General features: G+C 37.7%; 1 long non-coding RNA gene across 1 annotated transcript; it reads left to right on the top strand.

Annotated features, from left to right (window-relative positions):
- Window positions 1-48,219: 48,219 nt before the first annotated feature.
- Window positions 48,220-68,379, top strand: LOC123334570. Its single transcript, XR_006552592.1, has 2 exons — window positions 48,220-48,385; window positions 68,093-68,379. It is a non-coding gene; the product is annotated as an uncharacterized LOC123334570 (long non-coding RNA).
- The last annotated feature ends 3,710 nt before the right edge of the window (window positions 68,380-72,089 follow it).

Here is a 72,089-nt window from a genome sequence, read left to right as displayed (position 1 = left end):
GTGCTGGAGAAGACTCTTGAGAGTCCCTCGGACAGCAAGGAGATCCAACTAGTCAATCCTAAAGGAAATCAACCCTGAATATTCATTGGAAGGGCTGATGCTAAAGCTGAAACTCCAATCCTTTGGCCACCTGATGACTCCTGAGCTGACTCACTGGAAAAGACCCTGATGCTGGGAAAGATTGAAAGCAGCAGGAGAAGAAGTGACAGAGATGGTTGGATGGCATCATTGATTCAGCGGACATGAGTTTGAGCAAACTCTGGGAGATAGTGAAGGACCAGGAAGCCTAGCATGCTACAGTCCATGGGGTTGCAAAGAGTTGGACACAACTTAGTGACTGAACAACGACAGCCACCTGGGAAGTCCTCATATTTCATCATAAACAGCTGTTACAAATTGATTAAGCATCTTATAAACAATGGATCTTAGCATCACTGAAATATGGCACTACCCAACTCAAGAGTTGTGATAATATATAGAGAGATAGATAGATTGATTGATAGATAGATAGATAGAAAGATCCTGGTGTTGAAGGCATAGCAAAAAATTATAGATCATGGTGTTTAAGCCATAGCAGGCACCCAAAATGTTAGCTGCATACAAGTTATTCCATGGGAAAAAAGAAACGTCTTTTCCTTCTAAAAATGCAAATTCTAATGGAAAGGACAGACACACGGTTAAGACTTGTTTCTTTAGGAAACCAGAGATTTGTAGGCATCAGAGTGCTCGGGTCATAACGATGAGACAGCGGCGGGCAGAAGGTGAGAGTGAGCTGCAGTGCAGTTGCAACAGCAAACTCAGTCAATCCCCCAGGAAGTTCTGAAGCTCTGATGTCCCTTCAGGGTTATACCCAATGGGAGCAAGTGGGCCAGGCCTTTGTACTCCTGCATCAAACAGTTACTGAATGTGAGATTCCCTGGGGAAGAGGGTGAAGCAGTATCATTCCTCACAGAGCAATTCACCGTGAGGGACACAGCTGTAAGCTGTCAACAGGCAACCCTTGCCACAGTCGGAAGAATAAGTGTCTCAGTCCTGAAGGGATGTCAAAACAGTACACTCCAGGCAGCCTGCACACTTTTATGGATAATGACCATACAGGTTTCCCCCGCGATCCAAAAGTGAAGCATTCCTATGAAACCTTTTAAAGCTGAAAACAGCGTAAAGTTGAAGAAGCAACTACTTTAGGACATATATTGCTAACAGATGCACAAAATAAATCCAGATCAAGCAGAGATGTTCACAGACACAGTCCAGAGCTATGGTGGATTTGATGCTGCTGAGATGCTGAGTGTAATTTCCAGGGAAGGAGTTTGGAGGGGCCAGTCTCGCAGTATTGTGGTGAATACTGCCTTTGCGCTCTCTCGCTGCAAAATAAATGCTGAATGCTATTTTCTATTTATGCTTTTTTGTTGTTATTGTTGCTCTTATGAAAACAAAACTCCTCCTCAGTTAGCAAAAACAGGCATTAAGTAGGTCTTTGATAAAAGCAAAGTGGCATAAGGCAAACTTTCTAAAAGCAGGGGATACTTGTACAGTGTTAACTACTAAGATAGAGGTGTGAACAAAATACTTTGAAGACTCAGAGGAAGGAATGCCTGAATATGTTGAACGGAGGAAGGAAAAGAGTTCATGAAGGAGCTACTATTTGAGATTGACTTTGGGTGTGTGTGTGGGGGCGGGGGGTGAGTTCCTTAAGAATTTGACAAATCATATACATCCTCAAAGGTGCGAAGATGTGGAAGGCTTAGGTCTTTAATTGGTGACCAAACATTACAAATTTACTTGAGAAATTTGTATGCAGGTCAGGAAGCAACAGTTAGAACTGGACATGGAACAACAGACTGGTTCCAAATAGGAAAAGGAATTCGTCAAGGCTGTATATTGTCACCCTGTTTATTTAACTTCTGTGCAGAGTACATCATGAGAAACGCTGGACTGGAAGAAACACAAGCTGGAATCAAGATTGCCGGGAGAAATATCAATCACCTCAGATATGCAGATGACACCACCCTTATGGCAGAAAGTGAAGAGGAACTAAAAAGCCTCTTCATGAAAGTGAGAGTGGAGAGTGAAAAAGTTGGCTTAGAGCTCAATGTTCAGAAAACGAAGATCATGGCATCTGGTCCCATCACTTCATGGGAAATAGATGGGGAAACAGTGGGAACAGTGTCAGACTTTATTTTTCTGGGCTCCAAAATCACTACAGTTGGTGACTGCAGCCATGAAATTAAAAGACGCTTACTCCTTGGAAGGAAAGTTATGACCAACCTAGATAGCATATTCAAAAGCAGAGACATTACTTTGCCAACAAAGGTCCATCTAGTCAAGGCTATGGTTTTTCCAGTGGTCATGTATGGATGTGAGAGTTGGACTGTGAAGAAGGCTGAGCACCGAAGAATTGATGCTTTTGAACTGTGGTGTTGGAGAAGACTCTTGAGAGTCCCTTAGACTGCAAGGAGATCCAACCAGTCCATTCTGAAGGAGATCAGTCCTGGGATTTCTTTGGAGGGAATGATGCTAAAGCTGAAACTCCAGTACTTTGGCCACCTCATGCAAAGAGTTGACTCATTGGAAAAGACTCTGATTCTGGGAGGGATTGGGGGGCAGGAGGAGAAGGGGATGACAGAGGATGAGATGGCTGGATGGCATCACTGACTTGATGGACGTGAGTCTGAGTGAACTCCGGGAGTTGGTGATGGACAGGGAGGCATGGCATGCTGTGATTCACAGGGTCGCAGAGTCGGACACGACTGAGCAACTGATCTGATCTGAAACATTACTTCTCCCTAAAGAACACAGCTGTAATGCTCTCACTGCTAAATTTTACATGCTCTCAAACTATTATGACACTTCCCAGGTTTCCCTATTTCTTTGGCTTACAATTAACATATAATTTCATCATGAGGAACACATTTTAAATTCAGAAATCCATATGTACATTTAACCCCTCTTCAAATTTCTATAAGAATTCTCTATCCTCAAATTATCTACAAACTTCTCAATATGAATCACAGCCAGTCCATATGTTATTCTATTTTATTTACCTGCTTACATCTAAGTTTAAACCCATACATTTTCCATTTTCTCCTTTTGCAGTGTCCTTTGCCTTTTTCCACCACACAGACCATCATCATTAGGTGCACAAATTCTGGCACTGTGTGACCTGGACTCAGATCCCGGCTTAGCTATTTACTAGTTGTGTGACTTTGGACAGTTCACCTAATGTCCCCATGCTGTGATTTCCCTGAGTGGAACAGGAATAATAATAACACTCACTTCAGAGGTTGTCAGACTTAAGTGAATTAATATACACACTGTATTTGGAGTAGTGTCTGGCACGTAGTAAGTATGATACATGAGCTGATCATCATTTCCTTTACTTTTATTCTACTATCTTTTCTGTGCATGTGTGCATGTCACTTCTGGGCTTCCCAGGTGGCACTGTGGTAAAGAACCTGCCTGCCAATGCAGGATAATGGATGAGAGACAGGTTCAATCCCTGCATCAGGAAGATCCCCTGGAGAAGGGCATGGCGACCCACTCCAGCATTCTTGCCTGGAGAATCCCAGGAATAGGGTCACAAAGAGTCAGACATGACTGAAGAGATTGAGCACACATACATGTGTGTGTCACTTTTATCTTTTGAAACAGAAAAAGCCCAACTTGTTAGAGGTCTTAATATGACTAACACATGATGTCTACATGGACAACAGATACATCCTTTCCCAGTTTGATTCCATGTTATTTCCACATATGCTCAGCATCATGGTTCTATCCTGTCAAATATTCCTTCAAAGACTTTCATATCATTCGAAACTTCCTTCTGGCCATTTCTACTGAGTGGTGTGTTGTCACTGCGATCTTATCACTCTGTCTTATGTTGAACATCCCGAATTTTTAGGGCCTTTAATCATTAGCATTCCTGGGGTTTAGTTCTTGCATCTTCTTTGGAGATCTCATCCAGTTTCTTGACTTTAAATCTTTGGTAATTATGACAGCTAATTTTATGTGTCAATTTGACTGAACCACAGGGTGCCCAGATATTTGATCAAACATTACTCTGGGTTTGTCTGTGAGGGTATTTTTAGATGAATTTAACATTTGATTTCATAGATTGAGTAAAGCAGATTGCCTTCCCTAATGCGGCTGGTCCTTAATCAACAGAAGACTTGCTTGATGGAACAACAAGGCTGAATAAGAGGGTTTGTTAGGCCTTCTGCACAACTATTTGAGTTGACCATTGGTCCTTGATGGCCTTTGGACTTGGATTTGAACGCTGGATCTTCTTGCTTGGGTCTCTGCTGACTTTCAGATTGGAACTTACATCATTGACCCTTTTGGTTCTCAGTTCTTCAGACTTGTACTGGAACTATATATAGAACTCCTGGGTCTCAAGTTTGCCAAATTCAAATCTAGGGGCTTCTCAGTCTCCACAGGAGCTTCCCAGGTGGCTCAATGGTAAAGAATCTGCCTATCAATGCAGAAGACTCGAGAGACACAGGTTCTATCCCTGAGTCAGGAAGATCCCCTGGAGAAGGAAATGGCAACACATTCCAATATTCTTGCCTGGAAAATCCCATGGACAGAGGAGCTTGGCAGGCTCCAGTCCATGGACAGCAGAGTCAGACATGACTGAGTGACTAGGCAGCAGGAGCCTCCTTAATCATGTAAGCAAATTCCGTAGAGTAAATACATTTGTATATACACAGACATAGACTATTATATACACACATATATAATAAATTTATTAATATGGAGAAGACTGAAGGAGGAGCAGGTTTAATTTGGGAAAAGAGATTTAATCACGTTACTTTGGAGGTACTTATTAGATATTCAAATGAGGTCAAGTTAGAATCTAGATATCTAAGTTTAGAGTTTGCTGAGCAATTCAGACTTAAGATAAAATTTGTGGGATTACTGATGTATTAGAGTTCTCCAGAGAGCCATAACTAATACTATATATTCTTTACTGGAAGACATACAAAGAAGAAAAACACTTTAGAACTCAATCAATTTAAATGTATTTCCTATGAACTTCCTGTCTTTCTGTCTTCTATTTTTTTCGCCGGCACTTCTTGAATTCAGTTATTTGATGCTAGCCTATAGTCATTCGCTTTATGAGATTGCATCCCCACACACTAGATACATATTACCAGGTTTCATTGAGATTTACACTAAGAATTTTGCAAATATTACTTTATTCATCCTTCATCAAAACATCACGGAGTAGGTTTTATTATTCTTTTTTTTTTTAAACTTTACAATATTGTATTGGTTCTGCCATATATCGAAATGAATCTGCCACAGGCATACATGTGTTCCCCATTCTGAACCCTCCTCCCTCCTCCCTCCCCACACCATCCCTCTGGGTCATCCCAGTGCACCAGCCTCAAGCATCCAGTATCGTGCATCGAACCTGGACTGGCGACTCGTTTCATATATGATATTATACATATTTCAATGCCATTCTCCCAAATCATCCCACCCTCTCCCTCTCCCACAGAGACCAAAATGAACTCACAATGGTCACTCTTGAAGAGGAATAAGCAAGAATGGTAAATACCAAATACCAAAGGTGTACAGTTTACAGATCACACTATCCTGGCAGAAGAACTGCATCCATACAAGTTAAGTATTTTGAAGTTGTGTTAATTATTTTTGTTTTTAATACACTGTTCCTGTATGAGATTGAAAAACTTATCAACATAAGGCAGGTGGAAGTCTAAGTCACTGACAGTTAATCACTGCAAACTTTGATCTTGAAAGCATGCTTCAAAGTGATGGGAGCAAATATTTTTGAGATAAAAACGAAAACATTGGCAATAACAATAATTATAAAGCTTACCTTGTACAAGGATTTATTATATCACTTACAAAGCGTATGTATTACATTATCTTATTTGAATCTCACAGAATCTTTGAAGTAGGGATTATTATAACCTGTCTGTCACAGATGAAGAAAATGACACTCAGATCAGATAAATGACTTAAACCCACTCAATAAGTAGCAAATAGCCAAGTTGGATCTTTAAAAACTTTCTAAGTTTTATCTGATTGTTTTATTGTGTGTATATTAATTTTAGAAGGGCATGGGTTATTGAACTAGTTTGGGCAGTTTTAGCTGCTTTCTAATATATATGTTTGATCTTGAAAATTGAGATTATATTCATTATTAGACAAACAACAATAAGTACCATCACCTCTAAATATACTATCCCCGAACTTCAAGAATTTTTTAACTCTCTAAGGGCTCTGTTACTGCTTTTAAGAAGTGATATCTATACTTATGTGTTGTTACCTGAAATGGAATGCTTCCCTTGTGGAAATGAAATGTTATTCAAACCAGTCAAAGGAAAATCAAAATTCAAATGGCTAGATACATTTAGATATTCACTGAGATAGCTCACAGTAAATACTGATTCATAATTATCTGATTTCAAAATATGGTATGATAATCCCTTGTGCTAGTTCACTACATTCTACTTGGGCAGACATATACTATCTTGGCAACTAGTATTGATCACAATAAAAATTTGAATTTTTGCAGATGACAGGCTTACTAGAAGTACGAAGATCTACAGCAGAGCTGAATTGCTGGACAAGAGTGAATTCTGAATAATGCATTTCAGTCTGTGTTATTAAAAATGCAGTATGTGTCAGTCACACAAAACCCAGTTTTCATAGAGGGATCCTTTTCCATTCTCCACTGTGACTCACACCAGGCAGAGAAAATTTTCACAAATTAAAGCTGAAATCCAAAATATCCCTGCCTCTGTCATCCCTATCCCTGCCTTTCCAACTTTCTGGGAAAGCTTTAAATTAAGTACTTAGTTGAAGTATATTAATTGAGGATGTCTAAAATATTTTCTTTCTATATAATAATGTGTGTGTTTTTATATGTATAAATTGAATATATGTGTGTGTTCAGTCATTCAGTCATGTCTGACTCTTTGTGACCCCAAGGACTGTACCCTGCCAGGGTTGCTATTTCCTTCTCCAACAGGTTGAATATAAAGGTGAGTTAATCTTTAGCAAGTGATCACATAAGAAAGAAAACAACTAGCTCATTTGTGTAAACAAGCTTTTCCTTGTCTAGCCTTAGTAATAAGGATTAGAAATAAAAGCACTGTTATATGTATATATATGAGATTGAAATTTAGGAAAAGAGGAATAAAAGAATGGTAGAAATTCTAGCTTATACCATTCCCATCTTTCTTTCTTGAAAATGCATGCAAGGAAATCAGAACTAAGTTGTGGAAAGCAGTAGCAGATTTAAATATATTCAATTTATAACTTGCTGCAGGAGTATTCATTTCATTAAGAACTGTTCCTATGGTTTGGCATTTTCCTGTCACTTAAACTGAGTCCAGAAATTCTCCCCTGGTTCATTGTATTGCAGAGCTGCCTTCTGTATTGCGCATGCCTGAGCCCTTGTTCTACAACTCCCAGGCTTGACGCAGCCCCAGGCTGGCCTTTCTTGCTCAGCTGTTACTTTCTACCTCCTTTCCTTGTCCAGGTGTGTTTAAGTAACCAGCTTATTTTCATTTTGTGATATATAACAAATTCATGAAGATTTTTTCCCCCTGATTATTTCTTTTGTCACAACAACGTGAAGGAAAGAGAATGCAGAGAATCAGAGATTTTCTGAAAAAGAAAGGTCTGGAAATCCCGGCACAAATGTTATCTCTCTCTTGTCTTGTAAAATTTAGGGGTCGTACACGACTGAACGACTTCACTTTCACTTTTCACTTTCATGCATTGGAGAAGGAAATGGCAACCTGCTCCAGTGTTCTTGCCTGGAGAATCCCAGGGACGGGGGAGCCTGGTGGGCTGCCGTCTATGGGGTCGCACAGAGTCGAACATGACTGAAGCGACTTAGCAGCAGCAGCAGCAGCAATTTTGGCAGGGATTTGGATCTAACTGTGAGGAGCTTTACTTTTTTTTTTTTCCCTTTTTCTTTGCCACCAACCTCCTCTTCAAAAAGAAGTTTCTTCTATGTGCCTGTATGGAATCATTCCCGTTTACCTTTACTAACAAATATTTCACCTGTTCACCTTTTGCCCAGTCCTCTTGGATACACATCCATTATTGATGATCAGCTGAAGCAGCGCTTAATGTATAGAATGTTTCATAATTCTTCCATGCAGAATTTTGAGACTTCTCTTTTTTGATCTCTTACTCCATTCATATATTTATCATAACATTTACAACACTGATCTTTATTACACATGCTGTGCTCTGCTGTGCTTAGTCGCTCAGTCATGTTTGGACTCTGCCACCCCTTTGACTGTAGCTCACCAGGCACCTTTGTCCATGAGGATTCTCCAGGCAAGAACCCTGGAGTGGGTTGTCATGCCCTCCTCCAGGGGATCTTCCCAACCCAGGGATCAAACCCAGGTTTCCCGCATCGCAGGAGGATTCTTTACCGTCTGAGCCACCATTTATTACACATGCGATAGCCCAAGTTGTAAATTTCTCAAAAACGGAAACAATATTTGATTCTTCTTTTTATGTCAAGAGGCAATAGCACTGCTTGGCACAGGTGTTTAACAAATGTCTGTTGGATAAAGAATGATGACAAGCAAGAATATTTGGAAACTGGGATGATCAAAGATACAGAGAACTTGGAGAAGAGTTAGGAGCCAGAAACAAAAAGCAAATTGGGTTAGGAAAATTAAGAGGAGAGTAAAAGCACACTTTCAAAACTTTCATGCTTGCATTTTCTTATTCACGGTAAAAGCTCAAAAATTAATATATGTGTGCTGGATGAAGATTACCATCGCATTCCTAGCTCTGCTCTAAGTGCCTGAAATAGGAACAAAAATGATGATGACAACATTTACTGAGAATTTTTCCAAACAAATTTATGACATGAGACCACTACCGTTATCTTCATTTCTTAGATAAGGAAAGGGAGGCTCAAAAAGTTTAAGTAACTTACCCAACATCACACAGCGACTAAGTAGTGGAATTTGTAATTGAAACTAGTCATTCTTGTTTAGGAGTTGGAATTTTTCAACTTCAACTGACTCCTGAATGGTGCCAACTTTTATGCTAATCTTGGATAGTGTAATAGCATCTATTACCAGCTGAGGAGAGCACAAGCCCTTCAAGTGCAATGCATATGCTTATACCTGGAATTTTTGTTCATTCTTTCCAGTGGCATGCACATGGGAGACATAGAAATACAGTTTCAGATTAAAGATACTGACCACTCTAGAAATCTAGAATTGGGCTTTATAATTGATGTATTCTAAATAACTGAATATATCCACAGCAGTAACTATTTGAATCCATCTAAAGGTATAAAATACCCATTATTATTTATACCAATCCTTCTCAAACTATCTCTTATCAAGAACCAGTTTTTATTTCACCACTCCCATTTTTCACAGACTGAAATGAATTTGTTCTATGCACACCTATCACATAGCTTCTACTAAACACAAATTATCACATGAACTTGCTATCAGCACGACCTGTCTATGTCCTGTGCAGTAAGATTAGTTCACCTACCACGTGTTTGCATATTTCTGCAATGTCAAATTGTAAAGGTTTCTAAACACTTCATCTCTGTACTTTAGTGACCAGAAAACACGTATTAACAAGAATCTGTGAACGAATACCACTCAGCAGATCATACTTGGAGCAGCACTGGTTTAGACAGCAAGGGCTGGGGAACTCTGACACCAGGAAGATGAAATAAAATAATGCCCAAGCGTGATTTGGCCCATTCACAAATACTTCCTAAAAATCCTTCAAAATAAAAGACCAAACAACAAAATTGCTACTGTTCGCCAATGTTAATGATTTCTGGGTAAAATTTTAGAAGATAATATAGTCATATGGAGAAATAGTATTTTAATAGATGTGACTTTGAAAGTCAAAATTGTCTTGGCTGAAAATCTTACCTTTTTAGGCTTCTTTGTGCAGAGAAGGCAAGGCCCAGAAGGACTAATTACAGTACTTAGAGTGTTCAAGTGTGACTCCCTGCAAAGACGAAAACTGAACGGCTCTGCCTATGAGATGAACAGGAACTGGTGGTGAGTGAGAGAAAAAGAGGGACTGGAACTTCTGGAAACACAGTAGACTAGGTATTCTGAAAACTCTATCTACAAAACATTATATACGAAACGAAATTTGGCTGAATACGTACTTCTAATTTTGTTAAATTCACATCTGAGCTGGCAAGTAATCAGGGAGCTTCCATAGCAGATGAAAATGAAATGAAAGCCTGAATCCATACATCAAAGCAGGTGCTAAAGGTGCGATACCCTAGCAGAGTTGACCAACTCCACAAATTCAGAGTCCTGCCTTCAAGAGGACTTGTTCATGTGGAAAAAGACACACGCCCTTGGGCTCATGTACTCTGAAGAGTCAAACTAAAGAGTCCCATAAGACACCAAAGTATGTAAAGTAAAATGGTAGACCAGAAAATTATCTGTCCACAAAGGTAGATGCAAGAGCATTTTACTAGTTTGGTTTTATATTTAAGTGTGTAAAAGCAAGATATCTTAAAATTAAAAATGCCAGTTTAAATTTTTACAAATCACATGACATGGAAAAGCCCATTTAAGATATAATGTAAAATGGTCAGGGGTTGATGGCCCCTCAATATCAATCATGAGAATATCATCCTGGGGAGGGCGCATAAAACCCAGTTCTCATACTGTGAATAACAGTTTTTAATAACATATTAAAAACAAAACACCAGAGAAAACAAAAATTGAGGACAGAGGACAGTGAAAGGGAACTAAATAATGAATTATGTAGCTAAATTCTGCAGGGAAAGGATGAATTGAGAGAGTAGTATTGACATATACACATATGTAAAATAGACTGTGGGAAGCAGTTTTACAGCACAGGGAGCTCAAGCAGTTTTAAGCCTCTGTGATGATATAGAGGGGTGGGATGTGGAACGGGGAGAGAGGCTCATTAGGAAGGGGGTATATGTATACATATGGCTGATTCACATTGCTGTACAGAAGAAACCAACACAACATTGTAAAGCAATTATCCTCCAATTAAAAATAAATAAAAAAGAGAAAAAAGAAATTACCAATGATTCATGACCAAAGAATTTCTAAGAACAAAGGTGTCTGCTATTTAATATTAAGGATTTTTAATTATTATGATTATAACCCCTTTGCAAACTTTCAGCAACCTCTGTTGTATATACAGACGCCTTGAGAGAGTGATTTTTGGATAGAAAATCTAGGAAAAGAGGCCTTGATCCAAATATGACTTGCTGTTCAGTAGAGATGGGAACAGTGATGGAAATCAATTCAAGTGAGATAATTCAACTAAAGCAAACATTAGTTTTCTAAATCAAGTGTTCTGGGTTTCTTCAAAGCTATGCCAACCTGATTATTTATTCTTAGTGTTAATTTGTTTCAGATAAATCTACACCTTCCATTACTAATTCAGTAGAATATTTATCTTAAATTGTAAGGCCCATTAGGAAAAAAGTCAAAAATTGGGAAAGACTGGGAGCCTCTCCTGGGGTCCTCAGCTCTACAATGATGAGAAGCCATGCTTCTGTGATAAGATGTAGGGGTCACTCTTAGGGCATCCTTAGAGTGCATATTAATATGCCAAGCTTTGAGTGTTTTAAATATGTATAAAATGCATAACTATATATTCTATAATTATAGCATTATTTTCAATAATTTACAACAATAAAATCTAAAGCTCCCACTTTGTTTGATAGATGCTGTGAGAGCAAGACTAAATCTTGCCCTTAAGAAAGGCATTTTGTTGATTTTTTTTTAATTAAGTCTCAGAATGACAAAAGCAAAACCAAACAACAACAACAAAAATTAGGAAAAAAACTAAGACTCTTGTTGTAACTTTATTCAAAATTAGTATTCTTTTATTCCACACCTCCTGCTCTAATTATCCAGGGCTAATTTCTTGGATGGTTTATGTATTTTTGTGGCGTGGGGCAAGGGATATACTCACTGGCCTCTCTTTGACAGTTTTTCTGACACTGATTAATCTCAGCTTCTCTCTTGGCTGCTGTAATGAAATTTGTCTTATCTATTACAGAAAAGGCATGGCCTTTCTTCCCAGAGGCTTCATACAAAGTCCCATATTGTGCTGCCAGTTTACTCTAATGACCTTTTGACACCCATACAGCTGTGTACTTCTCCAGATTTACCTATTGCATTCTACAGCTTCACATCTCTGAAAAATCTTTGCATTCTTGTAAGGACTATCTACTCTCTTAGGTGTCCTTCTACTTCTAAGCAAATATCTATCAGAATCTAGTACAGAGGTTTTGTTTTGTCTGTTTTTTTTTTTTTTTTCTTTTGTTTCCTGGCATTATCTCTACTGACTACTTCTCCTAGGGCTCTCTACCCATAAGATTTATGACATTTCTTAGGTTCAACCTAAGATCCCAGGTAAGAGTAAGATGAAAGAAATTTCAAAAAAGTGGAATGGAACAAAACAAAAGCAAAGAGGGGTTGTGATACTTTTCCAGTTTGGAACTCTGGGAAGAAATGCCTTACAGATTGTCATTTGCCAAAATCGAATGGACAGAGCAAAATCAAAGTAGTAGCATGATACATCTCTTAGATAAAGAAGTATCTGAAACATACTTCATACATATCAGCTTGAGAATGCCTCATAACAATTAGATGACATCAGGAAAGATCTAGAATTTTCAAAAAGATCTTCTGAAGGGTTTGAAAGTGCTGACCATGTTGGTGAGAGACAGGATGGGGTGTGGTTTCATGACAAGGAAGCCATAGAGTGTTCTCTGCAGGGATAGACCCAATCTCAGTGATAGACTGAGGACGTGAACAGGGAATTCCACCCAATTCCCTCCAGCGAGGAGGGGGGCTGGTTGCATGTTGTGGAGGTAGAAAGGATTAAACTGAGGACACAGCAGAAAAAATTGGGGCAGAGATATCTGCTCCACCCCTGCCCCCGCCCCCCACCCAATCCTCCATGAAACCTGCCATCACTCCATGCTTAGATGACAGCTGGGAAACAGTGAAGAAAAAAAGGGTAGAAGAGGAGAAACTCTTAATTGTCTGAAATAACAGGGTTATTTTTTTAAACTGCTCAGTGACTACATCTAAATCTTGAATTTCTAAATACTGAGCCACAATGAGGGGATTTCCTGATCAAACTCAGTTCAGTTAAATAAAATAAATTCATATTCTTGCACCTCTCTGTCCTATTGTGTATTCAACCTTGTATTTATTTGTTTCCATACACAGAGAATTTTACTTGTATTTGTGTACCTGAAATTAAAGAAGACATGTTGATGCAATTGCAATGAAAATTTGACAGCCAAAGTAAACGAAAAAAATAGTTTATGTTCTAAAATTTTTAAATAATTGTGCAACTTTTAACTTCATATTTCCCATGTGGATCTGACCCAAGTAGAGGACTTTGACAGTTTTCACATAAAAAGTGTCAACATGTTCTTTAAACAATGGTTATCTGACCAAACAAGACAGGGCCATAAAAGCACTAAACTGTGATGCACTGCCTTTTTTCTAGAGGTGAATGGCATTAGAGAATTCCAGCGTGTTCTCTTCCTATTAAATTAATGCCACAAGCACTACAAAGTCTGACCTGAACAAGAGAGACACATAACCTGTGCAAGAAATCCTTGCTCAGAAAGGGCAATACAGAACATGAGAAATAAGACAAATTGTCTTTTTGCCATGGAATATTAGCCTTTGTGAGCCCTATAATATCTGCCTATGTACCTTCCAAACAGGAAAATTCTAGAAAATTGCATCTGTCTATCATTGTCTTTGAGCCTCCCTAGACTTGACCAGTTTGCCTTTTTTCAGTTGTGAAGAATTTGAAATTCTTTACTATATGTGGCATAGACTGTGCTTTCTTATCACACAAATATATACAATAGAGGAGTAGCTGGCTGAATTAATGCATAATAATATGAAACAGAGAAAAGCAGATGTGACTTGAGTCTCTGAATCAGTCTTTGCTTTGTTCTGTAATCTTAAAAAAATCCTGTCAATGTAGCAAATCATCTATCAATGTGGTAGTTTAATCCAGCAGTATACATCTTAAGGTTGCCCTGTTAGAACCTTGGTCACTTGCCACATGCGGTGATTAACCATTTGAAATGTAGAACATGAGACTGATCGACTTAATTATTAATTTTAATTAATTTAAATTAAAAGTAAAAGCATTGTAAAATGTTTCCCATTAAACATACTTTTATTATTTTGGTTGGAGTAATTTCACTTTAAACATTGTATCATGTTAGACATGACTGTTGTATTATAATGTGTGTTGGCTGCTTGTTGTATTATAGTGTATGTTGAATCGTTTCTAGTATCACATATAACCAGATGGTTCTAGTATTACACCCAAACAGGTTATCTATCTAGCTCGTATCAAATGATTGGTACAAATGTCCACATTTGTACAATGTAGTAGTAGAAATTATTTGTAGTGATTATTTAACATTGAAATGGTAAAAAAGAAATGATTGTTTTAATGTTATGCAGACAACGTAATTTATAGTGATACTTATTGTAAATAGAAACCATTGTATTAGAGATCTATTGCTGTTACTCCAAAGTTTAGTGGATCAAAACAACAGCTATTTATTTCCTCCCAGTTTCCTGGGTGATATAGTATGGTATGGGTTGGCTGGGTGCCTCTGACTCTGGATCACTCACAAGACTGCTATCAAAGGTGTTGATCAGCCTTGTAGTCATCTTGATCTTTAATTAGAGGAGGATCTGTTTCTTCTAAACTCGCTCATATAAATGTTGTCAAGTTTCAAGTCTTCACTGACTGTTGGCTCAAAACAACAAACCCTTGCCATGTGGGTCTTTCCATCAACAAAAAATTAATTCTTCCAGAATAAGGGCTGTAAGAGAAAGAGACACTGAGAGAGAGAGAAACAGGCACTGAGAGAGAGAGAAACAGAGATAGATACACACCGTATACAGCAGTATCAGGGTATCAAATAGGAAAATTACAACAATAGGTTCAAAGACCTGAAAGAAATTAAGAAAGACCTAAAAAATGGAGAGATGTATCATGTTTATGAGTGCAAGGACTCAGTATTTTTAATGTATAAACTTTAAATTGATCTATAGATTGAATGCAACACAAATTAAAATGTTAGTGAGTTTTTCTGTACATATTGAACAGTTATATCTAAAATGCATATGGAAATGAAAAGGGCCTAGAATATCAAGATAATCTTGAAAAAATAAGGCCAGCAGACTTCATTACAAAGCATAGTAATCAAGACAATGTGTTACTGATAAACACATGGACAAATATTTCAATAAAAAGGAATACTGATTCTGGAAATAGATCTATGAGAAGAGAAAGACTGGCTAAGAAGGTATAAATATGATGCCAAGACACACCCCAGAAGACAGCAGCCCAGGGTGAAGAAGTGAAAGAGGTCCAGAGACCTCTATAACTGGCTCAGGTAGCAAGCAAGCTCTGAAGGGTAGCAGGAAGTTGAACCTGAAGATTTGTCCTGACATGCTGGCTGATAAATTGGGAGCAGCTGAATGTGGCAGTCCTATCTGCTGAGACAAAGGACTGACCAAATATATGAATGGCCAACTCCCTTAAAAAGTATCCAACAAATCCCGGAAACTACATTAAGAAGTTGCACCTACAGACATTCACCTTACTGCCTAGCATTACAGTATAAGGTGCCTGCACTTCCTCCTCATGCCATATCTCAGGAGGGTGTGAGCATCAAATAGCCTGCCCAAGAAAAGAGTAGACAGCCCTTTACTTTTTTATTCAACATGAACAAGTTTTTCAGTTGTCGAGTACATTATTGTTCAGGTGACACAGAGAACAAAACACCTGAATGTTCTTTAAGATCGTAGGAAATTTAATTGTTCCTATGCCTTACATAAGATTTAGGAATAAGAATAATTAAAATTTAAGTGCTTATTACTGAAATAGGAGCAAAAGGAAATATTACATGTCTGTTGATTGCGTTTTCACTATTGAGTCACATTCATTGGATCAGTTTAAAGGTTTTTTTTCAATATATCAACAATGATATAATGAATTTAATTTAATAAATAATGACAAAATCTTGGCTCTGGAATGTTAGTTTTCCAGACAGTTTAAGCTAAAATAATCAAAATTCTATCAAGTCATTTACTCCATAGATTTATTCTCACATATCTTTTTTTTTAAGCTGCATTTTGGGATTTGGCATGTATTATAAAGTATAAAGAAAAAAAGATGAAAAAAGTGAGGTAGAATAAAGTTGATATTCTAGATTTCATATACAATCTTGTATTTGGTGCTTTGCTAACTGAAATCACCTGGTAATGAAATGTGAGTATTCCTCCCAGAGCAAGGCTGCAACCTCTATGTCTTATCCCTGACCTCCATTATTTGAAAAAATAAACTTCGCCTTGTGTCCTGAAGTTGAAAAAAACAGACACTGATGCATGAATGTGTGGTGAAATTTAAAAAATATGCGATGCCTCTTGGGAAATGTACACACCCCGTTAGCAAGAAGAAATAAGAAAGAGAGAGAAAACCCAAACTCCCTCACTCCTCTGAGTTGCCAGTGCACTGAGGAGTCTTCGTGATATTCGCTATGACAATACCTTAGCTAGTTTCTATTTTTAAAGTCCTACTATGCCTCTGAAACAGGCTGGCTGCCTTATGTGTAAGAATATTCTACCTCTCTACTACCTGAATAGCCATGGTAAGCAGCTTTTGACTGCATTTGTAACAGCATTTCCTTTGTTTTAATTTTATAAAAATTCAGTCACTACTTCCAAAAAAAAATCAAACAAAAAGTCTTCAAAGACAAATCATTTTTCCAGCTAGTGGAAGTCATTAAATATAGACTGTGCCTAGTAGCCCTTATTTTTGGCTATGACTATTTTCATATTGCTAGGGGACTTTCTCCCTAACATCATGTCTTATTCTCATCTAAGGTGACCAGTCACAATTATGTGAACCCCTTTAACTGAGGGGAAGAATAACCTGCCCTTCTAAGACACACTGGAATTTTTACATAATGATAAGGTTTTAGAAAAACTGGCAGCTGAAAGATCTGTAGACAGGTTTTATTTGGTTCACTTCAGTTTCTTTGTTAAGTTTAGCCAATATTTTGAAAACAGGTGATTTAATATGAAAATCTACATTTCTAGTTTCTCCTCAAAAAGTTAGAATCTCACCACTGTGAGTCTGAATTCCTGTCAATCATTAATAGAACTGAGAAACTGCTTTTCTCTTTACAAAACTAAAACTCTCCAGTTTGTCTTTTTGCAAGAAGCGGCTTCATTCATTGTGTTTTTATCTGATTCCTATAGGCTATGGTTTGGGGAATTTCTAGAATTGGAGGATGATGGAGAATTAGAGAGCTAATAAATCACGTGCTAATTCCTCTCCTGAACATATAACCCAACAAGAAAGAATCAGAAACAAAAGATCAAAATACCAGCTTCCGTTTTAATAAAAGTGAATTAAAAGGCAAGGCTTTCGATGTGTGCTAAAATGTGTTTGCAGATGCCCCCACCTCCTTGTACGGACCAAGGTGCAGACCACTCAGGGTCTAGGGAACAGACTCTCACCAGAGTCTTGCCTCACATGGGTCTCAGACAGAGAGGGGAGAAAAAAGTACTAATCTCCAGAGCTTTCGTTTTCTTTTTAGATTAGCTCTGTCCAAAAAAGAAACTTGGACAATGAATGTCAGACTTTTGCCAACGACCAATTAGCAATTCATTCCTTCCTCAAAGAGTGGGAATGGTGTGAAGAGAGGCCATGTGGAGAGGGCGCTCCATATGGAAACACCAGTCAAGGAGAATGGTTTCTTCCCTAAAATTAGTGTTTCCTAGTAAAACAATAAGTGAGAAATGAATCTATATGAAGGGACCCTGTAATAGTAGATAGTGAGTGAAATAAACTTGAAAGGGTGGTGACAGTAACTTGAAAAGATAGTGAGCAGAGACTTCTGAATACCTATCAAATAGTTTTTCCAATTCTTTAACAAAAATAAATTTAATTTTAGCTGGGGGTATTGTCACACAAGTAAAGGACCAACTTTCCTTATAACTAGGTTTGGTCATATAAGCAAATCTGGCTGCTGAGGTATAAGTGGATATTTGATGGGAAAATTCCAAGTAGTCTTCCTGCAAGGATGGAAGAAGCATATTCCTTTTCCATTGTTATTTTATTTCTAATGGCTTGAAAAACAATTGTTGTGGCTGAAGCTTGTTTGTTACCACAGCACAGCCTAACACACTTGACTAATGAAAAGTGAAAGTCGTTCAGTCATGTCCAACTCTTACTGACCCCATGGACTCCATGGAATTCTCCAGGCCGGAATATGGGAGTGGGTAGCCTTTCCCTTCTCCAGGGGATCTTCCCAACCCAGGGATCAAACCCAGGTCTCCCACATTGCAGGCGGATTCTTTACCAGCTGAACCACAAGGGAAGCCCAAGAATACTGGAGTGGGTAGCCTTTCCCTTCTCCAGCAGATCTTCTTGACCCAGGAATCAGACCAGGGTCTCCTTCATTGCAGGCAGATTTTTTTACCAACTGAGCTATCAGGGAAGCCCTTAACTAATGAAAGCTGCCTAATATTCTAAAGCTTAAGTACTTAAGTTTTATTTAAAGCATCTCTTCCTCAGGGAAGCTTTCCCTTATATAACTCCAGCATCTCAGTCTCTATCTCTCCTTTGAATATTTCTGAAGTCTTCTGTGCAGCTCTGTATCAACAACTGTGGACAGAAGGGGAGGAAGAAGGACTGGTAGAAGGAGAAGTCAAAGTATCATGTAGGTTCAATGGCAGCTTTTGCTGCTCCATGACCCTTCAGAATTATCCTGAGTAGAGCCAAAATGCACAGACTTTGAATCTCACACATCTGTCATTGGATGCAGGCTATCCAGGAAGAAATTTGGCCTTGGTTGAGATGGTTTCTTATAGATGAGGCAATTCCTAAAGGGGCTGATGGCTATTGGCAATCTGCTGGCAGCACTCCCAGGAACTAAAAAAGATCTCCATTGAAAGGAGGTCAGAGTTGCAGACTGCGGTTTCCATTATAGTAGCCTCCCCTCAATTCCACAAATGTGCCCTTGCCCTGGTCCCATACAACCTTTGTATATGTTCCAGCTTTATTTTACTTTCCATGTCAGGTGAATGAAGGATTAATATTATACGATCAAAAAATAGCATATTGTGTAACACATGTAAAATGAAATATTTAATTCAATAGTCTATAATTATAGTAAATCAGGTAAATGATATCAAATATAAAAGCAAAAGGATACCTGCTCTAGACTTACGGAGAAGTTAGGCTGATTGTTTAAGAAAATCTAGTTAAGTAAAGAAACATAGGAAATAATCATCATATTTTTGGTTGCTTCGGTATCTCCACTCCTTTCTCCCACAATTTCTAACTCAGAATTTGCTAAACAATGAGCACTTATAAATGGAGATTAGACAACTGAGAAAGTGCTATAAGACAAAAAGGAAAGTTAAATGATTAAAGAGATGGAAACGGTATCAAAAATAAAAGGATAAAGAAAGTGGCATCTTGCTAATCTCATTATAGACCATCCAAACAACAAAAGAAAGATTGAATGCCATGCTGAGTCAGATGGTACTGCATTCTTTAGGATGGCCACAGAAAGTTAGTATTAAAAGGTAGGAAACAAAATAAAAACTTTAGAGCCAGAAAATGTTATTGTTGGTAAGAATTCATGTTACATCTATTTGAGGAGTTCTAAAGAGAGACTGATTATTTTCCCTAAGATCTGCAGGCTTTTCAGAAAAACAACTTTTTATGCTTTTTTTTAAATATAAATTTATTTATTTTAATTGGAGGCTAATTACTTTACAATATTGTGTTGGTTTTGCCATACATCAACATGAATCCACCACGGGTGTACACATGCTCCCCATCCTGAAACCCCCTCCCACCTCCCTCCCCATACCATCCCTCTGGGTCATCCCAGTGCATCAGCCCCAAGCATCCTGTATCCTGCCTTGAACCTGGACGGGCAATTCGTTTCACATATGATAATATACATGTTTCAATGCCATTCTCCCAAATCTTCCACCCTCACCCTCTCCCACAGAGTCCAAAAGACTGTTCTATATATCTGTGTCTCTTTTGCTGTCTTGCTTACAGGGTTATCATTACTATCTTTCTAAATTCCATATTAGACAACTATAAACACTAAAACATATTAGAAAACTATAAACAACATATAAAAACGCATATATGCGTTAGTATCCTGTATTGGTGTTTTCTTTCTGGCTTACTTCACTCTGTATAATAGGCTCCAGTTTCATCCACCTCATTAGAACTGATTCAAATATATTCTTTTTAATGGCTGAGTAATACTCCATTGTGTATATGTACCACAGCTTTCTTATCCATTCATCTGCTGATGGACATCTAGTTTGCTTCCATGTCCTGGCTATTATAAACAGTGCTACGATGAACACTGGGGTACATGTGTCTCTTTCAATTCTGGTTTCCTCAGTGTGTATGCCCAGCAGTGGGATTGCTGGGTCATATGGTAGTTCTATTTCCAGTTTTTTAAGGAATCTCCACACTGTTCTCCATAGTGGCTGTACTAGTTTGCATTCCCACCAACAGTGTAAGAGGGTTCCCTTTTCTCCACACCCTCTCCAGCATTTATTGCTTGTAGACTTTTGGAAAGCAGCCATTCTGACTGGCGTGAAATGGTACCTCATTGTGGTTTTGATTTGCATTTAACTTATAGCTTTCTTACTATGCATTGGGTACAAATATGATTTCGATATCCATTCAAAGATATTTAATAAGCAACAATAGCTTCCAACAAAGTTCTATGAACTGGAGAATTATCACTTCAAATATGGAGCATGTATGTTACTGCAGACAATAAGGCAATGAGTAAGGGAATAAATACAAAATAACAAGTGCTAAGAAGAAAAATAAAACAAAGAGAAACTGCAGATAAACACAGTAAGCACAGGAAAATGTGGTAGGAGATGATGTCAGAGAGGGAAAACAGGGTCAGATAGTATGAGGTCTTTTATAAGGGCCCCAGGAAAATGTAAGCAGTTAGCTTTTATGCTAAGTGAAACAGGTTTTGAAAAATAAACCCTGAGAAATGAGAAGACATTGAATCCATGAAATAAGAGCAGAAGATAATTTTTAAAGTAAAATTCAAAGACTACAAAAAGAGGTATGGAAAATTTTAAATATGACTGAAATCATAAATTTAGTCAAAAGTTAAGTTGGAGGACATTTTCCAAAATGTAGAAGATGTAAAACTGGAAAGAGATATAACATTGGAAAGAAAAGATAAACAAATACACAAACAGGAGTCACTCTCTTCACTCTTGGAAGTCAAATATCTAATTAATAGTACATCTAAAGATATATGTGAGAGAAAATAATTAAAGGAAAAGCACAAGAATTAAATGACATGAATCTTCAAATTGAAGTGGCTTATAGGCTTTCCAGAGTAAGGAAAACAAAAGACCCATGAAAATACGTAGCAAGGACAAAATAAAAACTAATTATAAAAACTCAGGCATCAGAATAGCATTAGATGTCTTATCAGCAAATCTTGGAGCTGGAAGACCATGGAATATGTCTGTTAGTTAAGAAAGGCTGATGTCTGTAGCAAACTACTCTCAAATGCCAGTAGCTCAACAAAATGAATGTTAATGTTCTATCTGACTGAGCCCTATCTGGAATGGTAGTACTGAGGAGCACAAGTTAGTGCCTCTGCTATCAGCTAAGGACTCATTGGAGATCACCATTGGACCCCCTGGATTGGCTGCAGTCCAAGGGTAAAGGGAGTTTGTGGCAGCTGATGAGGTGGTTTTAAGGGCACAGCTGGAAAGGGCATACATCACTTAATCCCAGGCACATGGCCCCACCTAATGACAAAGAAGTCACAGAGGAAAATGTTGCAAGGTATACCTTGTTGCATGTCAAAAGCACAGGGGGTATCTTTCCCTTAAAACAAAGTGTATGCGTATAATCCCTTCACAAACCTAAGGGAACATGATTTCTGACCCAGAATCTATTAGCTGTCAATCAAGTCTGAAGGTAGATTAAAGAGTTCTTCAGAAATGCAAGATTTCAAAGTTACCATTCTTATAAAATTTCTCAAGAAACTCATAAAAAAGATAGTCCAACAAAATGAACAACTTAATGAAGAAATAGAAACCACAGTGTTTAAAGGAAAATAATATTGAAGAGAAGCCCTAAACTCAAAGATTTCAAGATGATGAGTTTTAAGCAAGGTATCAGGCTTCGGAAGCAACCAGTATATACAGAAGAACTTAGGGAGAGATGTATCTGCACCAGAAAATAAAACTGAAAGATTAACAAAACACTTACACTAATGGATAGGGGATTTTTTTTTTATAGGGAAAGAATTTGGGAATATATTAGTGATGTTTTCATGAAAAACTAAGCACTGAAAAGAGAAATTCAATATTAATTCTACACAAAACAGAATTGTGCAAAAAATGAGCAATTACTGTAAAATATATGGCTTAGCTCTGAATTAAACAGATATACTCCTAAGATGTAAGCACTCAACATTGGTGTAAGCACACCAATTATGATATAGGTACAATATGCTGGATGGACGAAGAATATGGGCATACATGAGGGAGTGTTTAAGAGGGCTAAACCATCATGATTCAAAGCTAGTATCAGTAAATACACGGTATTTAAAAATATAGAGATAATATGATATCACTTACATGTGGAATCTAAAACATGACACCAATAAATTTATCTACAAAACAGAAAAGACTCACAGAACAGATTTGTGGGAGAGGGTTGGATTAGGAGTTTGGGACTAGTTGTATGAAAACTATCATACATAAAATGTATAAATAATGATCATGGGGAACTAAGTTCAATATCCTGTAATAAACCATAATGGGAAAGAATTTGAAAATGAATACAGTTTATATACATATATACATATAACTGGATGACTTTGCTGTGATCCAACACAATATTGTGCATCAATTACACTTCAGTTAAAAAAAAAAAAAAAAAAAAAGACCACACACAGATAAATATCAAAAGAAACATAAAAGAACTGAGTGAGAGTGAGTGATAGTCACTCAGTCATGTCTGACTTTTTGAGACCCCCTGGACTGTAGCCTGCCAGCTCCTCTGTCCATGGAATTCTTCAGACAAAAATACTGGAGTGGGTTGCCATTTCCTTCTCCAAGGGATATTCCCAACCCAGGGATTGAAACTTGGTCTGCATTGCAGGCAGATTCTTTACCATCTGAGCTACCAGGGAAGCCCCTAAAAGAACTGAACTTTGCGAGAAGCCCCTGGCAGTCCAGTGATTAGAACTCCACTGGCCAGGGCCCAGGTTCAATCCCTGGTCAGGCAACTAAGATTCTGCATGCTGCACAGTGCAGTCAAAAAAAGAAAATAATAAACAAATATTTTTTTTAAAAAAGAACTGAACTTTGTGATTTCTGAGTAGTAGGATGTATATTTGTTGAGAGGTAGGGGAGAAGCTGTCAGATTTTCGTGAAAGTGAAAGTGAAAGTGAAGTCACTCAGTCGTGTCTGACTCTTTGCGACCCCATAGGCTGTAGCCTACCAGGCTCCTCTGTCCATGGGATTTTCCAGGCAATACTACTGGAGTGGATTGCCATTTCCTTCTCCAAGGGATCTTCCCAAGCCAAGGCTCGAACCTGGGTCTCCCTCATGGTAGATAGAGGCTTTACCATCTGAGCCACTAGGGAAGTCACAGAGTTTCTTAGGAGCCTTTTATAAACCATCGTCATAGGAAGCAAGGTGCATACCCTAGTGCCAAGTATTTGCCTCCCGTGCTTTACAACTGTATAATTTAGGATAGATACAATAAAGATTAATACTGTTATTAACTTTGTAAAGGATATTTGGGAGAAAATTATTCATCTTCAGTAGATTTTATTTATAGTTGTGTGAGGTAAAGTCAGTATCTGAAATTTAAGAGTGAAAAATACTGTTCTTCATTTACCAGATTATTAGACTTAATTTCTAGGGTTACTAAGGAGGGTGAAAACCATATAATACTGTTTACACTTAAATATAATTAGAGAAGTGGCCAATAGAAACATTCACAGGCAAAATACGAAGAGCTGCGAGAAAAGCAGCAAAGGTCAAAGAATTAATGAGAGATGTGCATAGAAAGGAGAAAAGGAAACATACCCATTTGAATGCAGAGTTCCAAAGAATAGCAAGGAGAGATAAGACCTTGACATTTTTATAAATATGTATAAAAATTCTTAGTTTGAGGAATGGTGGTTTGCCAGTTTTGTTTACAGAACCAAATGTAAATATTAACAATAAAAGTGATGTTGCATTTTTCTATAGAATTGCATACCTATTTTAGAAAAAATGGAATAAACTTGTGACTCTAAAAAAAAAAAAAAAAAAAAAAAGAAAGCCTTCCTCAGCGATCAGTGCAAAGAAATAGAGGAAAACAATAGAATGGGAAAGACTAGAGAGCTCTTCAAGAAAATTAGAGATACAAAGGGAACATTTCATGCAAAGATGGGCACAATAAAGGACAGAAATGGTATGGACCTAACAGAAGCAGAAGATATTAAGAAAAGGTGGCAAGAATACACAGAAGAAATATACCAAAAAGATCTACATGACCCAGATAATCACAATGGTGTGATCACTTATCTAGAGCCAGACATCCTGGAATGTGAAGTCAAGTGGGCCTTAGGAAGCATCACTACGAACAAAGCCAGGGGAGGTGATGGAATTCCTGTTGAGCTATTTCAAATCCTAAAAGATAATGCTGTGAAAACACTCCACTCAATATACCAGCAAATCTGGAAAACTCAGCAGTGACCACAGGACTGGAAATAGTCAGTTTTCATTCCAATCCCAAGGAGAGGCAATGCCAAAGAGGGTTCAAACTACTGCACAATTGCACTCATTTCACAGGCCAGCAAAGTAATGCTCAAAATTCTCCAAGCCAGGCTTCAACAGTACATGAACCATGAACTTCCAGATGTTCAGGCTGGATTTAGAAAAGGCAGAGGAACCAAAGATCAATTGCCAACATTTCCTGGATCATCAAAAAAGCAAGGGAGTTCCAGAAAAACATCTACTTCTGCTTTGACTATGCCAAAGCTTTTGACTGTGTGGATCACAATAAACTCTGGAAAATTCTTAAAGAGATGGGAATACCAGAGCACCTGACCTGCCTCCTGAGAAATCTGTATGCACGTCAAGAAGCAACAGTTAGAACTGGACATGGAACAGACTGGTTCCAAATCAGGAAAGGAGTACATCAAGGCTGCATAATATCACCCTGCTTACTTAACTTATGTGCAGAGTACATCATGCTAAATGTCAGCTTGGATGAAGCACAAACTGGAATCAAGATTCCTGGAGAAATATCAATAACCTTAGATATGCAGATGATACCACCCTCATGGCAGAAAGTGAAGAAGATCTAAAGAGCCTCTTCATGAAAGTGAAAGAGAAGAGTGAAAAACTTGACTTAAAACTCAACATTCAAAAAATGAAGATCATGGCATCCGGTCCCATCACTTCATGGCAAGTAGATGGGGAAACAATGGAAACAGTGACAGACTTTATTTTGCGGGGCTCCAAAATCACTGCAGATGGTGACTTCAGCCATGAAATTTAAAGATCCTTGCTCCTTGGAAGAAAAGCTATGACCAGCCTGCTACTGCTAAGTCACTTCAGTCGTGTCCGACTCTATGTGATCCCATAGACGGCAGCCTACCAGGCTCCCCCGTCCCTGGGATTCTCCAGGCAAGAACACTGGAGTGGGTTGCCATTTCCTTCTCCAATGCAGGAAAGTGAAAAGGGAAAGTGAAGTCGCTCAGTCGTGTCCGACTCTTAGCAACCCCATGGACTACAGCCCACCAGGCCCTCCATCCATGGGATTTTCCAGGCAAGAGTACTAGACAGCATATTAAAAGCAGAGACATTACTTTGCCAACAAAAGTCCATTGAAGCAAAGCTATGGTTTTTCTAGTAGTCATGTATGGATGTGAGAGTTGGACTATAAAGAAAGCTGAGCACAGAAGAATTGATGCTTTTGAACTGTGGTGTTGGAGAAGACTCTTGAGAGTCCCTTGGACTGCAAGGAGATCCAACCAGTCCATCCTAAAGGAGATCAGTCCTGAATATTCATTGGAAGGACTGATGCTGAAGCTGAAATTCCAATACTTTGGCCACCTGATGTGAAGAACCAACTCATTTGAAAAGACCCTGAAGCTGGGAAAGACTGACGTGGGAGGAGAAGGGAATGACAGAGGATGAGATGGTTGGATGGCATCACCAATGCAAGTTTAACTAGGCTCCAGGAGCTGGGCATGGACAGGGAAGCCTGGCATTCTGCAGCCCACGGGGTCACAAAGAGTCAGACATGACTGAGAGATCAAACTGAACTGTGCATAGAAAAGTCAGCATAACTTAAGAAAGAGAACAAAGATAGTAAAGTGTTTTTAGTAGATATGATAAACATTTTAAAATGAAATGGAAGTGATTTAATAATCTATTATTAATAAATAAATAAAGTGAAAAATAAGATACATTTTATTGACCTTTTTCACTATTTGTTGAAGAGAGAAAGCTGAGTAAAAAGTGTGGTGTTCTCCTTAAGATAAAAGAAATTAGATAATTTTTAAAAGGAAGAATTTAAAATTGTTAAAATTCTTGAAGCCATGGAGAAAAGCTAAAATCTTGAAACACAGGGTCTGCACATGGGATTTGATAAATAATCACCTGTTTGGGTCAACTTTCAGGAAATGTTATTCTGTTCTTGTAGAAAGGCAAACCTATGTTTGTGAATGAAGAAGACGTGGCAAAATCCACAACTTAGGAACTAATTTAGACACTTTTTATCATGGAAAAGCATTGTATAGTAAGGAGACCTGAACTTTGGTCCTCTTCTCTAACTAGCTAGTCTTTCTCCTTTTGTGTATCTAAGAAGGGGAGAATAGAATATTAATACCGGATACCGTTCTGTGGCTCTGTAAGAGCCCTTTCAGAAGAGTGAGTTCATCCATGGCGGAACATAATTGAGACAGTCTGGAGCGGGGAATGGCAGGGTGTGGGAGGGTAAATGTTAGCATGACATTGAGGAGAGCAATAGATTTAGACTAACACCTTGGCCAGGCATCCTATGTTTCCTTGGCAATTTTTAGGATTTATTGTCCACTCTGGCCCTTTATCCGGAGAAGGCGATGGCACCCCACTCCAGTACTCTTGCCTGGAAAATCCCATGGATGGAGGAGCCTGGTAGGCTGCAGTCCATGGGGTCGCTAGGAGTCAGACACGACTGAGCGACTTCACTTTCACTTTTCACTTTCATACACTGGAGAAGGAAATGGCAACCCACTCCAGTGTTCTTGCCTGGAGAATCCCAGGGACGGGGGAGCCTGGTGGGCTGCCGTCTATGGGGTCGCACAGAGTCGGATACGACTGAAGCGACTTAGCAGCAGCAGCAGCAGCTGGCCCTTTATCATGTCTTCCATTATCTTCTCCAAATTTCTTGACAAAAACTCTTTGTAATAATGTCAAACATCAGATTTGGACACTTGGTTAATCCTCATGCTAACCATTTACTATGTCTTGAGAAGGAAAATGAATTCACTAAGCCCTTTTAGTTTTCTCAATAAACTGAAAGGCGAATACTTGGCCTTCTTACATGACAGCATGTGGCATTTCTATTTATTGGATGCTTAATTTAAATAATTTCTATTGTGAAATATCACTGAGACCACAGGATATACCCTTGTCATCAAGGAAAAAAGTTAGGTCTATTTAGCTTGTTGCAGCAAAGGGAATGTGCATTCTATAGACCCCCTGGTTGTATCTCAGCGAGAAGAATAAGGAGCGGTATTTTATAGGGATTGTCTATGCTGGTTGATGTTCAGATATGATTAGATTTGTAAGAACAAGTCTAGCAATTGCATATCTATGTAATCTTTTTCAGGAGGGAAGAACGAAGCAGATCTGGAATATCATTGGTGAAAGGGAGCAGTCACTCACAAGGAGGAGATTTTTATTGCACAGCTGAATGTGGCCTTGTGTGGGTCCTGTTGAAAACATTTTTTCTCTTGACCTCATCATATCTCACTGCAAATATCATTGCTGTTCTGTTAGGAACATGTGATCACCAGCAGGACTAATTTTCACTTTCGCACTATGTCCTCCATTCTTTCTGTAACTGAACATATAAAATCACTATTATCATTTGTCATCTCACAGAGAGGAGGAAACAGAGAGCGGAAGTAACTCACTCACAGTTATGAAGCCAGTGAAATTAGGAATAAACTCTTCCCACCAACTCAATTCAGTCTCTTGGAATATTTTTTTATCCCAAAGCTCATGCCATTTACCATCAAATAATGAAACTCTTGCATTCTTCCAGGTCAGAATTCATTTCTTCTTTTTCTTTCAAATGAATTGATACTCCAATGAAATTATCATCTCATAAGAGAAGAGGATTTATCTCAATGCTTAAGATTTGCATATTTTGGACAGTAGGATCTAAGTTCCTGAGGTCTGCCTATCTCTCACCTGTCTGAACCACCAGGGAAGCCCCAATAATACTGGAGTGGGTTGCCATTCCCTTCTCTAGAGGATCTTTCTGACCCAGGGATTGAACCTGGGTTTCCTGCATTCTGGGCAGATTCTCTACCATCTGAGTCACCAGAAAGCCTATCCCTCACCAGGAATTTCCTTTCTCTAGCTTGTGAAAGTCTTGAATATCCCCCTAGTTACAATCCACTTCCCTTTGTACTTGGACAGAGTTAATTGACAAAAAAAGCTATGAATTATTTCTGGTCTCTGGTTTCTTTTCTCAGGTCTGGCTTATGTCCTCAAATAAATACAACCAGAGCTCTTTCTTGGTGTCCTCCTCCCAGGTCACTCACTGATTTTCTCTTATTTAGACTCTCCTTTGTGGCACTTAGACTAACCCTTCACTCTATTATTCATTGAGATGACCAAACAGCTCTCTTTGGTTCTGTTTTGTTTCTCCTAGAATAATCAGTTCAACTGTTCCTTGTGATATTATTTTACTACCTATAGATCTATGTAGAAAAGGGTATGATAGTAACTCCAAAATTTCTAGGCAGGAACAAACTATCTGACAGTAATATTAACAACCCAACTTTTATTGACTCATTGCCCCTCACCTCTTGATGCAGGATCTCAATTCTCAGACCCAAGTTCCTCCTAGTTCTTTCTGCTTTCTGGGAATCCAGTGGGTGTCCTATCTACAGTGAAAACAAACATGCATTTTACTTATGTTTACACGCAGCAAATCACCGAAACTCTCGTGTTTAGCACACATATGTTCAGGGTCAAATTCATTCAAGCTTTCCCATTTCAGTTTATTACTGATATTCACAACCAGTAACCCAGGTAAGGGGGGTGGGGGATGACATGTTCCCTCCAGAACTGACAGTGATCTCCAAGACACAGAACATTCCATAGAGCAGTCGTTCTCCTCAAACTACCTGTGCTGAAGAAAGAGTTTTCTCCTCTAATTTGACATAAAACCAATACTTTTGTAAAGTACAAGTAAAATGAACTTCCTGAAAAATAGCATGTTCATGAATGTCACAGCAATGTCAAATTGCTATCAAAGTTTCTGAATGCCTGCTTTCACTCTGTGCATGGCCTGGGACCAAATGTAGACCACACTTTGGGTAGCACTGCCCTTGAACTCGGTATCTTAGCACTCCCCAAATTGCAACATCTTCAAATGGACAAATTGTCCTTCAATTTCAGCCAAAGCACACATCATGAAAAGTCTATAGAAAGCACATGTCTCCAGGTCTGTGCTGCAATTTTATCAGCTTGGCCCTACAAACAGTATTTGTTGCTACTGTTCAGTCACTAAGTTGTGTCAACTCCTTGTAACCCCATGGACTGTAGCATGCCAGGCTTTCCTGTCCTTCACTGCCTTCCAGAGTTTGCCTAAACTGATGTCCATTGAGTCGGTGATGCCATCTAACCATCTCATGTTCTGTCGTTCCCTTCTCCTCCTGCCCTCAATCTTTCCCAGCATCAGAGTCTTTTCTAATAAGTCGATGCTTAGCATAGTCTGTACCAAAGTCTCGTGGAGCCCCTTATGAAGAAATCTTATTTAAACTATTTTCTCTTCTACCACAGACTTAGGCCTGGACTCTAAGGCCCAGTTGAGAAAAGCCTCTATCCTGTCATTCCCAATTCTTCTGTCTCTCACTGTCTTTTCCTCTGAGACATGTCCCCCAAGGAGCAGCTTCCCTCATTTATGAACTCATGAAAATAAATAACTCAGACACAGTGACCCATCCATTTATCAGAATTTTTCTTTCAGCTGAGACTCTGTCTTTGTGTTATTCCTGCTCAATATATGGTAATTCAGACACTGTCTCAGCTATAGTGTGAAAAATTACAGGCTGTGTTATTTTGTCACTCTTTCCTATATAAAAAAAAAAAAAATTGAAATGTGTGTTTCCTGGGAGCTGAGCTCTGTGCTGGGTGCTTTACCTAGAACAGCTTCAAAACCCACAAGGCAATAATGATCAGTAGAGCTGGAATAACTTATGTTCCCTAGAAAAACAGGAACATGAGGAAGTAATGAATAAACATGGTGTGAAAATAAAGTTTAATAGTCATTGCAAGAATCTAGGCTTCTTAACTAGGTGGAGACATGTGGACTAGTCTAGAACAAATTCCTCTATATCAAACGCCAGCTGGGAAAAAAAAAAGAATGATGAAATTTGTTTTGAGGAAAATTTTAAGATTTTGCTTATATGGTTGGAGATACATGTTATAAGAAGGTTTGTGACTATTCATCCATTCTAAGAATCCCCCCCCCCACCCCACCCCCTACTTGCTTGGCCTGTGATTTTAATTCCACCCACACTCTATCTTAACTTCTGTTTATCAACTCAGGCTTTGAGAGAGAAGTGTTATGTGGAGCCCATGCCTCCAAAGACGCTGGTTCATTATCATCGTCAATTCACAGCCTGTTTCCATGTCCATTGTACACACTTCTGCTGTGGTTCTGACCCTCGTTAGTCAACCTCTCTGACTTGGGTTCTGGAGCTATCAACCAAGCCTTCCTTCCCATCTAGGCTCTGACCCTTCTTAGCCAGGGTTTCTTTGTCCCTGCCTCCCAGTAGTAATTATATATGTTTATAGGATCAGTTCCTACTTCCTCTGGTTATTTAGTCTTCTTCTTGTTGTTGTTTAGACTCTAAGTTGTGTCCAAATCTTTGCAACCTCGTGGGTTGCAAAGCCTTCCAGGCTCCTTTGTCCATGGGATTTCCCAGACAAGAATACTGGAGTGAGTTGTCATTTCCTTCTCCAGGGGATCATCCCAATCCAGGGATTGAACTTGTGTCTCCTGCATTGGCAGGTGGATTCTTTACCACTGAGCCATCCAGGAAGCCCAGTGTTTAGTTATAACCATCCAGAACTTGGCCAGCTACTGCATATCTATTGGTTTTCCCTGCCTACTGCCTGTCCCTCTTCAGCTAACAGAGCCCCTTGTTCCTTGTGAAGGAGGACTTTACACGCAGGTGGGGTGGAGCTGACCCTACAGTATTCACGCCTCAGGCACTGCACTTGTTTCAGAAACAGGCCCATGACTCAGGCCGGACCCCCAGAGGGACGTATTAGTCTCAGTTCTCTGAAGAGTTTCTCTTTCTCCTGAGGGAGTTTTTGAGGCAATTGGAGACATTGTTTGAACCCCTGGTTCAATACAATCCTGAAGGCAGTATGAACGTATTTATGTCAGCATTTATTTTAATAAAGCTAAATTAGATTAAGATTTTTGTCATTTGCAGCTGAAGTGCTTCTGGTTAAATCACTGATCTAACTGAAAATCCAACTGTGATCACATAGACTCTGGACTTTGTGTCTCTATTTAAATCTAGGGTACATCCACAGCCTATTATAAGCCAACTGTGCTTTCTTTGTCTGCATTGCCATGTTTTTTCCACCCTCCTGTTCTGGACTTTTCAGGGTTATTCTGATTTGCTATATAAGATCTGATGTGAAAATATGGTGCAAAGAAAGTCCAAGATGCCCTCTAGTCTGTATATATTAAACAATAGAGTTTCAAAGAGAAAACAGTGGCCCAAGTTAACAGCAGAGTACTGAATAATAAAGAAATTAATTTATAAATATTGATGCCAAGTCCATTATTAGCAACTACTGGAAGAACAGAATCACAGGGATGTTGTCAGAAAAGAATTCTTAAGAAAATAAATGCAAATTTTTAATATCATCTACAATCAATTAAAAAAACTAGTTTAGAGTGATGAGAAATAAAGAAAATATAATGGGAATTTTAAAATTGGCTACTATATTTTATATAATTTTTAGGAATAATCTGTACACTAAACTTGTAAAGAGAGACTGTAATAAGCTTATCAATCAACATTTTTATTACGATGTACAATACATGCTTGTTGATGGTTTAGCAAAAAGAAAGGGGGGATTTTTCTTAGACACATACAGTACTATAAAACAACTTTAATCTTTTGTCTTTTATCCATTAATTATGTTTGCCTTCTACCAACTGGAAGTGGGATATCTCTGTGGAGAGTTTTTTTTATTGCTTTATGGAACAGTAAGCCCAAACAAATGAAAGGCCGCAATTGAAATCATTGTGGAGGAGATTCAATCTTGTAGCAGAGATTGTCAACGCTTCTCAAAGGAGATATGACGTTTCAGGGTAAAATCTTGCCAAAGGTCAAAATGTGGTGGAAAAAAAAGGGACAGATGCAAAATCAGTCCATATGAGGTTGCTTCTCAAGGAAGAGGTTTGGAAGATCAAGGTATAAAAGATATTGAAAATTCACAATTTAAGATGGTCAAATATGAGAGGATTTTAGACTAGTTGGCAACAGAGGATAAAGTATTAGTTGTGATCAATAAAGTGTTAATTAATTAAGGCTGTTTAGAATAGACATACCACGATTATTTTAAAAATAGAATTAACACTATTATGAAAAAATGTCAGAAAGACTAAAACATGCAATTAAGACACACAGTTAAATATGAAATAACTCAGGAGAAGGACACACTTTATTTATAGTGACTTTTAACATGTAATTTTGAAATGCATTGTTTGAAAGGTCAAATAACAGATAACTGATCAGGATATAGACGTAAGACTGGAAAACAGAATTAAACATGGTTATTTTAAAGAATAGGTAAAAGAAAATATTTATGCTTTATATGCCACATCAAAAATATACTAATAAAATACATATGCAGATACAAAGAGATAAAGCATGTGATGCTATTTGGAAAGCAAAGAGCTACATAAAAGTAAAGCACTGTATTATAAATATTATACTTGAAGTCCTTTCATTTCAAGATTCATGTTCATATAAAAAGAATCAATGTCTTGCTTTGGATAGTTTCCCCCCTTTTTCTCTTTTTTGGGAGTACAGTGATGGTTTTGAAAGAAATAAAATGAGTGTTATAAATACAGTCCATATTTGAGTATACATTTTTTAGCAGCACTATTCAAAAGTGGCTAAAAACAAGTAATCAAGAAAGACTGAGAAGGGAGTAAAAACCTAAAAAAAAGAAAGTCAGTGAATGAAAGATTTAGAAATATTTGCATTATTTCATAGCCATTGAGTTAAAACCAAAAGCATACAGATTATTATCGATCATAGAATGACTCAGAACACATGGGATTGAATTTCCCAATAATCCATGATCATACATGCTGTTATCTTTATATATCACCTGCATTATACAATGTATCCCAGATAATACCTTTTGGTCTACAGAAGAAGGTATATTATATATACAGCCCTGGGAACATGTATTTTTCAGTTGAGATTTAAATTCTGATATGTCTACCTGAGCTGCAATACTGATTCTGGAAGGTGAGATGAGTCATTCTATAAAGAATTGTAAACCAGTGGTAAATTATCCAAAAGAGTGGAGGGTGGGAGCAATAGTGAGAGGATATAGTGAAACTGTAAGGTGGTATATTTGAAGAAGCAGATTCAGTGTTACTCATTGTAATTTTTCTATATGGTAGATAGCATGGTTTCATTTTTGTAAGACAAATTAAAGAAAGGATGTGAGATTTTTACTCTCACGAAAGGGCATGTTGAAAGGAAGTAAGTGTTTAAATATCTCTTGTAAGACTACTTTTAGACAGGAAGAGTGCTACAAACAGGAGATGCAAGATTTAAAAATATAGTATTTCTCTTCCTGGAGCTTCTGGGCTGTCTGAGTCTGTTCGGATTGCCATAACAAAATACTATAGACAGGATGGCTTAAAAAATAACAAATTTTTTTTTTTTCCTCATTGGTCTTGGGACTGGGAGGTCTAAGATCAGGGTGCCAACCCATTGTGTTCCTGGTGAGAACTTTCTTCCTGACTTTCAGGTGGCCACCTTCTCTCTATGTCCTTTCATAAAATTTCCTCACTTGTGTCTTTCGGGATTAATCCCATAGAACAGGAGCTCCGTCTAACCTAATCATGCTCCTAAGTTGACCACCAAGTTGGGAGTTGGGGCATCAACATATGAATTAAGGGGAACAGAGATCAGTTCATAACACTGGCTAAAGAAGACAAAGAGAATTCACAGACTGACGAGTCTTCATAAAGTAAACTATTACAACCTTCTATGTTAATAAATAAAAAACACAAAAATCTCAGTCACTCCAATGTGCCTGTTCCACTCAAATCCACACTGCCCATACTAGTGTCTAATGGCATTAATTGGTTTTTAATGTCATTAGTTGTGCTTGTTTTGAAAATTTATGTAGTGGAGTTATATAATACATACTATTTTGTGTCTGGCTTTTCTTCACAGGGCTTCCCACATAGCTCAGTTGGTAAAGCATCTGCCTGCAATGCGGGAGACCTGGGTTCAACTCCTGGGTCGAGAAGTTCCCCTGGAGAAGGAAATGGCAATCCACTCCAGTAGTCTTGCCTGGAGAATCCCATGGAATAGGACCCTGCCAGGCTACAGTTCATGAGATCACCAAGAGTAGGACACAACTTAGCATTATCTTTCTTCACAGTAATAGTCTGAGATTCATCAATATTTTTGGTGTAGCAATATTTTATTTATTTTCATAGCCTTACAGTAGTCCATTACCCGTTTTATTTTTGGTGGTCATTTTCCCCTCACTTTTGACTATTACAAATAACACAATTTATAAATACTTTTGTATATGTGCTTTGGGATGCAGACAGCACTTGTCTGATAGGTGTATACCCAGGAATGGAAATGCTGAGCTAGAGTATTCATATTTTTAGGTACTACTGCACTGATCTCCATAGTGGTACTACAAATGTAACCCCCCACAACAGTGTCTGACAGTCCCAGTTATGCTACATCTTTGCCATTGTATGGTGTTGTTAGTCTAATTCATTGGCCATTCTGGTATGTGTATAATCGTATCTAATTCTGATTTTAATTTGCATTTCCCGTAGACAGGGAGGCCTGGCGTGCTGCGATTCATGGGATTGCAAAGAGTCAGACACGACTGAGCAACTGAACCGAACCGAAACACTTTTTGATGCATTTTTGCCAAGTTTTTTATTTGGTTGTCTGGGGATTATTTTCTTATTGATTTTTAGGAGTTCTTTATGAAAGTGAAAAAGTGAAAGTCGCTCAGTCGTCTGTCTCTTTGCCATCTCATGGACTATACAGTTCATGGAATTCTTCAGGCCAGAATACTGGAGTGGGTAGCCTTTCCATTCTCCAGGGGAATCTTCCCAACCCAGGGATCAAACCCAGGTCTCCTGCATTGCCAGTGGATTCTTTATCAGCTGAGCCACCAGGGAAACCCAATAATACTGGAATGGGTAGCTTATCCCTTCTCCAGTGAATCTTCCTGACTCAGGAATCAAAGCAGGGTCTCCTGCATTGCAGGTGGATTTTTTACCAACTGAGCTATCAAGGAAGCCCTAAAAAAGGGAAATGCCAGGTGTAACCTAATGACTTGACTCTGATCTTTATATATTCTACAAATATACAATTTGTCAGTTACATACGTTGCAAATATGTTCTGCCTCACTGTGGTTTATCACTCTCTTAATAGTAACTTTCACTAAATAGGAATCTTAATTTTAAAATATTTAAATTATCAATCTTTTCCTTAATGCTTAGGAATAACTGTTTTCTGTTTAAGAAATAGTCACCAATACCAAAGCCTTAAATACATTCCATTTGTAATTTTCTAAAGTTTTATGCTGTATCTTTTATATTAAAAATAATTTAATAATAATAAGTATATTCATAATATAACCCACCTAGAATTTGGAGGGTTTTTTATGAGAGTTATGTTTTATTCACTGGGATTTTTAGGACTTCAAGCCCAGGAGACAGCAACTCAAGCAACAGTGAGAGAACTGCTCTGAGGAGGCAAAGGGGACAGCCAGGTTATATAGAAGTTTTGCAACAAAGGGAAGGTACTCTGAATATCTCCTCCTGAGAAATCTGTATGCAGGTCAAGAAGCAACAGTCAGAACTGGACATGGAACAATAGACTGGTTCCAAATTGGGAAAGGAGTATGTCAAGGTTGTGTATTTTCACCCTGCTTATTTAACTTATATGCAGAGTACATCATGTGAAATGCCAGGCTGGATGAAACACAAGCTGGAATCAAGATTGCCAGGAGAAATATCAATAACTTCCGATAAGCAGATGACACCACCCTTATGGCAGAAAGCAAAGAAGAACTAAAGAGCCTCATGATGAAAGTGAAAGAAGAGAGTGAAAAAGTTGGCTTAAAACTCAACATTCAAAAAATGAAGCTCATGGTATCTGGTCCCATCACTTCATGGCAAATAGATGGGGAAACAATGGAAACAGTGACAGACTATTTTGAGAGGCTCCAAAATCACTGTAAATGGTGACTGCAGCCATGAAATTAAAAGATCCTTGCTCCTTGGAAGAAAAGCTATAACCAATCTAGACAGCATATTAAAAGTAGAGACATTACTTTATCAACAAAGGTCTGTGTAGTCAAAGCTATGGTTTTTCCAGTGGTCATGTATGGATGTGAGAGTTGGACTATAAAGAAAGCTGAGCGCAGAAGAATTGATGCTTTTGAACTGTGGTGCTGGAGAAGACTCTTGAGAGTCCCTTGGACTACAAGGAGATCCAACCAGTCCATTCTAAAGGAGATCAGTCCTGGGTGTTCATTGGAAGGACTGATGCTGAAGCTGAAACTCCAATACTTTGGCCACCTGATGCTCAGAACTGACTCATTTGAAAAGACCCTGATGCTGGGAAAGATGGAAGGCGGGAAGAGAAGGGGATGACAGAGGATGAGATGGTTGGATGGCATCACCGACTCAACGGACATGAGTTTGAGTAAGCCTCCAGAGTTGGTGATAGACAGGGAAGCCTGTCATGCTGCAGTCCATGGGGTTGCAAAGTCAGAAACAACTGAGAGACTGAACTGAACTGAGTCTGAATATCAAAAGATTATTGTTAATTATAGAAAACCAGATATCCCAAGTTAAGGAATTTAGCGTTTTTCTATGTATGGGAACATGCAAGTGTCTGGAGTCACTGAAATCATTCCTTTCATATGCATCTCAGCTATCCTGGGCCTGTATCCTGTGTTTTTCACATCCTGAGCTCTCTTGTGGCTCACATTAGGGAGTTTATTATGTGAGAGAGGTTACTATTTTCTGAAAGGGATATCCAAATGAACCAGCATCATTTATTGGATAGGCAATATTTTCCCTATTGCTCTAAAGCACTGTCTTGTCATGAGTCAAGTGGCTTTATATACTTTGGTTTATTTCTGGACTCTCTAGTCTATGTCAGTGGCCTATTTATATTTTTACCCAAGTCTACATTGTCGTTATAACTGTGGCTTAATAATAATTCTTACAATCTCATAGTGTGAGTGTTAAAACTTTGTTCTGCTTCAAGTTTGGCTATTCTTGACTATTTGTATTAAATTTTAGAATCTTGTCAATTTCTACAAAATAAAACTTCTGGAATTTCTATTGGTATTACATTTATGGATCAATCTGGAAAAAACTGACTGTTCTATTCATAATATGCCAGGCTCCTCTGTCCATGGGGATTCTCCAGGCAAGAATACTGGAGTGGGTTGCCATTTTGTTCTCCGGGGGATATTCCTGACCCAGGGATCGAACTCAGGTCTCCCACATTGCAGCCAGATTCTTTACCAATCGAGCCACCAGGGAAACCTAAGAATATTGGAATCGGTAGCTAATCCCTTCTTCAGGGGATCCTCCTGACCCAGGAATCAAACCAGGGTCTCCTGCATTGCAAGCGGATTCTTTACCAGCTGAGCTACCAGTAAAGCCCTCCTCATATTAAGGCTTTCCTTAATCTTTAAAAAATATTTTTATTTTTCCATATACTGTTTTTGTACAAATTTTGTGAGATTTACTATTAGGTATTCAATGGTTTTTAAAATAAAAATTTTGATGGGGACCATTTTTAAAGTCTTTACTGAATTTGTTACACTATTACATCTGTTTTATGTTGTTTGGTTTTTTGGCTGGGAGGCACATGGGAACTTAGCTCCCTGACCAGAGATCAAACCCACACTCCCTGCATTGGAAGGTGATATCTTAACCACTGGACTCCAAGGAAGTCCCCTGTTCAATGGCTTTTGAGTTATTACAAATAATAACAATTTTCTTAATTTTAATTTATAAGTATTTGTAGACTACTTACAGAAATGTAAAGAAATAGTGAATTTTGTTTACTAACTTTATATCCAAAGGCCATTTTAAGTGTAGGCATTAATTCCAATATTTTCTCCATAGATTTTTAAGGATTTTCTACATGGATATAATGTAATCTGGAGAAGACACTTTTGTTCTTCCTTTTTCATTCTTATTGTTTTTCATAATATGTTGCACTGGCTACAGTCTTAAGTATATATTTAAACAGAAGTGGTGATAACAGTTATATTTATCCTACTTTTTATTTCAGATGGAAATCTAACTCTCAGTATTTTTTAGGTACCATTTAATCTAAAGGGGAATTTTCTTTATTCCTCATTTAGGAATAGTTTTTGTGATAGCTGTTTTTTTCTGGAACTTTTGATTTTTCATATGATTTTTCTCCTTTATTTTATTAATGTGATACATTACATTGATTGGTTAACGATTACCCAGTTTTGCATTCAAGAATAAATCCAACTTGGTTATGATGTTGTTTTTCAGTTTTGTTTTTTTTTTTCTGGATTTGCTTTGCTCTTTTTTTAAGGGACTTAAGAATATTGGTGTATTTTTTTTTCCATTCTTGTAAAAATTTACTGACCTTGAAAATTTCCTCTTCTTTGCTTTTCTCTGATATAGTTCATATATGATGGTTAAGTTTTCTAAAATTATTTGCATAATTCATTATTGAAATAAACACAGTCAAATTTTCTTGGAAGAAGGTTTTTATTTAGAGATCCAACTAATTTAATAGATATTGGACCATTGCTTTCATTTTTTCAGTTCTTCTTGTGTCAGTTTTGGTATATTGTCATAGCTCTTTTTTAGGGGAGAGATTTTGTCAATTTTATCTGTTTTCCACTTCTATGGAATAAAGTTCTTTCCAACTTGCTGTTATCATCATTTTGATAATGATAGTTAATGTCTTAGTAGTGTCCTTTTTCATTTCTGACAGTAATTTTTTCTCCCTCTACTTTCTTGGTCAGGCTAAACAAATTTATCAGTTTTATGAACATTTTCACAGAAATAGTTTAGACTTTCTTCATTTTCTTTGTATTGTTTTCCTTCTACATTATTAATTTTCACTATTATTGTCATTTCCTCCTTTCTACTACCTTTGTGTTTAATCTGCTGTTGTCTTCTAACTGCTTGAGTTGAATCATTTTAGAATATTGATTTTAGTCTTTTTCTTTTATAATAATTTTATTATTATAGCAAAATAGACACAATATAAGTACACATACACTAGTTTTGATGTCATATTTTAATTATCAATCAGTTCAAACTAGTTTCTAATTTACATTTTTATTTTTTCTTTGATCCATGGGTGATGTGCAAGTTTGTTGCTTAATTTTAAGAGTTAGCAATATTCTTACGATCCCTTTGCTATTGATTTTTTGATTAATTCTACTACAGAAAACACATTCTAATTTTATTCTTTTATATTGGTACAACTTGCTTCGTTTCACAGTGTATGGCAAATTTTGATAAATGCCCCACATGCACTTGGAAGCAACGTCTGTTCTGTGGTTGGAAGTGATTACATAAATAGGTAGGTATGTTGGTAGATAGATAGCAAAAGCATCAGTTAGGTGATTTGTAATTGTGGGGTTCAATTCTTCCTTTCTCACTTACTAATAGAAATATTGTTCTGTCAGTTAATAATGGACATGTTAAAAAGGAGTGTTTATAAAATGTCCCTGTTTCATTCTATCAGTTACTATTACTATTCGGTGCTACCACTAATATTACTATTAGGTTCATAAAAATGTATAAATATTATTTCCTCTTCTACTTTTTCCTTTATTATTATGAAATATCCATTTTTATCCCAAGTAATGCTTCTCACCTTAAAGACTACTTTGTCTGATATTTATATAGCTCCACTAGCTTTCTTCCAGATACTGTTTGTATGATATATATTTTCCCATCTTTTTACTTTCAGTTTTCCTGTATATTTATATAATATACAATACACATAATTACATTAGGCTGATTGATAGCATTTTTAAGTGCTGTATTTTCTTAAATCTAGTTTGATAATCTCTGTCTTTAACAGCAGAAGTCAGTAAATTTTTTCTGTAAAAAACCAGAGTGTAAATATAGTAGACCTTGTGGGTTACATCCAGTATGTGTCAAAGTTACTCAACTCTGCTATTGTAGCGGAAAGCTGCTATAGAAAACACACAGATGAATGACCATGACTATGTTCCAATAAAACTTTATCAGTTAAAAAAAAAGCAAGCAGGCAACAAGCTAGTTTCAGCCTGGGAAGTGTAGTTTTCCCACTCTTTTAAAAATTATTAATTAACTTCATACTGATTGGTCTACCTGATATGTTGAAAGTTGACTCATTTGTTTTCTCTTTGTCTTACTTGTTATACATTCTTTTTTCTTTTTTTCTGTAATGATGACTTTAAAAAGATATTGTTTTTAAAGTGTTGTTCTACTTTTACTTTTATTTTTTATTATTTTTTACTAGGAATGTCGATCTGCAGCAAGCTAATGTGGCATAACCAAATGAATTTTTAATTTTTCTCTTTGTGTGTCCATAATCTCGTTTTTCTCACTAAATACAGATGGAGGAAAGGAGGTTCATAGCAACATATCCTCTCCTATGTCCTGAAAGAACTCAAATTAATGAAAGACATCATATATTTCAAGTTAGTTTTGGTTTAATTTTTGATACCAGCAGGATCTGCAATCCTATTTATGTTTACATCTTGTAGTTTTGGGGTCAGCTCTCCTGATCTTTTCCTATTACAGTCTATGAGGTTGATATGCATTAATGTTCCCTTCCACAGTCACACCCACTCAAATGAGCAGGCACCTTATCATATACCTTCTTAATGGGTTATTGAATTGCTTATTTGGCCACTTAGTCATAATTTCAAATGCCTGTAACTTCACTTTGCAGAGCAAATTACTTCAACCACAATTGATCAGAATAAAACCACATATTCTGCTAGGAAGTCTTTCAACTACAAGGCATTAAGAAATAACTATTTTCTCCATCTCCTGTTTTCCATTAAATATCTTGATTTTTTTTAATTGGGTAATGACATTTATAACCCACTTATTGCCTATTTATGCTATTTCATTTATTCTTTCACTACATAATCTCTCATGAAAATTTGTTCTGTATAAAATAAATATTAAACTTAAAAGTCATCTATGATTAATCTGGGGCTTCCCAGAAGATCCCCTGGAAGATAGCTTGGCAACCCACTCCTGGATTCTTTCCTGGAAGATCCCATGGACAGAGAAGCCAGGCAGGTAACAGTCCACAGGGCTGCAAAGAGTCAGACATGCCTGAAGCAACTTAGCAAGCACACACACATGAAGGTGGTCAGTGGTGAAGAGTCTACCTGCCAGTACAGGAGATGCAAGAGACACAGGTTTGATCCCTGGGTCTGGAAGATCCTCTGGAGGAGGAAATGGCAACGTACTGCAGTATTTCTCATCTGAAAAATTCCATGGACAGAGAAGACTGGCGAGCCATAGTCCATGGGGTCTCAAAGAGTCAGACATGACTGAGAGACTGAGAATGGGCATGATCAGCTTATCCAAACATTTAAATAAAAATAACACAATGACTAAGACATTAAAGAATGTTATCATCTTTCAAACAAATATTCCTGTCTTTTATCATGTTTCTATAGTAAATGTGTAAAGAAAGACACATGCAAAGTGAATAAACTTGGTTAACTCCAGGTAGAACAGGCGATGTACCATTGTTCGTGCCCAGATCAGTTTGTCTGTTAATCAACATGTACTGTGTCCAGTGTTGGTTGGGGCAGTGACTCTTAATCAGCAGAATGACAGTTTTAAATAAACATCAGGGGTCCTAATCCCTAAGGTACAATAACTCAGAGCATGTGGATTATTCAAGAGTTCTACAAATGATTGGAATGCATGGTCTTTTCTGAGAAATACTGCTTTAAGCCATTGGAGGATACAGAAGAAACAGGTCTTGACTTAGTAAATTTGAAAAAAAAAAATCGGGAAGACTTTAAAATGTATAAAATAACATGTAATTAAAAATTGAATTTTCTGGCACAGTGTGAGTTAGAAAGGCTTCATTAGGAAGATTAGAACTGATCTGTAGCTTCAAGAACAGGTTGGATTTGCAGAGCTGGTATAAGTACATGGGAAGGGGACAATATAATATTACAAGCAAGAGCATAGAGGCAGAAGTAATAATCGCTTGGGAATCAATACAAAGAATAAGCTAGTCAACTCAAAGTAGAAACTGCTTTTGTTTTGTTCACAGCTTTATGCACAATATATCACCTGTTGAACAAACATGAATAAATGAATGAACCAATCAATCTATTAATAATGAGAGTGGCATGTACTTTATCCTGGAGTAGTGGAAAATAGTTATGCATATTTAGAGCACGATCAAATTATGGATGACCTTGAAAGCCAGTAAAAGAGCTAAAGCAGGTATCAGTAAATAAAAATAATGTCTGAGCTAGATTCATCAGGGAATCACAAACAACATGTACTGAGATTCCACCTTTGACAAAAAGGCCAGCTGGAAATGTGCTTCAGGAATACAGGCGTGTGATAATTAAGGTCTTGCACTGTTTTCAGAAAATAAAACATACCTAGCAAATGAAGACAGCGTTGCTGTTTAGTCGCTCAGTCGTGTCCAACTCTTTTGTGATCCCATGGATTGTAGCCCATCACGGTTCCTCTGTCCTTAGGATTTTCCAGACAAGAATACCGGAGTGGGCTGCAATTTCCTTTTCCAGAAGAGGACATTTATAGTCTAAAAAAATTCTTGAAAGCAGACTTCAAATGTTATGTAATATTATTTGATTATTCAATTAAATACTGCACTTATAATAGCTAATTTGATGATTTTTTGCCCTTCACTTGCATTTGTCCTCTGAGTCATTCCTCATCTGCTGTCTTCATCCTTTCACACCAACCCCCTTATTCTTGAACTTTTAATCCTTAAATATATTTAGCTAAAAACATTAAATACTAGAAAATTCTAGTTGCTGAAATTCTGATCATAATAGACTATATTCTATTTGCTTGATATTTTAAAAACTTGATTTAGACCACTATTTTTGATTTATTCTAGAGTGAGGATGGAAGAATAAAAATGAAACATCAAAAAGTAATCTTAAAAAGACAAGAGATGTTAATATTCTCAGATAATCATTTTAGTATATAACGTGTATAAATCAGGTAGTTTAGGTTTGGTCAGAAATTTGTGGTCTGTCATTTTTTTTTAAACTTTTTTAAAAAAGTCTGGACAATATTTCACAACTTTTGTATTTAAATATATTTTATAGACCATTACTTTCTTCTCCCATGACTTATTAGTTTTTCATAAAAAATCCTAATTTAGCCATATGAATTAATGTGTTTACTTGAAGAAATAAAGCCATTTCACAAGCTGAGAATATGTGACATGATGACCATAGAATTACATTACACAATGTTTTAACAGCATATAGAATGGAAGTTATGAGTCTGAAGCTTAAAAAAAAAAACAAAAACTGTAATTAGCAGAACTTTGATTGCTGGAATTATGAGAGAAAGAAGAAAAATCTAATGTACTGAATATCCTCACTCATAATTACCTGTAGTATGACTGAGGAAATTCTGAAAGAAGAAAATAACATGTAAGTCTATATAGAAAATGAGATATTCAAAGGCATACATTCACTCTTTCAGACCTTTGGGGGAATGATGCAACCAATTCAAGGAATTACTGTCCATCCTAATGGACTAAACCGGTAAGGGGAAGATATATTTCCTCTGGTTCATATTACCAGGAAGTTTTAGCTACAATGAAAATCTATTCAGCATGAGAACAGAAAACTTGTATTATTATGGTTTAGATAGGCTGGAAACAGGAGGAATTTTTTCTGAAAAAGACCAAAAAAAAAAAAATGATGTCAAATGCATAAATTATTGCTGGTTTTAATGGGTTGAGATGCCCTTAGGTAGGAGAAATTAACAGCTTCCAATGCACCAAAACATCTACCTCTAAAAAGCTGAACTCTGTCAATGCTCACTGGATATGCCTCCGCCAACAGCCCTCTCTAAGTTGCTTGTTTTGACACCATCCACGGATTAACAGCTGACCTTTGAAAACCCCTGGTTATCTGAAAGCTGACGTTTCTGTCTTACTAATGCCAATGTACCTAGTCTTAGACGAGAATTTTTAAATGGGGGGAAATGGTTTTGCACACAAAAGGCGCATTAGCTTGAACATCGGCATATTTGTGTTTGAGTATAGGTATCTACCAAGAACCCAAACCAAAGTGGAACTACAAGAGTATTTAAATCATGCACGGATTTTCGAGACAGAGGGAGACATCTACTGGTCCATTTATTACTGATCCCAAGCACCTCCCCCTCCACTGTAATTAACGTAACATTTTCTCTTTACAGCTGACAGCCAAGAGCATAATTAGAGTCTAATAAAACACGGGAAAGTCACAAATGCAAAGTGGAATAAACAGTAAACAGTGAGGGAAGAGAGGCTCCGGGAGTGTGATGGCTGGGTAATGCCTTAGATAAACTGTGTGCACATTGACACTGTCACGCTCTCCGCAGCCCCAAGTGTGCTGGTAGCCTGGTGCAGACAGACAGCTCGAATTAATCCCAAGAGGAGCGCATGACAGGCGAGTGGAGCAGACAATTAGAATGAAGGAGGAAATTGGAAATGGCAAAGGTGTGAACATATGTCAAATTACAACTAAATGATAAATTACAATTCTGTCATTGGAATAAGCGGTAATTAAGAAAGATTTCAGCTATCCCTCTTGAAAAAAATAAGAGAATCACATTTTTCTCCTCCCAGTTTAGATTTGTTTGCTGAATTGTTTCCATCCATCTCACACAAGGGGCTGGATCTTCCTGACTTTGGGGGCTGCATTATTTGTGTACATTACGGATAATTCTTCCCACCCCCACTTCCCCATTTTCCACACTGGCAGAATAATAGTGTCAAAATGAACAGGAAGCTGATAGTATCTGATATAAAAACCTGCACTGAGGTTTGGAGAGAAAAAAAAAAAGAAAAGGAAAACGAGGTTTGCTGCTGAAGCTGCTGCTGCACTCTAATTATTTTAAACAAGCCCTGCACAGTCCAGCTGACAATTAGGAAAGTCTGCTTTATGGCTTGGGGGATTCACACGAAACCTCATAATCACTGTATACACGTCCTTTTCGTTTAGACAGTAATGAATGTGGGTGGGGGTTCTTGGCAGTTTTCGGCCACTTAACCACAATTTAAAACAGCTGTGTAATTATCTTGAGTTTTTTTGTGTTTTTTTTTTTTTTTTTAATCCACCATCCAATTCCAATTTAGAGTTTCAAACACCTGTGGTTTGTTACAACTGTTGGGACCAAGGGCGGGTGGGGGAGGGTGTGACAGAAGAAAAATGCAGTGCTGGCAAAGAGTGCGAGAGAGGGCTCCTTGTCCCTTGGGGCCACTACATGCCAGGACCCGGAGAAAGAAAGGCAAGTCTCACATTTAAACATGAGGTAGTGTGTGCAAGGAGGTGGTCTCCAGCAGAGTCAAGACTGTGCAGGCTAGTCTTCAACTCCTTAAAAAAGCAGACATGTCTCTGACATATAATTCTTGCAAACTCTTTTTAAAATGGGGAAAAATAATATGCCAGTGGAACAGGCCATACAGGTCCTGTACCCATGGTGACGATTGTGGTTATTTAGCACATCTCAAAACAGAATTGCATTTGATGATCAGTTCCACCTATTATTAGGTGAATACTTAAACATTAATTTTAGAAATGTTACAACAACCCAAATCATAGTAATAGTAAATTACATGAGGATTTGGGCTGAAACAAAATTTCTTATCATGTAAGCAAGTATCCACTGCATTATTTTAATTTTATAAGATAAACTAACTAAATTTTCTGTGCATTATTTATGATTTTGTAAATGCTTATACCATTAAATAGGTATAGTTCTACATTCACAGAATAATGACTGAGTACAATTACATAAGTCTAAAAAAGAAGACTGAAATAGTGAAAGCTCCTCTTAGAACATATGCAAATATTTATATCATTTCTTTTCCACCCTCCTTCTGGGGCAAAAAAAAGAGACAAATAACCAAAAAGCTAAATAAAATTCCCTAACAGAGAGGTCAGAAGCTCCAATGATCTTCCAGTATAAATCAATTTCTAGCTGCTGTGGCCAGATATTATGGTTCAAGGCCTTGAAAGCTTAATTGGGGAAGCATGTTAAAAGTTAAAGGGCCAGAGTCACGTTAATTACATGAGAATTTCCTTGTAGAAAATCTGCTCAGCACAATGCCACCCTCCCTCTTTGTGAGACAGGAATATGCTTCTCCACTACACATTTGTAATTTGATTAGGTTTATTTTAAAATCAATTTATTTACAGACACCTGTATGCTTCACAAGCAATAGGGACTAATATGTTCATTTATTATATTTTTAGTACAGTTTGGGTTAAGAAGAAGCTTCTAACTTTATGCCAGAAGGGTCTAAATATGGAACACATTAAGAGTTAGATTTCAATTCTTCCTTCTCTTGAGAAGTAAGAGGTGAGAAAAAAAGAATTATAATTATTGCTCCAATACTGTTTCTGCCCAGAAATAGGAGTTCTTTTAAAGAAACATGAACATAGGAGAGTAATCAGAAAAGATCTTTGACTTTAATGCCAATTGAGGGAAAACCTTCATAAAATAAAATCTGACAAAAACATCAATAATAAAAATGAATGGAGAATGATGTCAGTCATTATGTCATTGTTCTAGTATGTGGTCTTTGACCCTGGTTCCTGACACAGAGTTCCTAAATCCTTTGGAATTCCCTGGGTAATAACAATATATTTTGTTCTAATGAGCTGAGTTTTGGTGGGCTCCTGGATAGGAACTAGTCATCAGAAAGACCAAGAGATGATTAGAAGATTGCAATTTTTATCCTCATGCCCCATTCTCTAGTCTATCAAGCCTAGGTGTGGAGAAGGCAATGGCACCCCACTCCAGTACTCTTGCCTGGAAAATCCTATGGATGAAAGAGCCTGGTAGGCTCCAGTCCATGGGGTCGCTAAGAGTCGGGCACGACTGAGCGACTTCACTTTCACTTTTCACTTTCATGTGTTGAAGAAGGAAATGGCAACCCACTCCAGTATTCTTGCCTGGAGAATCCCAGAACAGAGGAGCCTAGTGGGCTGCCGTCTATGGGGTCGCACAGAGTTGGACATGACTGAAGCAACTTAGCAGCAGCAACAGCAGCATGCCTAGGTGATGAAGCCTCCATAAGAATCCCAAAAATATGGGATCAGAGTGCTATGGCAAAACATTTATGAATTTCCACTTTCGGTCTTGACAATAACTGGTACTTGATTTGCCTTCTTACAAAAGGAAAAATCCCTAAAACTAGATAAAAATATATGCAGCAGCTATTTTTGGCATTAAACAATAGGCAATGCAACACTGTAAACTTTGAAGTAATTATTGCAACCACCCTGGCTTCTGCCTGGAAATAATCTATTGCTCTCGTGCACAGGGTTGTTCAATCCAAATTGAGTACCAGTCTTGTTGAGCTTCAGATTCAGATACGAGAGTTCAAGTCAGCTTAAGTGGCCAGAATTTTCAGAATACTGGGGATCTAAAAGATGGATCTTGGCTAAAGACTGACCTGGGGATGCAGGGAAGAAGACTCCAAAATACCTAGAGGTAATCTTTTCATGTGAAATTTATTTCTGAATGGTAACACTGTAAGTTATCACCAACCTAGGAGACCTTGCTCAGCAACTTGACTACTCAGTTAAGGTCTAGAAAGCCCATATGTTAGGTGTAAGAAAAACACCTAGAACTAAATTCATGGATTTGTTATTTCATGAGATGCTTTCTAGGGAATTTCCTGGTGGCCTACTGGTTAGGATTCTGGGCTTTCACTGCCATGGCCCAGATTCAATCCCTGACTGGGGAACTGGGATCCCACAAGCTATTTGGTGTGGCAAAAATAAATAAATAAACTTTAGAAAATAAAAGAGAGATGTTTTATAATCATCTCTGATAATATGAGACCTAAATTAATGAAAGATATATCATTCTTATTAATTGGAAGACAATATTGTTGAGATATCAATTTTTTTCAAATTGATTTGTAGATTGAATGCAAACTCCACCAAAAATCCCCAAAAGTTTTATGTGAGTCAATAACTTGACAAATAATTTCTAAATTCACATGAAAATGCAAACATCCTAAAGTAGCCAGGAAGATCTTGAAGGATAGACTTGGAGTACACACACTGTCTAATTTTAAGACCTTATTATAAAACTACCATTATCAAGCAACATAATGCTGATGTGAAGACATCTAACTATTAATAGGTCAACAGAACAGAATATAGAGAACAGAATTAGATTCACAGTGTAAGATCCCAAGTCAAATCAATGAAAGAAAAAGCCTTTTTAACAAATGGTAATGATCACAAAGAGTTGGACATGACTGAGCGACTAACATGCACAAGAAAAAAATAGTTTAACATACTGAAAACAGTATCAACACCTACCCCACCCTCCACACAAAAATTTACCCAACATAGAACTATATATAAAACCAGTAGAATACTTTTGTGATTTTAGTATAGGCAGAGATTTCTTGAATAGGAAAATGTATCCCACCATTAAAAGAAAAATTGATAAAAACAGGCTTTATTAAAAATTAAAATCTCTGCTCATCAGTATAATCACTATTACAAAGAACAAAATTATTTGCAAAATATAAAGCTAGCAAAAGACTTGTGTCTAGAATATATAAGGAACTTCTGTAACTCAATTATAAAAGGACAAACCACCATTAAAAAATGGAAAGTTGATCTTGAACTGGTACTTCTAAAAGGAAAAGATATGAACGGCATCAGTATATGAGAAAGATGCTCAACATCATTACTTGTCATTAGTTAAAACATTTACTAGGTTGGCTAATATGAAAATAGACTGATAAACTTAATGTTGCTAAGAATATAGTGCAGTTGGAACTCTTATTCACTGATGCTGGGAATGTAGGAAATTATGAAAATATAAACTCACAAAAAGATTTAGTAGAATATTTATAATAGCTTCATTCACTATAGGCTTCCCAGGTGGCAGGTTCAATCCCTCCATTGAGAAGGTCCCCTGGAGGAGGAAATGGCAACTCACTTTGGATTCTTTCCTGGGAAATCCCATGGACAGAGGAGCCTGGCGGTCTCCATTCCGTGGGGTTGCAGAGTCAGACATGACTGAGTACATGCATGTTTATTAATTATATCAGGAAACTAAAACAAATCCAAATATCTATCATAGAAGAATAAGAAAACAAAATGGGGTATATTTATATATTTATGTTTGACTACTTCTCAGCAATTACAAAGTATGATTGATATATACAAAATCATTTATGCATTTCAGAAAGATTATGTTGCACAAAAAAAGTCCTCCTCAAAAAAATGTGTGCTGTTTGGTTCCATTCTTTAGAAGTTAAGGAACAGGCAAAACTTATCTTCAGTAATAAAAAAAAAGCAACAGTATTAGCTCTGAGATAGGGTTGTGAATTCAATAGGATGGGATACTAGTGACTTGGGTGATATATTTACCTTGATATCTTGATTAGAGTGATAGTCACAGAGGTTTATATGTTTCTAAAACCTCCTCAAATTACACACCTAAGACCTATGTATTATAAAAAATTCTAACTCAAATTATAATGCTGTGCAAACATGGCCACTCTTAATTAGGAAGTCTCTAATACTACTAATCTCTACATAGATGTAGTAGATAATGAGTCTACTTTTTCCTGGTGTATTTTCAACATTTTCCTGAAAGCAACCAGGCACTTTGGACAAAGCAATTAACTCTTCTGGCAGCTGGAATACTGGTCAACAAATTGCTGTTGATTTGCTCTTTTCTGTCATATGGTTATAGTATTATGCTTGCCCAGCTGTTAGCAAGATTGTGGCTGTTAGAAATATAGTAATAAGACAACATTTTACATAGTAATAATCATCACACCTTAGATTTGATGTCGAATTCTGTTTTACTGGGCTTCCTAGGTGGCACAGTGGTAAAGAATCCGCCTGCCAATGCAGGAAACATGGGTTCAATCCCTGGAAAAGGGATGGGGAAGATCCCCTGGAGAAGGTAATGGCAACCCACTGCAGTATTCCTGCCTGGGAAATCTCATGGATAGAGGAGCCTGGCGGGCTTCAGTCCCTGGGGTCATAAAGGGTCGGTCACGACTGAGCACATGAACACAACTGTTCTAATGAATACAATTACAAAACCAACTTTTTAAAAAATAACAAACCACTTCAACACCTCAGCCAGTAGCATTTAAACCTTTTATTTTTTCTGATGTACATATAAAGAAAGCCATTACATGTTTTGTTTTAAAAAAGATAATCTTGTCAAGAAAATGCTGTACATCATCACTATCAAAATGAACCTATAAATGATGGGTATTTTGATTAACAATTCAAAGTATTGGGGGAATATTAATTCAGGAAAAGAATTAGTAGAACTTAGTTTTTCCTTCCATATAGCTCTTCTATTTGGTTTTCTTTGTCAAAGTTAGTTAATCCAACATTCCTAGAGACATAAATTACTAACTGAAAAAAATCCTACATCAAAAATGACCTTGATAATCCTAATAAACGAACATTTTCATTGGTTGTGTTATAATGCTTAAGAGCTTTGGCTCTGGATTCAGACTGATCTGAATTTGAAACTCAATGCATAGTAGTTGAATTGCTGAGAGAGAGGGAAAATAAGGGGAGAAACCTAAATTAAAAAGTATAAAAAAGGGACTTCCCTGGTGGTCCAGTGGCTAAAATTTTGTGCTCCCTTTGCAGGGGGGCTGCATTCATTCCCTAGTAACAGAACTCGATCCCACATGCCCCAACTAAGACCTGGCATAGCTCAATAAATAAATGTATATTTTTAAGTATAAAAGACCATTCAGATGGCTTATTTCTCTCATTTAAAAAAAAACTATTTCTTTTAATTGGAGGCTAATTACTTTACAATATTGTGGTGGTTTTTGCCATACATTGACATGAATCAGCCATGGGTCTACATGTGTCCCCCATCCTGAACCCCACCCCCGACCCTCCCCATCCCATCCCTCTGGGTTGTCCCAGTGCACTGGCTTTGAGTGCCCTGTTTCGTGCATTGAACTTGGACTGGTCATCTATTTCACATATGGTAATGTACATGTTTCAATGCTATTCTCTCAAATCATCCCACCCTCGCCTTCTCCCACAGAGTCCAAAAGTCTGTTTTTAATCTGTGTCTCTTGCTGTCTGCATATAGGGTCACCATTACCATCTTTCTAATTCCATATATATGTGTTAATATACTGTACTGGTGTTTTTCTTTCTGACTTACTTCACTCCGTATAATAGGCTCCAGTTTTATCCACCTCATTAGAACTAACTCAAATGTGTTCTTCTTTATAGCTGAGTAATATTCCATGGTGTATGTACCACAGCTTTCTTATCCATTTGTCTGCCGATGAACATCTAGGTTGCTTCCATGTCCTAGCTATTATAAACAGTGCTGCGATGAACATTGGGGTACACGTGTCTCTTTCCCTTCTGGTTTCCTCAGTGTGTATGCCCAGCAGCGGGATTGCTGGGTCATATGGCAGTTCTATTTCCAGTTTTTTAAGGAATCTCCACACTATTCTCCATAGTGGCTGTACTAGTTTGCATTCCCACCAACAGTGTAAGAGGGTTCCCTTTTCTCCACACCCTCTCCAGCATTTATTGTTTGTAGACTTTTTGATGATGGCCGTTATGACTAGCGTGAGATGGTACCTCATTATGGTTTTAATTTGCATTTCTCTGATAATGAGTGATGTTGAGCATTTTTTATGTGTTTGTTAGTCATCTGTATGTCTTCTTTGGAGAAATGTCTATTTAGTTCTTTGGCCCATTTTTTGATTGGGTCATTTATTTTTATTGAGCTGCATGAGCTGCTTATATATTTTTGAGATTAATTCTTTGTCAGTTGTTTCATTTGCTATTATATTCTCCCATTCTGAAGGCTGCCTTTTACCTTGCTTATAATTTCCTTCGTTGTGCAAAAGTTTTTAAGTTTAATTAGGTCCCATTTGTTTATTTTATTTCCATTCCACTGGGAGGTGGGCCATGGAGGATCTTGCTGTGATTTATGTCAGAGAGTGTTCTGCCTATGTTTTCCTCTAGGAGTTTTATAGTTCCTAGTCTTACATTTAGATCTTTAATCTATTTTGAGTTTATTTTTGTGTATGGTATTAGAAAGTGTTCCAGTTTCATTCTTTTACAGGTGGTTGACCAGTTTTCCCAGCACCACTTGTTAAAGAGATTGTCTTTTCTCCATTGTATATTTTTGCCTCCTTTGCATCTATGATATTGGCCTGCAGTTTTCTTTTTTTGTGGCATCTTTGCCTGGTTTTGGTATTAGGGTGATGGTGGCCACATAGAATGAGTTCGGGCATTTACCTTCCTCTGCAATTTTATGGAAGAGTTTAAGTAGGATAGCTGTTAGCTCTTCTCTAAAATTTTGGTAGAATTCACCCTTGAAGCCATCTGGTCCTGGGCTTTTGTTTGTTGGAAGATTTTTGATTACAGTTTCGATTTCTATGCTTGTGATGCGTCTGTTAAGATTTTCTATTTCTTCCTGGTTCAGTTTTGGAAGGTTATACTTTTCTAAAAATTTGTCCATTTCTTCCAAGTTGTCAATCTTATTGGCATATAGTTGCTGATAGTGTTCTCTTATGATCCTGTGTATTGCTGTGTTTTATGTTGTGATTTCTCCATTTTAACTTCTAATTTTATTGATTTGATTTTTCTCCCTTTCTTTTTGTGATGAGTCTGGCTAATGGTTTGTCTATTTTATTTATCTTCTCCAAAGACCAGCTTTTAATTCTGTTGATTTTTGCTATAGTCTCCTTCGTTTCTTTTTCATTTATTTCTGCTCTGATTTTTATGATTTCTTTCCTTCTACTAACTTTGGGGTTCTTCATTTCTCCTTTTTCTAGTTGCTTTAGGTGTTAAGTTAGGTTATTATTTGATGTTTCTCTTGTTTCTTGAGGTAAGCTTGTATTGCTATGAACCTTCCTCTTATCACTGCTTTTACTGAATCCCATAGGTTTTGGGTTGCTGTGTTTTCATTTTCATTCATTTCTATGCATATTTTGATTTCCTTTTTGATTTCTTCCATGATATGTTGGTTATTCAGGAGCATGTTGTTTAGCCTCCATATGTTTGTATTTTTAATAGTTTTTCCCTGTAGTTGATATCTAATCTTACTGCATTGTGATCAGAAAAGATGCTTGAAATAATTTCCTTTTTTTTTTTTAATTTACCAAGGCTAGATTTATGGCCCAGGATGTGACCTATCCAGTAGAATGTTTCATGTGCACTTGAGAAAAAGGCAAAATTCATTGTTTGGGGGTTAAATGCCCTATAGATATCAATTAAGTCTAACTGCTCTATTGTATTATTTCAAACTTGTGTTTCCTTGCTAATTTTCTGTTTGGTTGATATATCTATAGGTGTGAATGAGGTATTAAATTTTCCCACTATTATTGTTTTGCTGTTAATTTCCCCTTTCATACTTGTTAGCATTTGCCTTACATATTGAGATGCTCCTGTGTTGGGTGCATATATATTTGTAATTGTTATATCTTCTTTTGGATTTATTCTTTGATCATTATGTAGTGTCCTTCTGTGTCTCTTTTCATGATCTTTATTTCAAGGTCTATTTTATCTGATATGAGTATTGCTACTCCTGCTTTCTTTTGGTCTCAATTTGCATGAAATATCTTTTCCAAGCCCTTCATTTTAAGTAAGTATGTGTCCCTTGGTTTGAGGTATATCTCTTATAGACAGCATATATAGGGGTCTTGTTTTTTTATCCACTAGGCCAGTCTTTGTCTTTTGGTTGGGGCATTCAAGCCATTTACATTCAAGGTAATTATTGATAAGTATGATCCCACTGCCATTTATTTTCCTGTTTGGGGTTCGATTTTATAAACCTCTTCTGTGTTTCCTGTCTAGAGAAGATCCTTTAGCATTTGTTGAAGAGCTGGTTTGGTGGTGCTTAATTCTCTCAGCTTTTGCTTGTCTGTAAAGCATTTGATTTCTCCTTCATATCTGAATGAGATCCTTGCTGGGTATAGGTACGTGGGTTGTAGGTTTTTCTCTTTCATCACTTTAAGTATGTCCTGCATTCCCTTCTATCCTGAAGAGTTTCTTTTGAAAGATCAACTTTATGGGGATCCCCTTGTGTGTTATATGTTGCTTTACCCTTGCTGCTTTTAATATTTTCTCTTTGTGTTTGATCTTTGGTAGTTTGATTAATATGTGTCTTGGGGTGTTTCTCCTTGGGTTTATCCTGTTTTGGACTCTCTGGGTTTCTTGGACTTGGGTGACTATTTCCTTCTCCATTTTAGGGAAGTTTTCAATTGTTATCTCTTCAAGTATTTTCTCATGCCCTTTCTTTTTGTTTTCTTCTGGAGCACCTACGATTTGAATGTTGGGGCATTTAACATTGTCCCAGAGGTCTCTGAGGTTGTCCTCATTTCTTTTAATTCTTTTTTTCTTTTTTCCTCTCTGCTTCACTTATTTCCACCATTCTATCTTCCACCTCGCTTATCCTCTCTTCTGCCTCAGTTATTCTACAGTTGGTTCCTTCCAGAGTGCTTTTGATCTCAGTTATTGCATTATTCATTATTGACTGACTCTTCTTTATTTCTTCTAGGTCCTTGTTAAATATTTCTTGCATCTTCTCAATCCTTGTCTCTAGTCTATTTATCTGTAACTCCATTTTGTTTTCAAGATTTTGGATCATCTTTACTATTATTCTGAATTCTTTTTCAGATAGACTTTCTATCTTCTCTTTGGTTTGGTTTGGTGGGTATTTATCATGGTCCTTTACCTGCTGAATATTTTTCTGCCTTTTCATTTTGTTTAGATTACTGTGTTTGGGGTGCCCTTTCTGTAGGCTGGAAATTCATGGTTCCTCTTTATTGTGGAGTCTACTTCCTGTGGGTGGAGTTGGACTAGTGGCTTATCAAGGTTTCCCAGTTAGGGGAGCTTGCATCTGTCCTCTGGTGGTTGGAGCAGTATCTCTTCTTTCTGGAGTGCAATGAAGTATCTAGTAGTGAGTTTTGGGGTGTCTATGGTTAATGTTCCTTGGACTCAGCAGTTCTCTGATGTTCTCAAGTTTTGGAGATATACTTCTGGCTTTCAGTCCTTCTCTTACAGTAGCCTCAAGACTTCTCCATCCATACAGCACAGATGATAAAATATCTAGGTTAATGGTGAAACAATTCTCCACAGCGAGGAACACCCAGAGAGATTCACAAAATTACATACAGAAAAGAAGGGGGAGGAGGGGGATGGCAGTGACCAGGAGGAGAAGAGGGGTAGTCAAAAGGGGAGAGAGCAATCTAGCCAGTGATCAGTTCCCTAAGTGTTCTCCATAGCCTGGAACACCCAGAGAGATTCACAGTTAAGTAAGAGTAGAGAAGGGGGAGGAAGGTGATAGAGGTGACCTGGGGGAGAAAAGGGAGAGAGCAATCAAACCAATAATCAAATCCTAAGTGAAAATGGATACTGAAGATTAGATTTGTAAAGGTACAAAATTGATAACAAATATCAAAAAGCAAAGATTAAAAATCTAGAATAGAGGTTAGACTCTCAAAAATACAATATAAAAAATACAAAACAAAATCAATCACAAAAATTAAAAAATATGTAAATATGAAATTTGCTTTGAAAAATGGGTCTTTTTTTGCAAGGTAATAGGTTATAAAAATTAAAATTAAAGGAGTAATAAAACACTTATTTTTTAAAAAAATTAAAAAGTGATAATTGTAAAAATATATCTAGGTATTTCTCTGGAGGTGTTGTGGGCAACGTGGGGTCAGTTCAGTGTCAAATAGTTGCTTGTTCCAGCTTGTACTTGTTCTCAAGGTCTATAGGTCCCCTTCCAATGCACAGTCAGTATTAACTGCAGGGTTTTAATCTGTTGCACCTGTCACTTCCAGAGAGGTTCCCTCTTCTTTGTTTATTTTTGCTTCGTCTGTTTGCAAGTCTCTTCAGTGTCCAATTTCTACCCTGACACAAGGGGGCAAAGGTGATCACTTATTTAGGTTCGGTTGTGTTGTGGGGCGGGAGGGACAATGCAAACGAATACCGCTGGCATGTATGGGGAGTGTTCACAGTGCGTGGACCACACTGGGTTTGCCACAGCCCATGCGGGGCGTGCTTCCCAGGTCTACACTACTCAGGCTCCAGGGTGCTCTGCAAGGGCACTGTCCCAAATGGGCCCTGCATTTCATGCACTTCCCAGGACTAAGCCACTCAGGTTCTCAGGACTCTGCAAGGGCACAGACCAGGACTGGCTGTGTGTTTTGTGCCCTTTCCCAGGTATGAGCAGCTCAGGCGACCAGGTACTTGGGAAGCACACTGCCCCAGGTGGGCCATGTGTCTTAATCACCTCCCCAGTCCTGGCCACTCAGTTTCCTGGGTTCCCACGTGTGCCGCAAGAGCACAGGTGTGCCGTGTGTCTCTTCTGGGGAGCTGATCTCAGGCTGCAACACTCCTGGCAGATGTCAACTGTCCAGGATCCCGAGAAGACATGGTTAGCAACTGGGAATCTGCTCACAGTTTGGGGGAAGATGACCTCTCTGGAGCCAAGATTGTAGCTGCCCCTTGCCTTCTCGATGCATGCCTGCCTCTCTGCCCCCAGGGGGTGGGGTGGGCTAGCTCTCCTTTGGTATTCGCTCAATCCTTTGTTCTGTGAGCCCACCATGCTGCATTAGAGCCTTTGGGGGAAAAGGGTTTTTTTTTTGGTCTCTCAGGCAATCCCCTGGTTTGGGTTGCTAGCTCACGTTAGCTCCCTCAGATTGTCCTCAGGCCTGGTCCTTACCCTAAGGACCGATGATGCAGCCCGCACCTCCCTGCCCCACCCCTGCTTGCCGGTGACAGATGCAAGCCTTTGGGCTACTTCTTGACTGGCAGTTGCAGTAGGTGCATATTCTGTGGGCTTCCCGTCCACCCCCTGGTTATGTTGCCCTCTGAGATTCCAAAACTCCCCAAAGACCCGCCTGTGAGAGGATTTCCTACTGTGTGGAAACTTCTCTGCCTTCACGACTCCCTCCCTGGGTCTCCATCCCTAAATCTTTTGTCTCTGTTTTTGTCTTTTATATTTTGTCCTCCCTCCTTTTGAAGAGAATGGGCTGGCTTTCTGGGTGCCTGGTGTCCTCTGCCAGCGTTCACAAGTTGTTTTGTGGAAATTGCTCAGCATTCAAATGATCTTTAGATGAATTTGTGGGGGAGAAAGTGGTCTCCCTGTCCTATTCCTCCACCATCTTGGAACCACCTCTCCGCTTATTTCTCTTTCATGTGGAAGTCTAGCAGGGTGTCCTGGTCTGGCTTTGTGGTTTGACACTATTAGCCTCTCAGGCTCCTTGCATTATGTTGCTTTGTCCTACTGAACACACAGCTTTCAGACATGTGCCCAGGTAAGGTCCAGTCTCTTTAAAGATAAGACTCAGAGGTTGCAACCATACTTTAGTTCAAAACTATTAACAAAAAATGGAGTATCATGGCAGTTGCAGTAGGTGCATATTCTGTGGGTTTCCCCCTGCCCCCAGTTATGTTGCCCTCTGAGACTCCAAAACTCCTCAAAGTCCCACCTGTGAGAGGATTTCCTACTGTGTGGAAACTTCTCCTCCTTCACGCCTCCCTCCCCAGGTCTCCATGATAGTTATAGCTATCGTGGCTAGCTATAACTAACTTGGAGAGAGAATGGGAAATGTGAGTCTCTGGCTGGGGTTTAAACCCCATGTGCTTAATCTAAATTTAGGGATTTTATTACTGAAAGGAGAAGAGGAGAATGGACAGTGGGGGACAACCAGCAATCCCCAGATCATTACTTATTTGTCCTATGGCCATAGCTAAGACATTTACACTCTCTCTGAATCAGTTTCCTCATCTGTAGAATAGGAATTTTGATCAAACTTGCACAACAAAGTTTTACTGAACACTGTCAGGCAATGAGTTAGGTATTAATGGATGTTGGTTATTATTATTAATGTGCATTTTTCATTTGAAGAACAGTTAATAGGAGCCTCCCTATTTCCTTCAATCTCCAATAAAAAGATCGAGTATTTTCCCAGGAAAATTTTCAGGATTTTTGAGTTCAAGATTTTACCACACAGTGCATAAAGGGCATTGCTGTGGATTTTAAAAGAGAGCCTTTAGCCAAGAATTGTGCTTATTGACCAATAATCTAAATTGATATCACTGTTTTGACTGGTTCTTACTAAAAGTATACATTTGTGAACTTAAAATACTCACACTTCATGTATACCTGTGGCAGATTCATTCTGATATTTGGCAAAACTAATACAATTATGTAAAGTTTAAAAATAAAATAAAATTTAAAAAAATTATATTAAATTAAAAAATGGAAAAAAAATGAATCTATATGCTCTTTATTTTTGCCTGTAATTTAAAAATAATAGCACTTAGATTCAGTCTCTCTCAGATTCTGATGTTTCCTCAAAAATATTTAGAATCACCAAATAATCCTCATATCAGGAATTTACACTAATTTACCTCAATGATTTTAAAGAAGTTAACATGTGACCAAGATGTATGGAAGCTGAATTTGTTGTGATATTTATATATTTTTAAAATTTCAATTTAACATTGTTGTTTAATCACAAAGTTGTATCTGACTCTTTTGCAACCCCATGGATTGTAGCCCACCAGACACTTCTGTCCATAGGATTTCCCATGCAAGAATACTGGAGTGAGTTGTCATTTCCTTCTCCCAGTGATCTTCCCAACCCAGAAATTAAAGCTGAGTATCCTGCAGTGCAGGTGGATTCTTTACCACTGAGCCACTTGGAAGCCCCAGTTTAACATTGGAATCAGACAAACTAAAATTTCCAGCAACCATATTTAGCCCAAAGAAACAGCTTTTCCCCCCTTCTTTCCTTTGTTTCTTTCAAACTATAATCATATATAATTACCATTAATTAAATATAAAATCTCGCACACTAGTAAAGTAATGCTCAAAATTCTCCAAGCCAGGCTTCAGCAATATGTGAACCATGAACTTCCAGATGTTAAAGCTGGTTTTAGAAAAGGCAGAGTAACCAGAGATCAAATTGCCAACATCCACTGGATTGTGTGGATCACAATAAACTGTGGAAAATTCTGAAAGAGATGGGAATACCAGACCACCTGACCTGCCTCTTGAGAAACCTATTGCAGGTCAGGAAGTAACAGTTAGAGCTGGACATGGAATAACAGACTGGTTCCAAATAGGAAAAGGAGTACGTCAAGACTATATATTGTCACCCTGCTTATTGAACTTATATGCAGAGTACATCATGAGAAATGCTGGGCTGGAAGAAGCACAAGCTGGAATCAAGATTGCCGGGAGAAATATCAATCACCTCAGATATGCAGATGACACCACCCTTATGGCAGAAAGTGAAGAGGAACTAAAGAGCCTCTTGATGAAAGTGAAAGTGGAGAGTGAAAAAGTTGGCTTAAAGCTCAACATTCAGAAAACGAAGATCATGGCATCCGGTCCCATCACTTCATGGGAAATAGATGGGGAAACAGTGGAAACAGTGTCAGACTTTATTTTTTGGGGCTCCAAAATCACTGCAGATGGTGATTGCAGCCATGAAATTAAAAAACACTTACTCCTTGGAAGGAAAGTTATGACCAACCTAGACAGCATATTAAAAAGCAGAGACATTACTTTGCCAACAAAGGTCTATCTATGGTTTTTCTAGTGGTCATATATGGATGTGAGAGTTGGACTGTGAAGAAAGCTGAGCACCTAAGAATTGATACTTTTGAACTGTGGTGTTGGAGAAGACTCTTGAGAGTCCCTTGGACTGCAAGGAGATCCAACCAGTCCATCCTAAAGGAGATCAGATATTTGGCAAAACTAATACAATTTTGTAAAGTTTAAAAATAAAATTAAATTAAAAAAAATAATAATAATAAAGGAGATCAGTCCTGGGTGTTCATTGGAAGGACTGATGCTGAAGCTGAAACTCCAATACTTTGGCCACCTCATGCGAAGAGTTGACTCATTGGAAAAGACCCTGATGCTGGGAGGGATTGGGGGCAGGAGGAGAAGGGGATGACAGAGGATGAGATGGCTGGATGGCATCACCAACTCGATGGACATGAATTTGGGTAAACTCTGGGAGTTGCTGATGGACAGGGAGGCCTGGCATGCTGCAATTCATGAGGTTGCAAAGAGTCAGACACGACTGAGCAACTGAACTGAACTGAACTGAAATATAAAATTACATAAATAATTTATCATTACATTTAAGATTTGGGTGGAGCACTAAAAATGTGCCAGATATTTCAAATCCCTTTTTTTCTTGACTGATGACTATTGAAATTATCCCACTACAAGCCTCAAACCACAACTATATCATGTCTTCAATGGCAGGGATTACTTACAATGAATATTCCCTGCACTCTGACAGAATCATTATTCCAACTTCAACAACAGTAACTGGTCCATATTAGATTACATCACTCTACAGAATATAGAGCATCTTTGTACATTGTCTCAAGCATTTGAGGTTACAGAGGATGCGCTACTCGGTGAAAAGTAAACCTATTAATAAATCACAATTGATGCATACTTGGATTTGTAAATATAATTTCCAAATGAATTCAGAAAGCTATTTTTTCTATAAAGGCCCTTCCTTTCTTCTCTGTCCATTATCCATTTTCTAGATATACCAATACAGAAATTTAAAATAAAACACAACATAGCAAATTATTTTACTCCCTAACTCCAAGTCTGAAGCTTAGAAAACAAACTACTATTGTGTCAAGTGAGAAAAATTAAGGTAAAAAGATGACAAACTGTAGGTTATAAATAAGTTAATGTATCACTGGGGTAAATTGGGCACCTTTATTTTAATTTGTTGCAAACCTTTGTATTTAGTACAGCACCGTTCTGCTTAGAGTTGAAAACTCTGTACCTGATACTGACCTTTTAAAGAAACCAAGGACTATCTTTTTCAGAGATTAAAAGACCGTAAAAGTGCTAGTTCTGCCATTGCCAGAAGCACTAACTGAACCTCTAAAGAGAATTATTTACCAAAAGAAAAAAAAAAAAAGAATCTAGACAAGTTTCTGTAATATGCACCATCCTTAACAAGGGAGCTAAAAAAGAAAGCATTTCAAACCAGCTATTAGGTTGGATGAATTAACAAGAGTGGCCTGATGCCTTCTGAGTCAGGCAGTGTTGTGTTATGGTTTTGCCTTAAAAAAAAAATTCCTTATGTGTAGTCAGCAGGACTCTGGCCTTTTAACTTATAACATGCTTCCACAGTTAAGCTGCTCTGCTCTACACTCAAATAGCTGTCCACAGCTGCTGAAAATTGATTTATCCCCAGATAATGGCTGCAGTTGATGACCAAAATGTCACTGTGGAACTCTAGCAATCTAAGGTGTGTTTGGTCTAATATAACCTGATTTTTACCCTATTTTTAAATGTATTGTCATTTGCACAAATTTTTAAAGGAATTCTCAAGTTGTATTTAATATTCAACGTATGTTTTTCACCTCAGAGTGGTTGAAGATTTTTTTTAGGGGGGAGGGTATCAAAGCTTATGACATAGCTTTCAAAGTATTGTGGAGGCCACAGAAAAGATACTATGATATTAGAACTGAAAACATCCAGGTCATAGACAAAGCCAGAACTAGATCTTGTGCAGAGAGCAATAATTTAGATCACATTTGGGATTCAGCAAACATTACATAGGTCCTCATGATACCAGTAAAACAGGTTAATCACAGTGAATCTGTACTAAAGCAAAAACCAAGCAAAAAATTATTCTTTGAATAATCTTTAGATATTACAAATATCTAAAAGGCTTCCCTGATAGCTCGGTTGGTAAAGAATCTGCCTGCAATGCAGGAGACCCTGGTTCCATTCCTGGGTTGCAAAGATCTGCTGGAGAAGGGATAGGCTACCCACTCCAGTATTCTTGGGCTTCTCTTGTGGCTCAGCTGATAAAGAATCCACCTGCATTGTGGGAGTCCTGGATTCGATCCCTGGGTTGCGAAGATCCCCCAAAGAAGGGAAAGGCTACCCACTCCAGTATTCTGGCCTAGAGAATTCCATGGACTGTATAGTCTGTGGGGTCCGCAAAGAGTCAGACACAACTGAGCGAATTTCACTTTCATTACAAATATATTACAGATGTATGTGTACAGGAGCTGTACGGTGGTGGAAATCTGTGAATAAAATATTATATTTTTGAAAATCTAACATATATATTGTTATTTTATTTATTTACAAAGTGGAGTACTTAGAGTTCAGGTCAATCTCAGTATGGGTCTTTAAGGAATCTTTACCAAGGAGATTTTTCTTAAATACACAATCACATGCAGAGTGGAATTAAATTGGTTAAATGGTTAACATGCAAACTGTTTCAGGTCTCAAGATGCTTGCTTATGAACTTGCATATGACCGATATGAGCCCAGTGAGGGTTTTCTCTAACTAAAATGCAGTATGTAATTAAGGATATTAATCCAACTTTCTAGAAGGAAGTTCAATATAGACTTCAAAAACTGTGAGAATTTCTGAAAGTATTGTTGTTCAGTCACTCAGTCACGTCCAGCACTTGGCAACCCCATGGACTGTAGCACGTCAGGTGTCCCTGTCCTTCACTATCTCCTAGAGTTTGCTCAAACTCATGTCCACATTTAGTGCAATTCCGTGCTTCTGCATTTAAGCAACAACTTATAGGCTACCACAAGGAATTTATTAGTGATATTCAAAATATCAGAGGAAGTTATTATACTACTACTCATACTTGATTCATAAGATCACTAAAAAATACTTAGTCTAACGTGCATTGAATCAAAGTACTATGTCTGATCCCTATGTACAAATCAACATTTTTATTTCTTTAATGGCTTCTGGATGTCCCTAAAATATTAGCAGCTGACCCAGTTTCATACATAGACTGAATCGAACCACTTTTAATGCTGCATCTCGCACGCTAGTAAAGTAATGCTCAAAATTCTCCAAGCCAGGCTTCAGCAATATGTGAACCGTGAACTTCCAGATGCTCAAGCTGGTTTTAGAAAAGGCAGAGGAACCAGAGATCAAATTGCCAACATCCACTGGATCGTCGAAAAAGCAAGAGACTTCCAGAAACACATCTATTTCTGCTTTATTGACTATGCCGAAGCCTTTGTGTGGATCACAATAAACTGTGGAAAATTCTTCAAGAGATGGGAACTCCAGACCACCTGACCTGCCTCTTGAGAAATCTGTATGCAGGTCAGGAAGCAACAGTTAGAACTGGACATGGAACAACAGACTGGTTCCAAACAGGAAAAGGAGTACATCAAGGCTGTATACTGTCACCCTGCTTATTTAACTTCTATGCAGAGTACATCATGAGAAATGCTGGGCTGGAAGAAGCACAAGCTGGAATCAAGATTGCTGGGAGAAATATCAATCACCTCAGATATGCAGATGATGTCACCTTTATGGCAGAAAGTGAAGAGGAACTAAAGAGCCTCTTGATGAAAGTGAAAGAGGAGAGTGAAAAAGTTGGCTTAAAGCTCAACATTCACAAAACTAAGATCATGGCATCCAGTCCTGTCACTTCATGGTAAATAGATGTGGAAACAGTGTCAGAATTTTTTTGGGGGGGTCTCCAAAATCACTGCAGATGGTGATTGCAGCCATGAAAGTAAAAGACGCTTACTTCTTGAAAGGAAAGTTATGACCAACCTAGACAGCATATTAAAAAGCAGAGACATTACTTTGTCAACAAAGGTCCATCTAGTCAAGGCTATGGTTTTTCCAGTGGTTGTGTATGGATATGAGAGTTGGACTATAAAGAAAGCTGAGCACTGAAGAATTAATGTTTTTGAACTGTGGTGTTGGAGAAGACTCCTGAGAGTCCCTTGGACTACAAGGAGATCCAACCAGTCCATCCTAAAGGAGATCAGTCCTGAGTGTTCATTGGAAGGACTGATGTTGAAGCTGAAGCTCCAATACTTTGGCCACCTGATGTGAAGGGCTGACTCATTTGAAAAGACCCTGATGCTGGGGAAGATTGAGGGCAGGAGGAGAAGGGGACGACAGAGGATGAGATGGCTGGATGGTATCACTGACTCAATGGACATGAGTTTGGGTAAACTCCGGGAGTTGTTGATGGACAGGGAGGCCTAGTGTGCTGCAATTCATGGGGTCGCAAAGATTCAGACAGGTCTGAGCAACCGAACTGAACTGAATTTTATCAGAAAGATTGCTTTTGTCTAGAACCTTCTGTTTTTCATATGTGCATGTTTATAATTCTTCAAAAAATAAGAGCAAAGGCAACATCAAAACATTCTGTTGTTTAAAAAATTTTAATTCTCTAAAGTATTAGTTGCTCAGTTGTGTCCGACTCTTTGTGACCCCATAGTTTGTAGCCCGCCAGGCTCCTCTGTCTATGGGATTCCTCGGGCAAGAATACTGGAGTGGATTGCCATTCCCTTCTCCAGGGTAATTTTCTAAAAGCACTGAATTAATTATTTTAGCAATACTTAATGTAGACTATCTGTATATAATGTTTTAAATATAAGATAAATGACTTTCCAGCTGATAAGATCTATAGAAATTCCTAATTCCCATAATAGTGAAAAACAACCCCCAAGTTTCAGGCATTTCAGTAAATAAAAAATGTAAAAGGCAGGTATAAATGGAAGAAATATCTGCAATGATAGATGTAAAGTAGAGAGAAAATTAGGTCACTAAATGGAGACATGTATAATGAATTATTTGGTGTCATATGTAAAAGAGTGTTCAGTGTTTATTGAAAAATGACTTTTAAATGGAAAGTTCATATAAAAAACAGTTTTAATCTGTGAAAAATAAGTGAGTCTGTCATAATTAACACATTTACATGAGGAAGAGATTACAATTCATTCTGTCTGTTCATGGTAATATTAACAAATATCCTATGCAGAGGCTCTAAATCACAATGAAAAAAAGTCATGGAGAGGTTACACTTATGAAATTAATGGTAATCTCTGAGAGTCAAGCACATTTCAAAACATTGATAGTTGGACACAAGAAACTCATATACTTGGTGAAAAAGGATTGTTATAGATAATCTAAAAATGTATTTGTTATTGCTTCCATACAGATTGGAACAACAAAGAATTGGTTGTGAGTGCAATTGGGTAAATGCTTTGAAATTTAGTATGCTGAAAACTCAATCACTATATGCTTTGGAATACCTAAGAAAAACTCTTTTCCCTTTAAATTGTAAACTAACATAAACCCCAGGGCTTCCCTGATGGCTCAGCAGGTAAAGAATCTGTAATGCAGGAGACTGGGGTTTGATCCCTGGGTCAGGAAGATCCCCTGGAGGAGGAAATGGCAACCCATTCCAGGATTCTTGCCTGAAAAAAATCCCACGGACAGAGGAACCTGACCTGCCATGGTCCATGGGGTTGCAAACAGTTGGGCACAACCGAGCGATTAAGCACAACATAAACCCTCATCTACACCAACAACATCTTTTATTGAAGGAGAATTTATTTAACTTCCTAAGTAATTAATTTCACTTTATAAAGCCAAATTCACTTCATCAGTTTGGATGACAATTCACTGAAATCAGGAATTTTCACATATAAGTCACCTAAGTATAAAACTATTTTTAATGTCTAACTTGGAATTACATAATTTCATCCTTTACCCGTGATGTTTAATTGAGGTAAATGGAAGGAAGCCTGCCTATGAGAAACAGTAAAATCTCAACTGTGTTTTGCTAGATTGTTTTTCTCCTTCCTCTGGGTTGTAAAAGGGCAGGACTAGAAAAATCCCTTGTTTCCCGTTCATTTAACAAACATATTCACCTACAAAATGACCCCTCCCCCGACTCCCCCATTTGTGTTTCCCAAGCCTGCGGAGTTCACGCACACGGGCATCAACACCTGAGAGTGACAAGGGCTGATGTGTGTCTTTTTGGCGGATGCGGTGCTCACGGTCATGAGGGAATGGATGTGAAATGCCGTGCTGATACCAGCCAAGTAATATAATGTGGAGCCGTTAGGAACATTATTCATAGTTGATGAACACATACCTTTCCTAGTGAAACACATACATTTCAGAAAGAAATGCATAGATCATTTACTGAAGCACATTTATTATAGCAAAATGTGTACCTCAACTAATGAAACACATAGATCATACAGTAAAATGATTATCCTTATATCGAGCAGATTTAACCATTTATGAATGTTTTAGGGACAAACCAGCTTTGGTTAGCAGGCCAAAGCTGAATTTACAAATAGCAAACTCAACATTTTTCTGGATTAACCCTTTATGATTACAATTAATATTTTGTTATGTCACTTGCTGTTCAAAACAAAGGAGTTCTGTGGGTCTTTAGTGCTACCGTTTCTTCTACAATTACTTATACACAATTAACAGAATGTTTATCTTTTAACATCCTTACTGGTGTGGTAACCAGCACTCAAGAAGAGTAACAGTGAGAAATTGAAATATGATGTTTAGGGAAGGCAGGGTGTGTTTGGGGTGCCAATTTATGGCTTCCCTTCAGATAAAATTTAGCACTTGCATTTTGACACAATTGTATTCCAGGACCAGCAGCACATCTTGACACAATCTACCTTTATCTGCAGTAACAAATGCCAAGAAAAGCCAGAAATAGGATGTGAGTCAGTGCCCCTGCCCCTCCAGGGTCAGCAATAAACTATCAATTCCCACTGTATAAATTCAGTTCACCCTGGCTCTCTATGGCCCTGAGGAACAGAGTAGGTCAAACACTTTGTTTATGACTAAGGAATCCCTCAGTACACTGAGCTTTGACCATAACCCTAACTCACCAGAGCTGGGAATGGATGTGAATTCCAGCCCTTTGCTTTAGTGAGAACATAATTCACACAGATGACCGTTGCACTGAGAAACTTTGCAAGATCAGTCCGATTTGTATCATTGTCCTGTATTATATGTGAAAGTCAGTCATAGCCTGAGCGTCTCTTAAAGCCTTGCAGAATGGTCTCTACCAGCTCTCGACTTTCTTTTAAAAAGCAAAACTAAGTTAAAGAATTCTCTTTTCCATCTTGCTTCTCTTTCATCCTGTGACTACATGTGTGAACAAAAGTACAGAGAAGTAAAGGGGGAAAAACAAAGTCAAACGTGAAAAATGATTCCCAAAGGAAGGCAAGCAAAGTCTTTCTATATGGATAATATAAAATAAGTGCTTTTGTTCTTCATTATTTAATTCAATGAATCAATCTAAATTTCAATTGCCTATCTACATTGAGAGCAAGCCAATCTTAATTTCATCTCTTCTTTCTGCTTAGGATCTTCTCCTTGCGACTCAAGATGTTCTTCATTTTAGAGTGAGACATTGTCCTTCTGCTATTTGTAGCTGACTTTGGAACCACCGTTCTTTCCAACTTTGACTTAAAACTTGGCTATAAATGTTCATTATATTTGAAAGTTTATATTTTGGAGTGTGCTTATGGCACATCATCATTCAATCTTGCATTTGTTGTTTGTTTATTCCCCTTTCTCATGCTGTACAATGTTGATTCCTTGGGTACAAGAGATGTAGGAAATTAGATTGAATTAAATGGAATAGTCAACGTCATGCACAATGGGTTTTTCACTGAGTTACTCCACTTTTCCTTAAGTTATAGGAGCTCATTTCATTATTCAGTGAACTCTCTAGTGACCCTGGGGTTTCACTGTATAATTTATGTTTCCTGATACAACTCAACAGTGTAATCTTATGATTTATGTGCTTCATTTATAATTTGATCATCTCAGTATAATGCATGTTTTTCTACATGATGTATGTACTTTATCCCATAATATATGTGTTTCCCTGTATGATATATGTATTCATCAGCCATGCATTACAGCATTGGTGCTACATTCCTAGGAAAGGAGGTAGAATATCCCAGCCTGAGGGCAAGTCCTGAGGTTAACTGCAATCAATTCACCTTCCACACAATTACACTTTCATCCGCAGGAGCTTGGGAAGTGAGCACGCTGAACATGGCAGCAGCAGGGAGGCAAGTGTGCCAGTTTCTCTCTTTCCTAGATCCAAGAAAAAGCAAATTCCAGCAGCATGTTGGGGAATCAGAACCCCACACTTCAATTTTCACTGAAAAAGGATTTCAGGTATTATTAATCACATTTCCATCTTTTTGATATAACCCGATTCAAGCTGAAGACTGGCAATAAATAAACTTTCATTTCAGAAAATCATTTAAAAAATAATTATTATTTAAGAATTATATTGAAGCCACTCAAAGAAGGGTTGCCACAAAGCATTCTTTCAAAAGAATTTTCATTAAACTCACTCGCTCAATAAACATCATCAAGTCCTATTCAAGCATTTTCATTTTCTGAAGTCTTCTTCTCTTTTACATTGACTCATCCATCCATTTATTCAACAAATATGTATTAAGCATTTACTTTGTTCCAGACAAATATAAAACACATCAAAAGCTTTGTCTCCATAACATTTGCATTCTATGATGGAAGACAGACAATAAGCAAAATAAATAAGCAAAGCAAATATTGCAGTTAAGAATATCAGAGGTCCCGTACAACAAAATACAGCCTGGAGGAAGAAGAATAAGAATTCCTAGTTGAGGTGGGAATATTTTTTAAATTAAGTAAGGTATTCAATAAAAGCCTCACTGAAAATGAGACATTTGGACAAAAGCTGGAAGGAGGTGAGGAGATGGCTGTTTGTATAAGGGAAGAGTATATGCAAAGAGAAGACTATGAGGTTGAAATGTACTTGGCATGATGTGGAAAGAATGAGGAATCTAGAATGACTATAAGGCGTCATTGCTCTTGAGATGATGAGCAAGGGGAAAGTGAGGGAAGATGAGTTCAGGCAGGTATTAGGTAATAAATAAATCATTCAGGACCTTCTAGACCATTGTAAGCATTCTGATTTTACTCCAAGCAAGACAGGGTTACTGGGAAGGGAAACAGGAATAACAGGAACTGAATCTGTTTTGAAAGGATTATTCTGGGTGCCAAGCAGACATGTCCATAGGCAAGGAAAAATACATGGGATGTAGGGAGGGCATTTAGGGGCTATTGCAATAGTCCAGGCTACAGATGATAGTGAGCTGGTTTAGGACGGTAGCAGTAGAAATGGTGCAAGTGGTTAGTATTCTAGATAGATTTTCAAGTTAAGCTGATAGAGTTTTCTGAGTGTTTCATAGAGTATGAAAGATAGAAGGTAACTTATTTACAAGCAGATAAAGAAGATTAAAGCAAATGTTTATGTATTTGTGGCTATATTTGCTTTATTTTTAAAATAAATAAATGAAGAATGTACTACATGGTTGGAGAAGGAAATGGCAGCCCACTCCAGTATCCTTGCCTGGAAAATCTCATGGACACAGGAGCCTGATGGGCTGCAGTCCATGGGGTCACAAAGAGTTGGGCAGAAAGTGAAGAGGAACTCAAAATCCTCTTGATGAAAGTGAAAGTGGAGAGTGAAAAAGTTGGCTTAAAGCTCAACATTCAGAAAACGAAGATCATGGCATCTGGTCCCACCACTTCATGGGAAATAGATGGGGAAACAGTGGAAACAGTGTCAGACTTTATTTTTCTGGGCTCCAAAATCACTACAGATGGTGACTGCAGCCATGAAATTAAAAGACGCTTACTCCTCGGAAGGAAAGTTATGACCAACCTAAATAGCATATTCAAAAGCAGAGACATTACTTTGCCAACAAAGATTCGTCTAGTCAAGGCTATGGTTTTTCCTGTGGTCATGTATGGATGTGAGAGTTGGACTGTGAAGAAGGCTGAGCGCCGAAGAATTGATGCTTTTGAACTGTGGTGTTGGAGAAGACTCTTGAGAGTCCCTTGGACTGCAAGGAGATCCAACCAGTCCATTCTGAAAGATATCAGCCCTGGGATTTCTTTGGAAGGAATGATGCTAAAGCTGAAACTCCAGTACTTTGGCCACCTCATGTGAAGAGTTGACTCATTGGAAAAGACTCTGATGCTGGAGGGGATTGGGGGCAGGAGGAGAAGGGGACGACAGAGGATGAGATGGCTGGATGGCATCACTGACTCGATGGACGTGAGTCTGAGTGAACTCCAGGAGTTGGTGATGGACAGGGAGGCCTGGCGTGCTGCGACTCATGGGGTCGCAAAGAGTCGGACACGACTGAGCGACTGATCTGATCTGATCTGATCTGAGCGACTAATACTTACACACTACATGGTTATTCACAGGGAAAGTGATATTGATAATTAGAGAATTACTCATCAAATCATTTGGGTTCATCTTTTCTTGATACATATTCACATGAATCCAAGTCATTTTTATGTCTTTGTTCAAGGAATATCAAATGCATTAACTTCCAATCTGATATACTCTCCCAAGAGGTTATTTTTTAAAAATCTTGTGGTTATTTTTAATTCAAGAATGTAAGTAAAGAAAAATAAGATGGGTAAAAAACAAAAGTGTCTCCAGTTATTATGAAAATTTTTCTAATAAATTGAAATTATTTGAAATGATTGTATCTATAATTTTTTATTTTATCTTATCAACACAGACCTCAAAGGGCAAAACATACAGCATAAATAAGATTATATTTATACCACAATAATATATTTGACAGAGCAATAAGTCAAAAGCATATAAAGGTGTGTGTGTGTTTAGTCACCTAGTTGTGTCTGATTTTTGTGACCCAATGAACTGTAGCCTGCCAGGCTCCTCTGTTCATGGGAATACTCCAGGCAAGAATGCTGGAGTGGGTAGCCTATCCCTTCTCCAGGGGAACTTCCCAACCCAGAAATCGAACCAGGGTCTTCTGCATTGCAGGCAGATTTCTTACAAGCAGAGATACCCCTTCTTATTACCTAAAGCAGAATAATGTTTACTTTAAAATTAAAAATATTTTTGATATATTTGCACACAGATACTTTTAAAACAGCAAGTTACATTTGTTTTGGGCCAAGAAATAAACCAAAACTAATGACATATAATTTTTTATTTTCATTTGAGTCAAATTTATTTTCAAGCCAATTATAAATCCCACTAATATTTCTATTGCTTTCTAAATCCCAAATACAATATAAAAATCAAGTATTTTATAAGTCAAAAAAGTTAATTCTACAAATGTTTCAAATTTGGACTTCAAATATAAAGTTATTGTCAGAAAAGACCATAATCATTATTTTAGTATTATGAATACGTTTGAGAAAAAGAAAAGGATGAGAAAAATCTTGGCCAATGATTCACTAAGTTATAAAATTAAACTGAACATGTCTTGACTAAGATATTATTCAGAAACAACCTTTAAAAAGCAA

Source organism: Bubalus bubalis, chromosome 7 (genome assembly GCF_019923935.1).
Source record: "Bubalus bubalis isolate 160015118507 breed Murrah chromosome 7, NDDB_SH_1, whole genome shotgun sequence".
NCBI lineage: Eukaryota > Metazoa > Chordata > Mammalia > Artiodactyla > Bovidae > Bubalus > Bubalus bubalis.
The sequence above is the reverse complement of the archived record's forward strand: the minus strand, read 5'-3'. Positions and strand labels throughout refer to the sequence as shown.